A 72,089-nucleotide genomic window follows, 5' to 3' on the forward strand; every position below is an offset into this window, starting at 1 on the left:
AGTGTACTGAGAAATTCACTATATGATTAGACAGAATCAGCATGGTTTTATGAAAGAGAAAACATTTTTGGCAAATCTACCAGAATGTTTGAGGATATATCAAGGGTTGATAAAGGGGAACCAGTGCATTTGATAAGGTACCACTCGAATGGTTGTTACACATGATAAGGGTTCATGGGGTTGGGGTAATATATTAGCATGGATGATGGATGGGTTAAAGGGCAGGAAACAGATTGTAGGGATAAACAGATCATTTTTGATTTGGCAGGTTGTTACTAGTTGAGTGCCATTAGGATCGGTACTTGAGCTTCACCTATTCACAATCTGTATTAATTAGATGAAGGGACTGAATGTAGAGCATCCAAGTTTGCTGATGGTACAAAGCAATGGGAAAGCAAGCTGTGAGAAGGACACCCTGCAATTTTCCAAATGGGATATAGAAAGGTTAAGTGAGTGGGCAAGAAGGTAGCAGATAGAGTACAATGCATTGCTCAGTTGTACAGGGCTTTGATAAATTCACACCTGGATATTGTGTACAGTTCTGGTCACCGAACCTAAGGAAGAATATACCTGTCTTAGAGAAAGTCCAATGAAGATTCATTAGATCGATTCCTTTGAGGAGAGATTGAGTAGAAGGGCCTTTTTATCAGGAATTGAGAAGAATGAAAAATGATCACATTGAAGCATTTACAGTTCTGAGAGGATAGATGTAATTGTCCCCGGCTGGAAAATCTAGAATTCTTTTCTGAGAGGATGGTGGATGCTCTGCCATATATTCAAGACTGCGATCCATAGATTTATAGACTCCAAGGGAATCAAGAGATATGGCGAATTAGGCTAATGGACACAGTGAATTTGATGGGTTTTATTAGAAATCCGGTTGTTGGATGGCCACCATTACTGACACTAGCTTTTCAATTCCAGATTTATTGAATTAATTGAATTTAAATTCTCCAGTCTCTGTAGAAGAGTTTGAACACTTTGTTTCTGGATCATTATTCCAGGCTACTGGATAGCTAGTCCAGTAACACAACTGCCTTGCTCCCATTCCCTCTCATTCTCTTGTAGTATCTTACATTTATTTAGAAAATATATGCATGGTTATTAGAATTAGATCACTATGCAAATGTTGTAAAAGTTAAATTAATATGCATTTGATTGCCACTGTTGGGATGGGTCTCAAACCCTTTACAGGGAGAGCAGATTGCACATCTCTCACAGTAAGCATGTAAGTCTTCAGATACATTATAGCAGCAGTGACTGCAGTTTCATAACAAATAAAACATGTTCAACAGCAATCTTCAAATTGCAGGGAAATTGCAACACAGAATTCCAGCGAAATTGCAACATAGATACTGGTTGTTTCACCCAATCAGTCTATGTTAGTGTTTATCCTCCACATGAGCAGCAGTCCTAATCCTATGTTCCCACCTGTTTCTATATTACTTTATCACTCTCTCCTTTAACCACCTGTAGTGCATTAGAAATTGCATTGTGAGGCTACCATGCACAGATGTACCAGCATAGGGAGTCTTCTAGGAAGAGATAACAAAGGATTCTTCTTTAACAGCTCATGCAGCTCTAATTTTAAATGTCTCTGGCTGAATATATAACATTTTCTGTCCCAAGATTATTACTTATTTGTAATTCTGTCATTAACTCTGCTAGTTCGTTCCAGAATCTCACAAACCTTTGTCCTAATTTCTGACCCAAATCCTTTACTTAGTGTTATGTCTAAGACCTTTTGTTCTAGACTTATGATCAGTCTGTTTCTTTCTTCTCTGTTTATCCCTGCATTATTTTAAATGCTTATATTAAATCATCCCTTAATCTCCACTGCACCAATAAAAACACCACCATTTCCCAAGTCTTTTTTCATATCAAGTATCAGCATGACTTTGTCAGAGGGAGGTCATGCCTAACAAATTTGATTGAATTTTTTGAGAAGGTGAGCAGGTGTGTAGATGAGGGTAGTGTAGTTGATGTAGTTTATATGGATTTCAGCAAAGCCTTTGACAAGGTCCCCCATGGGAGATTTATAAAGAAGGCAAATGCACATGGGATACAGGGTAATTTGATAAGGTGGATTTAAAATTGGCCTAGTTGTAGGAGGCAGAGGGTGATGACAGAAGGATGCTTTAGTGACTGGAAGCCAGTGTCCAGTGGTGTACCACAGGGATCTGTGCTCGGTCCCCTATTATTTGTCATTTATATAAACGACATAGATGACTATGTGGGGGTTGGATTAGTAAGTTTGCGGATGACACAAAGATTGGCTGGGTGATTAACAGTGAGGTTGAGTGTCTTGGGCTACAGGAAGATATGGACGGGATGGTCAAATGGGCAGATAAGTGGCAGATGGAATTTAACCCTGAAAAGTGTGAGGTGATACACTTTGGAAGGAGTAATTTGACAAGGAAATATTCAATGAATGGCATGACACTAGGAAGTTCTGAGGAACAAAGGGACCTTGGCGTGTGTGTCCATGGATCTCTGAAGGTGGAGGGGCATGTTAGTGGGGTGGTGAAAAAGGTATTTGGAACACTTGCCTTTATCAATCGAGGCATAGATTACAAAAGTAGGGAGGTCATGTTGGAGTTGTATAGAACCTTGGTGAGGCCACAGCTGGAGTACTGTGTGCAGTTCTGGTCGCCACATTATAGGAAGGATGTGATCGAACTGGAGGAGGTGCAGAGGAGATTGACCAGGATGTTGCTTGGGATGAAATATTTAAGTTACGAAGAGAGGTTGGATAGACTTGGGTTGTTTTCATTGGAGCAGAGAAGACTGAGGGGCGACCTGATCGACGTGTACAAGATTATGAGGGGCATGGACAGGATGGATAGGGAGCAGCTGTCCCCCTTAGTTGAAGGGTCAGTCACAAGGGGTCATAAGTTCAAGGTGAGGGGCAGGAGGTTTGGGAGGGATGTGAGGAAAAACTTTTTTATCCAGAGGGTGGTGACGGTCTGGAATGCACTGCCTGGGAGGGTGGTGGAGATGGTATGCCTCACATCCTTTAAAAAGTACCTGGATGAGCACTTGGCATATCATAACATTCAAGGCTATGGGCCAAGTGCTGGTAAATGGGATTAGGTAGGTATGTCAGGCGTTTCGCACGTGTTGGTGCAGAGTCGATGGGCCGAAGGGCCTCTTCTGCACTGTGATTCTGTGTGATTCTGAAATAGCGTTCCAGTGAATCTGTGTGGTACCCTCTCAATTACTTCAGCATCTTTCCTTTAGTGTAGAGCCCAAAACTACTCCAACTGTGATTTGACTAATGTTTTAATAGAACTTATAGGTTCTATTCTTCTTGCCATAAAACCCACTATGCCATTGTTTTTTTTAAAGGGACTTTATTCACAAGATGCACCTTTTAACATCTTGTGAACTTGAACCGTTAAATTCCCTGTGCTGTTTCACATCGAAGTAAATTTTAAACAAAATGTATCACCACATACTTGTTGACATTGAATTCCATCTGCTATTTTTTGCCCTTTCCATCATTTTATCTGATATATATGGTTCTTGTACATTGTTAAGTGAATACTAGATGGCCACAGTTGGACTAAGTACCTAGTAGCAATTAGATTCCAACATCTCCAGTGTTATTTTTGCTTTTTTTTTGACAGGAATGCTCTAGAGAGTCAGGAAATAAAAGCATCTAAACATTACCACACCAGCTAATGTGTATTTATTTGGAGGTAACAATATCAATATCCTCTGGCAGTTTGTTTGGTGCTTGGAATTATTTCTCATGCCTCCCACTTTTGCGCCATCTGAAAATTTGGCCACCACTCCTTTGAGTCCTGTTTCCAAATTATTGATGCACAGAGTGAACAGAGGCTGTCAGGACATTGCTATCCTTCCAGTCATTCTGAGAAACTGCCCTTAACTCCTATGCACAGCTTCGTCCCTTCTGGCCAATCTTGCACAAGCCCTGCCATAGGAAGTACAAGGAAGTGTTACATTTTCCTGTTATGTAATTTTGGGAGTCACATTTTAACATTTCCCCTTTTATCAGACTATTTTTATTACCGTCATTTGAATTTACTTTGATTGATTTTTATTTACATTTTGCTTCAATCGTGCCTCTAGCCAAGCTGCTCCAGCACAGCTACAAACTGGCATCTATTCAACAATGTGGAAAATTGCCCAGGTATGGCCTGCCCACAAAAAGGAGTGGAATTCTCTCCAAGATAAAAGCAAAAAACTGCGGATGCTGGAAATCCAAAACAAAAATAAAAATACCTGGAAAAACTCAGCAGGTCTGACAGCATCTGCGGAGAGGAATACAGTTAATGTTTCGAGTCCGTTATGACTCTTCAACAAAACTAAGGAAAAATAGAAAAGAGGTGAAATTTAAGCTGGGTTAAGGGGAGGTGGGACAGGTAGAGCTGGATAGAGGGCCAGTGATAGGTGGAGATTGCCAAAAGATGTCATAGACAAAAGGACAAAGAAGTGTTGACGCTGGTGATATTAACTTAGAAATGTGCTAATAGATTACATTAAGGGTAGAAAGCAGGATGAGCAAGGTACAGCTAGCCCTAGTGGGGATGGGGTGGGGGGAAGGGATCGAAATAGGCTAAAAGGTAGCGATAAAACAATGGATGGAAATACATTTAAAAATAATGGAAATAGGTGGGAAAAGAAAAATATATATAAATTATTGGAAAAAAGGGGGATTGGAAAGGAGGTGGGGATGGAGGAGAGAGTTCATGATGGAAAGTTGTTGAACTCAATATTCAGTCCGGAAGACTGTAAATTGCCTAGTTGGAAGATGAGGTGCTGTGCCTCCACTTTGCGTTGAGCTTCACTGGAACATTGCAGCAGGCCAAGGATGGACATGTGGGCATGAGAGCAGGATGGTGTGTTGAAATGGCAAGCAACAGGGAGGTCTGGGTCATGCTTGTGGACAGACCGAAGGTGTTCTGCAAAGCGGTCACCCAGTCTGCATTTGGTCTGTCCAATGTAGAGGAAACTGCATTGGGAGCAGCGAATGCAGTAGACTAAATTGAGGGAAGTGCAAGTGAGATGCTGCTTCACTTGAAAGGAGCGTTTGGGCCCTTGGACGGTGAGGAGAGGGGAAATAAAGGGGCCGGTGTTGCATGTTCTGCGGTTGCATGGGAAGGTGCCATGGGAGGGGGTTGAGGTATAGGGGGCGATGGAGGAGTGGACCAGGGTGTCACAGAGGGAACGAAGCCTGCGGAATGCCACCGGGGGGGTGAAGGGAAGATGTGTTTGGTGGTGGCATCATGCTGGAGTTGGCAGAAATGGCGGAGGATGATCCTTTGAACGCGGAGGCTGGTGGGCTGATAAGTGAGGAAAAGGGGGACCCTATCATGTTTCTGGGATGGAGAGGAAGGTGTGAGGGCGGATGCACGGGAGATGGGCCGGACACGGTTGAGGGCCCTGTCAACCACCATGGGTGGGAAACCTCCGTTAAGGAAGAAGGAAGTCATGTCAGAGGAACTGTTTTTGAAAGTGGCATCATCAGAACAGATGCGACGGAGGTGAAGGAACTGAGAGAATGGGATGGAGTCCTTACAGGAAGCGGGGTGTGAGGAGCTCCTTTCAAGTGAAGCAGCACTTCACTTGCACTTCCCTCAATTTAGTCTACTGCATTCGCTGCTCCCAATGCAGTTTCCTCTACATTGGACAGAGCAAATGCAGACTGGGTGACCGCTTTGCAGAACACCTTCGGTCTGTCCGCAAGCATGACCCAGACCTCCCTGTCGATTGCCATTTTAACACTCCACCCTGCTCTCATGCCCATATGTCCAGCCTTGGCCTGCTGCAATGTTCCAGCGAAGCTGAACGCAAACTGGAGGAACAGCACCTCATCTTCCAACTAAGCACTTTATAGCCTTCTGGACTGAATATTGAGTTCAACAAATTTAGATCATGAACTCTCTCCTCCATCCCCACCCCCTTTCCGATCCCACCTTTTTTTCCCAATAATTTATATAGATTTTTCTTTTCCCACCTATTTCCATTATTTTTAAATGTATTTCCATCCATTGTTTTATCTCTACCTTTTAGCTTATTTCGATCCCTTCCTCCCACCCCACCCCCACTAGGGCTATCTTTACCTTGCTCATTCTGCTTTCTACCATTAATGTCACCATTAGCACATTTCTTAGCTAATATCACCACCATCAACACCTCTTTTTCCGTTTGTCTATAACATATTTTGACAATCTCCACCTATCACTGGCCCTATATCCAGCTCTACCTCTCCCAACCCCTCTTAAACCAGCTTATATTTCACCTCTCTTCTATTTTTCCTTAGTTCTGTTGAAGAGTCATATGGACTCGAAACGTTAACTGTGTTCCTCTGCACAGATGCTGTCAGACCTGCTGAGTTTTTCCAGGTATTTTTATTTTTGTTTTTGCTTTGGAATTCTCTCCACTTGCCTGCGTGTGTGCAGCTCCTAATCAAGAACTCGACACCATCCAAGACAAAGCAACCCACTTGATTGGCACCCTACCCACCACATTAAATACTCACTTCGCCACTGGTATACAATTTTCATGGCAATATTGTGTAACATTTACAACATGCACTGCACCATCTTGGCAAGGCTCCTTTGACAGCAGCTTCCAACCCTGCAACCTCTACCCCCAAGAAACACAGCAGATGCTTTGGACCACCACCATTCACAATTAAGCTCACATTCCAACCCTCACATCATCCTAACTTGGAAATATGTCACTGTTGCTGGATCAAAGTCCTGGAACTCCTTGCCTAACGGCCCTGTGGGTGCATCTACATCACATACACTGCAGCAGTTCAGGAAGGCAGCTCACCACCACCTTCTCCAAGGCCATTATGGATATGCAATAAATGGAAGTGATGCCCACATCCTCTTAGTAAGTTTTAAAAAGTAGCTTTTGCAGTTTGTATTACAATTTATTTTGCCTATATCTTTTAAAAAGATATTTGTTAATCTTTGTCCTGCTTCACGTAACTTTTGTTTGCATGGGTGATTTGAACACACAGATTTGATCAGTTTGCTTTTTAATTTGCTCTGTGCTCCCTCTGGAGGCCGGAAACGGGACAGCGCTTCCAGTGTTTGGTCGCTCGGAGGTGCCGTCGTTGACACGGCCCATTGGAGGAAGGCGCTCAGCTGGGGCTTGGTAACTGGGCCTGAGGTGGAATCGATCCCAGTGATCCCGGAGATCCCGGGGGCCTGAGGTGGAGCCGATCACGGGGATCCCGGTGCACACACGGTAACTCGAGGCCACATTGGAAGCTGCGGGCCCGGGGGATGGTGGGAGGCTCGAGGCGCAGTTGTGGGTGTGTGGCCTGGGCCTTGGTGCCCTGGCACCATTCCTACTGGGGACACACACACACTTTAAAACAGCTTCTTGATGCACAGCTGCAACTGTCTTAAATTCCACATCACCTGAGCCATGTGCCTGTATTTGCTGAATTCTGTAATGTTGGTGGTCCTTTACCTCCTCCCCAGCCCAGAACCCCTGTTGCAATCTCCAGTTTACTTTTAAGACCATTTCTTCAAGGTAAACATGAGAGCAGTTCTCACCGTCCATGATGTGTTTTATTCCATGCTGTTGCATTTTGTTGTGTCCATAGGGGATTGGTAATGAATGTGATGGTTTGGTCGGTAATAAACAGGGTAACAGTGTTTAGCATCAGTGGAGATTAACAGGCAAGTTAAAGATTTGTACGTGTTCTCTTCTTTGAAACTGGGATCTCGAAGAAGGTTCTGCACCTGTAACTTTTAACTCCTCTGTTCTCTCCACAGAGGTTGAGTGACGAATGCTTCCAGCATTTTCTAATTTCCAGTATCTGCAATATTTTTTTTAACAGTGGCACGCTTGTGACCCATGACACCCCAATCCTCAGTTTAAAATTGAAAATCCCTTTAAGGTGCTATTTGCAGACATGACAATGATAATTGCCTAATGACATTGTTATTTATCGATACCTTGATATTTTTACATTGGGAATTCATGCCTCTAAAATGTGTGCTAATTTAAATATCATTATTGCTTTCTGTGATTAATGGATGGTATTGATTATTTGCCTTTCCGTTTTTCTAAGTGTTGGCAGGTTGGGGTCAGGGAAAGGCATGCCTTTTATTTTACTTCCAAACTTAATGACTAATTTTGGGATTTAAGCCCATGTCCTATCACTTGATAACATTGTGCTGTCTAACATATTAGTTCAACATGTACCCTGCAAGGCCACTGGTTGTAACCTTGCTTAGAAAATGACCTGAGAATGTGCGCAATACCAAAGACCATGGTCACATCTTTTACTTGTTGTTAATTGAGATTTTCTTGATAGATAACAGTCTTTATTTTGAATTTGTGGTGATGCTCAAGCTACATCATGAAGAAGTGAGGTGTTCCATCTTGAGGGACAAGTTGGCAGGCTAACTGTGTATAAATTCTGCATTTAGTTGATTCATCAAATTGCAATTGTGGCAGACATTTTCATGTCACCCAGCACTAAGGCACTCACTTCCATTGTGGCTGCTAGATAGGAAACCTAGGTTAATTTTTTTTTGTTTTGTTTTCCTCCTTAACCCAGAAACACCAAAGTCAGCTAACTCAATGGCAGGCTAGCAATGTACAACTTTGTCAGTTGAATGGCTCACCCATACTCTGATTTTACTATTCACAGTTCCTCTGGTTGTTACGTGCTGTCTGGGCACAGTCTGCAGTTGAACCTTTGTGATCTGTGTGGCTGAACTACTCAGTGCCTCAACAAGCTTATCCAGTGAGGTCCCACTGTGTTTTGAAAAGTAGGTAAGCCATGTTTTATGCACACAATATATTCAGTGCTTTTGCCCCCATCTTATATATCTTTAATGGTCTGATCTTTGTTTGCTCACAGACTATCGGTGACTGCAGACATTGCAGAAATCATGACATTGACAGCAGGTTTAAAGACTGATTTTGAGAGGCTGCTGTTGCGTTTTCAGCAGACTGAAAGCGTGCGCTACGAGGAGTTCTCCGCTATCTGGAGGGACATGAAGTTCTCCACCATCTTTTAGTAAGAACCATTTTCTTCCATGAAAAGCTCTCCCCTTTGAATTCATTGACGGCTGCTGCTGGCTTGCATTGTTAAAGGTATTGGTTGCCCACCAATATCTCGTCCAAATGACTTTTATTCACCCGTGAGCTGTCACAGCGATTGCTGAGTATATTTAACTAGTGCATCACACCCGAACCTGATTCAGTTCTTCCCCAGACCATAACATGAGCCCATTCCAGTTGCAGTCAGAAATAAAAGCAGAAAGTGTGAGGAAAAGCTCAGCGGGCGTGGCAGCATCTGTGGAGAAAGAAATAGGGTCAACATTTCAAGCCCACTATGACTCTACTTCGGAACAGCGGTGGTCAGGCTTATTTTTGTGTTGCTTAAATCAGAGGCCCTGAGGCCAGGTGCTCCTGCTGCTGCCCAGTTGCCATCAATTTACTCGGCTTGGACCAATGATTAAAGTAGCTCAGCCACAGCTATGTTCCGTGTTTACCAACTGGGTCTTCAGGGCAACTCCAGGAGCTAATTTTTATCATCAACTGTAGTAAGCAAATTCAAGTAACCATCTTCTCAATAATTTGAAGGTATTAAAATTATGCTTATTATGTAATTAAGATTTAAAAGTACCAAAACCTCAAACCGTTATACTGGCCTAGTATGAAGTCAGGATTTGAGACTCTTATAAATGTAAATATTGATCTTTATTAAATAAGTATTCATCTGGGTACCCTAAAATACTTCAAACAAGAAAAGGTACTGTAACCTGGGCACAAACCTGTTGGTTATGATACTGGGCTAGCAATCCAGAGGTCAAGTGTTCAGAACAAGTTGTGAAATTGCATTCTCTGAATCTGGTCATAGAACCAGAAAGTGACCCTACCTTGTTGCAAAAATCCAACTGGTTCATTGATTTTCTTCAGGAAAGGAAATCTACCACATCTACTCTGACCACTCTTCCCTGCATCATATAGGGAATGTTCTAAGCAGAATATAAAGTTAGAAGATCACACATGTAGGTAATAAATTAAGGTGTGTAGAAGTACCAGGTAATTCTTTGATCGTTTTCCAATCGCCCCTCCCCCCTCATCCCACAGCTCTAGTATTTTTGGCACTCAATTCTAATGCAGGCAGAAACCTTGTAAGCCAGTAATTCTCAACCTTTTTGTTTTGAGGCGTCCTTCCCCCATGTGATAAAAATTCTTCAGATCCCCTGTCACACAATGCAAGCGTTCTTCCTGTATAACAACGAGTTATACAATTAAACATATTTATTGTTACTGTTTTTATTAATGCAAAACATGTAGCTGGTGCGGAACAACAATTTTGTCAAGTTGTGGAAGTATCAAATTAAAAATGTATCCCTATCTGGTATCTATGATTCATTTCCAACAATATTTTTCTGTTCTTTGTAATTTATCTTGATCCTGCAGTTTTTATTTTGGTTGAGTGTTAATGAAGCTGAGTAAACTGGCTGAGGTTGGTCAGGTTCTGCCGAGTGTTACTGAAGCTCATAGGTTGGTATGGAGGTTGCTAGATTTATCATGAAGTTAAGACTGCCTCCGAGGTTAGTAGCGTTCTGCTTAAGTTAGAAGACTGTTGTAATTTTTGAGAGCTCTACTGAAGTTAGGAGACTGTCACTGAGTTTAGCAAGCATTCACTGAGGTTGGTAGAGTTATACTGAAGTTAGTAAACTATCACTAAGGTTGGGAAGGTGTTGTTGGAGCTGATAGAGTGCTGATGAGACCGATGTTGTTGACGGCCGACCAGCTCTCGCTTTTCCTCTTGTCCTGTTATGTCTGCTGAGACTGGACGCTGTCTCCTTGCCAATGTAGTGAACCAGTGACCATGGCCATCTGGGGCCAAGCAGTGGTTTCCATTGGCAGACCCGGATATCATTGAGCGATTATCCTGTGGGAATTTATTTTTGCCAGATACCTCGCAGACCAATAGTTGAGAATCCCTATTGTAGATCACATCAGACTGCTTGTACTCTGTATCAGTATAAACAAAATTGTAAGTATTAATGATGCTCCAATTCTCAGTAACAACAATTTTCATTTAAATAGTGTCTTTAATGTAATCCCAAGGCATGATGGGAGTGTTTTTAAAAATTCATTCCTGGGTTGTGAGCATTGCTGGCAAGGCCAACATTTATTGCCTATTCCTAAACAAACAAAATGTGACACTAGCCGCATAAGGTGATATGAAGGCAGTGGAAAAAGCTTGGTCAAAGAGGTAGGTTTTAAGGCATTTCTTAAAGAAGGAAAGAGAAGCAGAGAGGTTTAGGTAGGGGATACCAGATTCAGGGACCGAGGAAGCTGAAAGCATGGCCTCCATTGGTGGATCAACTAAAATCAGGAATGCTGAAGAAGTCAGAATTGAAAGAGCACAGATATCTCTGCTGATGATGAGATGACACTGAAATACATTTATATGTAATTTGGAACATTTTGTGCACCTTGTTACATCACTCTTTCTGTAGTATAAATATCACAGATTCACAGAATTGCTCCAGCATGAAGGGAGACCTTTCAGCATACTTTCTGTACAAGCAATTTACCTAGTGCACTCCCCTGCTTTCTCCCCTTAGCCCTGCGCATTCTTCCTTTTCAGATAACAATCCAATTCCTCCTTGAATGTCACGATTGAACCTGCTTCCACCACACTCCCAGGGAATGCTTTCCAGATCCTTACCACTCACTGTGTAAAAATGTTTTCCCTCATGTCTCCATTGCTTCTTTTGCCAATTAACTTAAACCTTTGTCCTCTTGTTCTCGACCCTTCAACCAATGGGAACAATTATTCCCCATCTACTCTGTCCAGGCCCCCTCATGATTTTGAATACCTCTATCATATCTCCTCTCGACCCTCTCTTCTCCAAGCAAAATATTCCAACTTCTCCAATCTATCTACATAACTAAAGTTCCTCATCCCTGGGACCAATTTTGTGAATCTTTTCTGCACTCTCTCTAATGTGTTCACGTCTTTCCTAAAATGTAACACCCAGAACTGGACACACTATTTCAGTTGACGCCGAACCAGTATTCCATACAAGTTTACCATAACTTCCTTGATTTTATACGCTATGCCCCTATTAATAAAGTCTAGGATGCTGTATACTTCATTAACTGCTCTCTCAACCTGTTCTGCCACCTTAAGTGAGTTATGCACATACATGCCCAGGTGCCTCTGCTCCTGCACCTCCTTTACAACTATACCCTTTATTGTCTCTCCAAGTTCTTCCTGCCAAAATGAATATAAATGTCAAATTTTCTCTGTCATGGCACAGTGGATGGTAAATGCTGAGCTGCTCAAATCTCAGAGGGAAACTTGAAACAGCTGCCATTTTTTGCAATTTGTCCTTTATTTGGAGATGTGTGCCTTGAATTCAGTAGTAATGAGCCCACTAAGACTTAGAGTTTTTTTTTACAAAACTAAATTAAACATTTATTAATAAAATAAATGATTTTAAGCACATACATAAGTCTACAAATCACTTCTATGATAACTCCTAGCTAGTACTCATAGTACTCATATTATCAGTAATCTTTGGGAAAAATAAACACACTGTTTGGCTTAGCCTCTTATGGTTAGGTGTAACACCTTGCCACCTCTTTGAAATTCACTACTCTGGTTTTTCTAAAATGCTCTGGTTTATCTAAAATTGCAAATGTTCCTCACACCTCACATTCTAAAAGTTCAGCTTCACTGTTGAACACTCAAGACCAGCTGACTCTAATTCAATTAAATCCTCCACATACACACACATCCACACAGAGAAACTAATCTGAACCCCGCCATTAACTTACCTTTACAATAAATCACAATATTATGAAAATTATCATATATTCATGACATCTCTGATAACACTCCTGTGAAGCATCTTCAGATGTTTTGCTATATTAAAGGCACTGACTAAAAACAAGTCGTTGTTAAAAAGACTTCACAATTTTACAACTTTTTTTTACTCTACTGCTCTTTGTAATTAGTGGCTAAAACACAAAGCAAGAACTTTAGATTTGAATACTGTGCTCCCAAGGACTCAGCAGTGACAAACATCAATGGCTGCAGGAAATTTCTCTCGCAACAAACTGTAACATTTAAAGTTGTAGCTTCTTAGAACCACAACTCCATTTCCTAGGGTTAAGAAAAAGACTTCAGTAGCAGCCCAGGAATTTAGTTCACCATGTCAGTTTTGAGCACAGCGTCTTGCCACAGGAGCTTGCTGTGCCCATCTGCTCTTTTGGTTTAGAGATGGAGCTGAATAATATGTAGATTCAATTAATGGTGCATGCCATAACTTTGAAATCCATATAAGTATGTAAAGAGTTGACATGAGCACATTTGTTCTTTTCTAGTGGAAAAATGGGAAAAACTGATGGCAGAAAGTTCACGAGGGGAGTGTTAGCCCTGGCAAGTCAGTATTTTTTCCCACCTTATAGCTTTCAGATCCGGTTTGGAGGCTTGTACCTTCTTTACGGACTATACAATACACAGCTTTGTCAGCCGAAGGAAAAGGTAAGCACAACATTACCCTAGTAAAGTACACTAGGCATAGCTGGGGTACGCCTCGTGTTTCGGTGTGACATTAGTCGTCTCAATTTCTCTGCTCCTTTCACCCATTCTAACCTGTCTCTCTCTGAACTTACCGCACTCCGTTCTCGCAGGTCCAACCCTAATATTGTCATCAAACCCGCTGACAAGGGTGGTGCTGTTGTTGTCTGGTGCACTGGCCTCTACCTCGCGGAGGCTGAGTGTCAACTCGCAGACACTTCCTCCTACCTCTCCCTGGACCATGACCCCACCACTGAACAGCAAGCCATTGTTTCCAGGACTGTTACTGACCTCATCTCCTCTGGAGATCTTTCTTCCACAGCTTCCAACCTGATAGTCGCCCAACCTCGGATGGCCCGCTTCTACCTCCTACCCAAAATCCACAAACAGGACTGTCCCGGCAGACCGATCATGTCAGCCTGTTCTTGCCCCATGGAACTAATTTCTCGCTATCTTGACTCCCTTCTCTCTCCCCTTGTCCAGTCCCTTCCCACCTACATCCGTGATTCCTCTGACACCTTACGTCACATCAACAATTTCCAGTTCCCTGGCCCCAACCGCCGCCTCTTCACCATGGACGTCCAATCCCTCTACACCTCCATCCCTCATAGGGATGGTCTGAGGGGCCTTAGCTTCTTCCTCGAACAGAGGCCTGAACAATCCCCATCCACCACTACTCTCCGTCTGGCTGAACTTGTTCTCTCACTGAACAATTTCTCTTTAAACTCGTCTCACTTCCTCCAAATAAAACGTGTGGCTATGGGTACCCACATGGGCCCCAGCTATGCCTGTCTCTTTATGGGGTATGTGGAACATTCCTTGTTCCAATCCTACTCTGACCCCCTCCCACAACTCATTCTCTGGTACATCGATGATTACTTCAGTGCTGCTTCATGCTCTTGTCGGGACCTGGAAAAATTTATTAATTTTGCTTCCAATCTCCCCCCCTCCATCATTTTCCCATGGTCCATCTCTGACACTTCCCTTCCCTTCCTTGACCTCTCTGTCTCAATCTCTGGTGATAGACTGTCCACCAATATCCATTACAAGCCTACCGACTCCCACAGCTGCCTCGACTACAGCTCCTCACACCCCGCTTCCTGTAAAGACTCCATCCCATTCTCTCAGTTCCTTCGCCTCCATCGCATCTGTTCTGATGATGCTACCTTCAAAAACAGTTCCTCTGACATGTCCTCCTTCTTCCTTAACCGATGTTTTCCACCCACGGTGGTTGACAGGGCCCTCAACTGTGTCCGGCCCATCTCTCGCGCATCCGCCCTTACGCTTTCTCCTCCATCCCAGAAACATGATAGGGTCCCCCTTGTCCTCACTTATCACCCCACCAGCCTCCACATTAAAAGGATCATCCTCCACCATTTCCGCCAACTGCAGCATGATGCCACCACCAAACACATCTTCCCTTCACCACCCCCCCCCCACCCCCGCAGCATTCCGTAGGGATTGTTCCCTCCGTGATATCCTGGTCCACTCCTCCATCACCCCCTACTCCTCAACCCCCTCCCATGGCACCTTCCCATGCAACCACAGAAGATGCAACACCTGCCCCTTCACTTCCTCTCTCCTCACCGTTCAAGGACCCAAACACTCCTTTCAAGTGAAGCAACATTTCACTTGCACTTCCCTCAACTTAGTCTACTGCATTCATTGCTCCCAATGCGGTTTCCTTTACATTGGAGAGACCAAAAGCAGACTGGGTGACCGCTTTGCAGAACATCTTCGGTCTGTCTGCAAGCATTACCCAGACCTCCCTGTTGCTTGCCATTTCAACACTCCACCCTGCTCTCCTGCCCACATGTCTGTCCTTGGCTTGCTGCATTGTTCCAGTGAAGCTCAACGCAAACTGGAGGAACAGCACCTCATCTTCCGACTAGGCACTTTACAGCCTTCCAGACTTAATATTGAGTTCAACAGTTTTAGATCATGAACTCTCTCCTCCATCCCCACCCCCTTTCTGTTTCTTCCCCCTCCTTTTTGTTTTTTCCAATAATTTATATAGATTTTTCTTTTCCCACCTATTTCCATTATTTTTAAATGTATTTCCACCCATTGTTTATCTCTACCTTTTAGCCTTTTTAGTATTCCTTCCCCCCACCCCACCCCCACTAGGTCTATCTATACCTTGTTTGTCCTGCTTTCTACTCTTAATTAGCACATTCCTTTAGATAATATCACCACCTTCAACACCTCTTTGTCCTTTTGTCTGTGATATCTTTTGGTTATCTCCACCTATTACTGGCTTCTTGTCCCAACAACCACCCCCCCAACCCCCCTAAAACCAGCTTATATTTCACCCCTTTCCTATTTTTACTTAGTTCTGTTGAAGGGTCATGAGGACTCGAAACATCAACTGTCCTCTTCTCTGCCGATGCTGCCAGATTTGCTGAGTTTTTCTGGGTATTTCTGTTTCTGTTTTTGTTTTGGATTTCCAGTATCTGCAGTTCTTTGCTTTTATTACCCTAGTAAAGTCTGTTGTGTGATCATTGGTTTTGCTACCTGTTTGATTATTGCACCATTGTAAATATCACTGGAGTCTTGTACTATTTTCCTTGTCTCTCAAGCTTTCAAATATACTTCAGATTTTTTCACTTGCAGGGGAGACCAAAACTTGGAGCCAGAATTAAGAGTCACAAGTAATCCAATCCAGAAGAGACTATTTTACCCAGACTGTCAGCCATGGCTCAGTTGGGAGCACTCTCAGCTCTGGGCCACAAGGTTCTGAGTTCAATTCCCATTCCAGAGCTGAAGGAGTGCTGCACTGTTGGAGGTGCCATCTTTCAGATGCGATGTTAAACCAAGCCCCCATCTGCCTGCTCGAATGGATGTAAACCATCCTGTGGTACTATTTTAAAGAAGAGCAGGGGAGTTTTCCCTGGTGACTTGGTCAATACTACCCCTCAATTAATATCACAAAAGAAATGATTATCGGGTCATTATCATATTGCTGTTTGTGCAAATTAGCTGACATGTTTCCCACATCACAACAGCGACTACAGTGTAAAAAGTACTTCATTGGCGCTTTGAGATAACCGGTGGTCATGAAAAGGGCTGTATAAATGCAAGTCTTTCTTTCTTTTCACAGACTGATTAAAATGTGGTAGGAGGGGTGGTTCAGGTGAATAGCTTAAACATATTTAAGAAAGCTAAATACACGCAAGGAAGAAAGGAATAGAAGGATATGTTGATGAGGTTAGATGAAGAAGGTTGGGAGGAGGTTTTATTGAGAGCATAAACACCATTATGGACCAGCTGGACTGAATGGCCTGTTTCTATGTTGTACATTCTGTGTAAGTTCAACTGTTCTTTCCTACTTTGCTGCATAGATCTTGGTTTTATTTGAATTTTGTCTCCTCATGATTATAATCTAGCCATAGGTCTATACTCAGACTCAAACCTGTCAGTAATGGAAGCCTAAGGTTACTCTCCTCAGTGCTTAGTGCCATGATAGAGTTTGAATTAAATACCTTACAAATGTTTATATAATGAACAGTTAAATCTGTATTATGTGCAGATAAGGGTGGCATTGAAGGACTGGGATGAAGTGTTGAGTTGCCAAGAGGAAATGGTGAATGCAGAGCATTTTGATGCTGTGTATGTTCTGAAAAAGCTCCTAAATGACAAAGCCTTCCATTTCACAGCGATGCCGAAGTTGGTAAGTGTTAATTTTTGAATTCTAACTGCAGTTTTGTTGGAAGTTGAGCACAGTACATAAACATTTAAAGGAAAAGATCAAATTTCTTTCTGTATTGTAATGGGGGAATCAATCCACATCAGGTCCATCTGTTAATTTAAGTAGTTATTTAAATATAGAGGTGTTTGATAGGGAAGTGTTAAATCTTTGTTCATCATATGATGTATTTTCCAGGTTGCAATGTCATGCTGTAGATCTTTGTATTATAACTATTTTTCACTTTTTTCTCAAACTGGGCAATAAATTCTGTGTGCAAATATTTAAGTAGGAATAAATTTCCTTTCTTAAAAAAAAGCACTTTACCTCTGAGAACTTGCTTTTATATTTTTTCAGCTCGCTTACAATAAGAGGAGGAGAAAAATGCCCAATGTTACTGTTAACGAGAACTTCCGAGAGAAGTCTAACCTGGTGTCTGAGCTCATTACTGTTGATGTTTTGGAGGTAAGACCATACTGGAGAATGATTTAGGTTGAAAACCTTTGGAGACTGAATTCAGAACATCACTGCAGTAAAACACAGGTCTTATGCTATATTCACATTCACGCTTGAAACATGGGCAGTCAGCTGAGGCTAAGGGTGACAGAACCTGTCAAACTTTGCCCCAAATAAGGAAAAAGAGCAAGCAAGGGGGATTATTTTTTTGTATTTTGTACAGTGATATTAATAAGCTTTCTTTTTCTTAAATCTGTGTCTTTTTAAAGGAACTTATGAATATCCATGAGCACTATCAAACAATGAAACGTATGATCTCTGCAAACAAAACCCAGCTAGACAAGGCATTAAGTTTAACTCGAGCAGACTTTGTGTCTGAATTGAAGAACATAACAGTGGAATTTCAGCAGTGGCAAGAGAATAAGGTAAAATTTGTTGTGGAACTATGTGCAATGTGAGAAAATATTTGTGATTCGTTCTGAGGTGCCAGTGAGATTGATTTCAGATAAACGAGACGTTTCCTCAGTGGACTGAATTTCTATCTCTACTTATAACTTTAATTTTAGTGAATGCAGAGCTAGAAATGCAGGTATAATTTGTCAGTGACTTAAACACTTGTAAGACTTTAGAACAAAGAGTTCTGTACTCTTTTGTCCCTCATATATATTGTACCATTCTGCTAAAGGAGGGTTGCCAGGTGACCTTCCTTTTGGGCCAAGTTATCAGATTCTTGTAAGGCCATCATTGCTTACGAGTTTCTCTGATGGGTCAATTAGCTCAGTTGGTTGGACAGCTGGTTTGTGATGTAGAGTGATGCCAACAGCCTGGGTTCAATTAGGGACCCAGTTAGAACAGACCATATATAGCAAAAGGTAATAGGAGGATCAGTTTTGTTTTCTCTTTGTCGCATCTCATTATATAAGTAAGTCCTCACTTAACGTCGACTCACTTAACGTTGTTTTGCTTTAACATCATTAATAAAGTACTGTTAATATATCAGTTTAACATTGCCGGCTTCACTTTAATGCTGTTTGCCACAGACTTCCTATTGTGTGGCCTGTCTGCTCACATGACTTTTTTCTGCAGTGTTTCCACCATCATCCTTAGTCCCTCTTTCTCCCACTTCCACCTACCCTCTTGCTGACTCCCTCTTTGGGGCACACACCCCCCTCCTCCACCCCTTTTCTCCTGGTCTCTGTTCTTACTGAATCATTGGGGTCTGTTTGTCAGTGGTTCCCATTTTCTGGCTCCACTCCTGACCTCGCACTAAGTCCTGTGCTCCATCTAGTGGCAGAAGTTGGTCAGTGCAGGTAGCTGCTAACCACACTGACCAACACCTGTCACTAGATAGAGCCTGGTCAATTATTCTAACAGTGTACTGCACTGTAGTGGGTACAGTCCTGTAATTTTTCAAAATTATTTAATTTTGTATATTGTAGTTATTTTATATGTAGTCATATATTTTATTTTGCAAGTTATTTAAGCTAGGAATGCACAGTGCTGCACATGTATGGTATGGTATGGCATGGTATTTCATCCTGTACATTTTTTTCCGGGCAAGAAATGTCTGAAGAAACTAACTTCCCATGAGAACCTATGACTCACTTAAAGTCGTTTCACTTCGTCGAGATTTTTAGGAATGCAGCCACAACTTTAAGTGAGCAGTTGTCGCACTTTATTTTAGCACTGCAAGTAGTTCTGCAATATGTCTGGGGCTTTGAACCTTCATGCTTTATAGAGACAATATTGTGTATGTTGAGGCTTAATCAGTTCTGAGCTTTTGATGTGGGGTAGCCTGTTGGCACAAGATGAAACATCCATATTTTTACAGTGGGACAAAAAAAATGACAAACCAAATGCGTGAATTATGTGAAAGTAGCCTCTACTGAGGCTAATATTTGATCACTTTTCAGTAACAATGTTATTGATGAATTCTTTCTGTAATTGCAGAGGCAATCTGTCAGCTGCCAAGAGATGTATGAAATGTGGCATTTAAACTAATGAGTTTATGTCAAATGCTTAAAGCATTTGAGGCATTCTAAGTTGGTCTTGATGCTGCCATTAATGGCTGTGTTTATAGTGAAACTGATCCATTTCTACAGAGAAAATGTGAATTGAATAGACTCAGAATGGTCACAGCACAGAAGAGGGCAGCTTTAAAAAAATAGGCAGTATAACACTCTAGACCTTGTTCTGCATAGAGCATTCGGTACCAACAATTTATTTGTGCTGTGAGTGTTGTTGCACAGATACCAATCTTTTGCTGTCACAAAGGGCCTGAAATATTTGAACTATGTCTGATTTATGGAGTTGCTGCATCTGTGTGTTTGTTTTCTTCTCCATTTCTCTCCATTCCTGAAGACTCTGATTCTTGTAGCACAATTCCAGTGGCAACATTCTTCACAATAACTAATGCAAAATACAGTGGATGCTAAAAATCTGAAATCAAAACAGAAAATGCTGGAAAAACTCAGCAGGTCTGGCAGTATCTGTGGAGAGAGAAATAGAGTTAACGTTTCGAGTCCGTATACCTCTTCAGAGCTGAAGAGAGGTAGAAATGTGATGGATTTTATACCACTTAAGTGGGGGTGGAGAAGGTGGAGCAAAATAAAAGGTCAGGGACAGATGGGAGCTCAGGAAAGATTTGACAAAGATGTCATGGTCATAAGACAAAGGGAGTGTTAATAGTGTTAAAGACTAAAGAAGGTGCTGATAGTAGCATAAAGGTACGATGGCAGAATGTGTTAATAGCAGAACAAGGTTCTGCGCTCTGTGACCGCAAAACATAAGAACAATTGACAAATGGCCCTGTGGGATGGGGGGAGGGTGGTGGAAATTGGATTGAAAAAGGAGTCAAGATGGAGGATAGAGTTCATGGTCTGAAGTTGCTGAACTCAATGTTATGTCCATAAAGCTGTAAAGTACCTAATCGGAAATGAGGTGCTGTTCCTGCAGTTTGCGTTGAGCTTCACTGGAACATTGCAGCAGGCCAAGGATGGACATGTGGGCATGAGAGCAGGATGGTGTGTTGAAATGGAAAGCGACAGGGAGGTCTGGGTCATGCTTGCGAACTGAGCAAAGGTGTTATGCAAAGCGGTCACCCAGTCTGTGTTTAGTCTCCCCAGTGTAGAGGAGACCTCATTGGGAGCAGTGAATACAGTTGACCAAGTTGAAGGAGGTGCATGTGAGGCACTGATTTACCTGAAAGGAGTGTTTTTGGGCCTTGGGCGGTGAGGAGGAAAGAGATAAAGGAGCAGGTGTTGGACCTTCTATGATTGCATGGGAAGGTGCCATGGGAAGGGGATGAGGAGTTGGGGGTGATGGAGGAATGGACCACGGTGTCATGGAGGGAACAGTCCCTATGAAATGCTGACAGGGGCTTGAGGGGAAGATGTGTTTAGTGGTGGCATCATGTTGGAGTTGGCAGAAATGGCAGAGGATGATCCTTTGAATGTGGAGGCTGGTGGGGTAAAAAGTGAAGACAAGGGGGACCCTATCATGGTTCTGGGAGGGAGGGGAAGGGGTGAGGGGAGAGGTATGGGAGATAGGCCGGACACGGTTGAAGGCCCTGTCAACCACAGCGGAGAAGAACCCTTGGATAAGGAAAAAGGAAGACATGTCAGAAGTGCCGTTTTGGAAGGTGGGATCGTTGGAACAGACGCAAAGTGGGCGGAGAAACTGAGGGAATGGGATGGAGTCCTTACAGGAAGCAGGGTATGAGGAGCTGTAGTCGAGATGGCTGTGGGTGTCGGTGGGCTTGTAATGAATATTGGTAGACAGCCTGTCACCAGATATGGAGACAGGGGTCAAGGAAGAGAAGGGAAGTGTCAGAGATGGACCATGTGAAAGCAAGAGAGGGGTGGAAATCGGAAGCGACATTCTTCATGTCTGAGCATTGCCATTTTGTTGGCAATCATTCAAGCCTGGGGCAGCATCAGGTTCTGTCCTGGATAAAGACTCAGAATGAAAACCCTGCTAACTCACTCGCCCTCATCCTCACTCTCAAACACTTGAGCCCCACACTCATGTCCTTATTGTTAAATAGTGCTAGTGCCATCATGTTACTGCTAAGAAGTATAAGAATACTGCATGGGTGAAAAGATTAGCCTCTCTTATACTTGTGGTCTACTCTTGCAGCAGTTCAGGTACTGACAGCTATTGTGAATCAGTTTGATTGGTAACCTTGGTGAATTATAAGCCAGTGCCTACTTTCAGCCCTTTAATTTACTCAACAAAAAGGTTGTTCATTGTCATTTTAACAAGCATTGACATTGCAAGAGCATCATTTATAGTGCTGTGTAAATGTTATATTGTTATATGCGCTGACATTGTAGAAATGAGTTTGCATTCGTCAAGATAGAATGTTGCCAGTCAGTTAAAATGTGTATTTGCTGTGCCAGATATGGAATTTACTGGTCCAGTATTTTAGATGTCTGGCTGTATTTTGCTTCATTGTGCAGTTCAGACAGGAGTGTCTTTCCTTACACATTGATATTCAAGTCTGTCTCTGTAAAGCTATATATGAAACTGGACTGAGTTTCTAACTTTTGGAATATTGGAATGTCTTTAGTGTCGTGATCTGGTAAAACACAAGCAGATGGCAAGATCTGCAAATTCTCTGACTTCTGCTTCAATATTTTAACAGTAGTCTGTCCATGTTTGCTTCAGTGCTGATTCATCTTTCTTTAACCTGTAAAGACCGACAAACTTTCTGACTGGATGCATCCAATCTGGTTTTGGTATCATATAAATATTCAGTAGTTTCAGATTAAGCTGATTATTTAAGGAAAACAAATAATACAGTTTGTTTATCTCAAATTTTACAGAACACAAAGTTGACTGACCAGCCAGGAATCTCGGGCTCTGAACGCGACGAATCTAAAGAGCAAACGGTGAGATGACTGGCTCTACAATTCTGACCTTGGTGCTTGGGCAGAGATTTCAGCTTCCTCTGATTTCCATTGACAGATGTGTGCTTAATGTTACCAGTAAACCTGAGACTATGGGGTATTGATTCCTGGCATTGTCTGTCTTTGCCAAAGTTTCTTTCTCTTAGTAGAATTGATATAAGAATAGTGAATTATTCATGAACACTAGCTATGCTGAATTTGTGGAAATGCTGGTAGTACATGGTCTGTTGTTTAAAGCTGCCCAGTTTTACATATTAGGAAGAAAATACTTTGCAATGCACATAAATGAGTTCCAAATACTGCAGCATTTTTAATTTTTAACAGCTTGTCGGTAGATCAGAATTATATTTGATTCTGCTAGGCTGTACTGTAAATTCATTGACACAGGGCTTTGATTCTTACATAGGAGTTAATTGTGCTCTGCTTGCACTAACTGACCAATTCTAAGTGTTTGAGGATTTTAGTCAAGCAGAGATAGTCTTTTGTTGACTTTTCAAAAATGCTGCTTGATCTTTCTTGACATTTTAGAACTAGATCAGTCTTGGCTGAAAAAACAGCAATATATAACTCTTCACATACTTGATAAATTACAAGTGATTCAAAATTAAAACTGAACTCCACAGCAAGATGGAAGCTGTTAACAATTTCATAAGGTAGCCTTAGCCTGGATGCTTCTTTGGTTGAATCGAGTACCTTAAAAGCAGGTTGTAGCTGGAGACTGAGTCCAATTGCAATCATCATTGGAGGCATTAACTTTTGCACTTTGAGTCTTGCAAAAACCCAACCTCCTTATGGAAGTGGATCAGTTGAAGTGTTGAAAAGTTCAGTTAGTTTTGTTGCGTTGGTATTGGTTTCATTAAGTTGTCTTTGTTGTTTTCCTCAAAACGTCAGAAGTTCTGTTCCCTAGCCACTGACTCCATTGCTCTCTCTGGCAGTCAGACTGTTCGTAGCTTTGGTGCTATATATGATCTCAGCAGAATTTCTCACTCCACATCATCTCACATTGCAAAGCCTGTCTATTCCCAACCATAATATTATGTTTTTTTCATCCCTGCCTTAACCTACCCACAGCTGAAACTTTTCTTGACACTTTAGTTTTTGTTATCCTGGCTGTTACAGTGTTCTCATGGCCAGCCTCCCATCTTTCAGCTACACAAACTGAGCTCCTCCAAAACTCTGCTGCCCATGTCCTAACTCGCGTCAAGTCTCATTCACCTGTCAGCCCTGTGGAGTTTTCAGACTTTAATTTAACTTTACAATGTGACCATGGGTTACACTACAGAGTGACATGGTGAAGAATAGAAGATTGGTTTTATATGAGAGAATTCAGATAAATCATTTATTTCAAATGAGACTTAATATAAAATACTTGCGATGAAACATTTGTAGCAAGTCCCATTCATCCGGTACCCCTGTGCTCGCCATCCTACATTGGCTTCTGGTCCACCAGTGACTCGATTTCAATGATCATCCTTGTGTTCAAATTCCCTCCATGGCCTTGCCCTTCTCTATCTCCGTAATCTCTTCCTGTCTTATACATTCATTTTATATAGATATAACTGTCCCACAGATGTAACTGTGAAACCCAGCAATTTTAGCTTTAATGCGTGAAGGGGAGGGGAAAGTATAAGGTAGTGAAATGATTAAGCGTATCTGATTCCTACTATTTTTACAATTGGTAGCTACAGAGATTTTAATAGATTAGAAGATAATTCTGACACTTGATAAATATAAAACAAAATCGAGAAAGAATTTGCAGCAGTAGAGAGCTGAGCAGAACCTATAAGTCATAAATACAACATTACCTTCAGCTTGCTAAATTCTGTTCTGTTTTTTCTGTGGTAAATTTGAAAAGTATTAGATTTGCAAAAGTCGAGCTATTGGTTTCCAGGTTATGAGAACATGCTGCAGTATTGGTTTCTCTGAGACTTATAGTTCATTTATATTGCAGAAGCCTTTGAGTGGTTCTGCAGTACTCACTCAGATCCTGTTCATTTATATTGTGTTGATTGAACAACAGCTAAAAGTCTGAACTGCCACTTGCACAATTGCTTTAATGCTCTATGATAAATTAGACTGCCATACCTTCACCAGGGGCTGGGTAAAGTTCTTGCAAGATAGTTACCATTAGAAGTGCCTTGCTTTATTAGTTATCTATGGAAACTATGTGCAACCAAGTTCTGGAGATGACTCTGTCACCTTGTTCGTGTGGATATACTTTTAGAATGGGCATTCACAATTAGCTAATAACCATGTTAATTAGAATGGATGCAGAAGGTTAACCTTTTAATGGGGGGGGGGCAAGATAAATTCATTGAGATGTACACACCCTTAATCTTTCCTCTCTTCAACATATAATAATTGTAAAGTATTCTAAATTGGTAGTCTTGTACATGGAACGCTGTCAATTAAGCATCCAAGGTTGCCAGGGCATGCCTTTTGAGCATGATGGAATAGAATAGCATTACCCAATATATTAACCACATGTGGCTAACCACAATGAGAAATGCAGATTTTGGATTAGTAACAAAAAAATGAGCAACAAACACCATCATTGGGCATGAGATCTCGGTACTTGTAGTTGAAGATGTATGCATGAGCACTTCAATTATTTTTACGCGTTTTTTTGCAAAACACCAAGATGAAAATCAGTGCACGTGTGTTTTTGATTAAGTGCTTGAATAATAAATGATGATAGATGCTTAAGTAAATATACATGTGATGTACAAGTTTTATACGAGTGTTTTTAAGGTATTTTCTACTAAAGCACTGTCACTATAGCTACACCTATGGCTGGTCAGCAATTTTCATTGGCCAAGGCTGCAATAGAAGGCACTGAGTTACTGCATGAAGCACCCCTACAATATCAGCTTCTTCTCATGAGCAAAATGCCTTGGTGTCACATTGTTACAATATTATTGATCGAAGATATTTACATTAATATGCACATTTGTTTGAGAAGGAAGCAAAAGCAAAAATAATTGTACAATTATTGGGATGTCGTTTTGATTTGTATCTGATGGCAAATTCTCCCCTCTGAAATCAGTGCATAAACATATTCGTGTATTGACTCCCAATCTCAATATTATACTCAAAAGTCTACCTACTGTTGGGCCAAAACTGAGGTACCATCTTATCAACTTCAGCCTTACTAACCAAATATTTTTTAATATTACAATAGACGTGAATATGTAATGAAAAAAATCTATTAAACCTGAACAAAAAGAACTGTCATTTAGCAATACAAACAGAAAGTACTGGAAAAACGCAGCAGGTCTGGCAGCATCCGAAGAGTTAGATTGGACTCAAAACTTTAACTCTGTTTCTCTCTTCACAGTTGCTGCCAGACCTGTTGTGTTTTTATTGCACTTTCTGTTTTTACTTTCATATTTTCAGCATCCACAGTATTTTTGCTTTTGTTTGTGTCATTTAGCAAAACTACTTATTGCTCTAGTTTGTATTCTTTAAGTATATAAAGTAATGTTGAATCTGGTTCAAGTGGGTGTATGTTTTTTCTAGGGCTCCAGCCGTGCACAGACCCTAGCAAAGATAAAGTCAAAATCGTACAATTCAGCAGTGAAGGTCTGTATACCAAATACTCATTTTCGTTAAATAACTGGATATCTCTTATTACAGATGATTGATAAAGAATGATTGCAATGACCAATGTTTAACATTACTGGAGAACTGATGGCATAATCTTGGTGGGTAGTGATGTAAACTTCACTTGAGATGATCTGAGTTTGATTCTAGACCTGAACATTAATGTATACTTCTTATGAAAAGCTGTAAGATGAATAAGTGCTTCTCTGAGTGTGGGTTGATCTCTAGTCTTTGCTGAGTTAGCTGATCTCAATAGGCAGAAGTATAGCAGTGCAGCTAACCTCCTTTTCTCTCGGTAAAGGAGCAGTTTACCAGGATTCTCACTTTTGAAGAATATCTGATTGACTCCTGTGGATGTTAGCCTGTGCATGGAACCAGCTGATGAGGTTCCGATGTGATGGTCCTCAGAATCTAATGAGTCATCTAATACTCATTGTTGGGGCTTGCACTTGAAGACTAGTCACTAATGGAAGGCACTGGAGGATTATTGTTACTGTCCAGGAACCCTTACACCAGCAAAGTGCCCTTTTTGGGAGATAATTGGAAACTAGGCAGGGGAAGGAATAATAATGATTTTAAGGATTTTTAGAAGATTTTAATTAAAGTATAATTGTTTCCCGACATAGTTAGTTAGTGGTTTCTGTTTTGCATCATGTCATTTGTTCAGGGTTACTATGCAGATTGTCTACAATTATTTGTAGACATTGCTTTTCATGAAGCGGCATGATTAGAATACAAGACAAAGATTCTTACTTTCCACCATGTTTATATGCTTTTCCCTATCCATAAAGATATTGTGTTCTTAGCAGGTAGAAATTGGAATGTATTGCACCTGTTTGGTTTAAAGAAGGCACCAATTTAGAAGAACAACTGCTTGCACCTAACCTATTTGGGCATTAATCGCACTGGTTCCCATTTTTTTGTGTTCTGGGTGGACCCATAAAGCAGGCATTAGACTCCTTGAATATCTTAATTACTGACCCACTGCTTGTTAAGCACTTCACAAAACTAGTCACCAATTTCTGACTTTTCAACCCCCCCAACCCCTGCCACCCTAGTGGATGTCAACTATAGGGCGGTTTTCTTGTGGAGCCAGGAGTGCGTCCCCTGACTTGAAATTACCAGCTGGAATGTCGCAGGCTAAACACAGCAATTTCAGTCCATGACATGTGAAACTCTAAGATGATATTGACTTGTAACTTTTATTTTTTACATCGCAATCTTCATCTGTATCTTTGTATTCTTGCCTGTTACCATCTACTTTTGTAGGTTTGATCCAGTAAGCCCGTTGACTGGCCTGGGGTAAACCATTTACTTGGGTTTCTGTTCTTCATGTTTCAGTGCACTTGCTCAGGATTTAATACCTTGGCACGTGTCTTTTACATTGTTTCACATTCATAACAATGTTGTGAGGTTAAAGTGTTTATTAAAAGTAAAAGTCACTATTTTGTTTTCAAAAATGATGTTTTATCTGAAGGCATCTAAGTCCAGACGGCATCGCCAAATAAAAATGGAGTCTTCAGAATCTGGGTCTGATTGGGGACGAGTGAAGAAACCCCCAAGAAGTAGGAACTCCTCAGTGAGAAAGCAAGACAAAGAAAAAGGTAATTTTTCAAAATGTGTTATGGATTCTTTTCAAGATTGGAGCCCTCTTCAATGTTCCTCAGGTTTTTAATGAATGCTTTAGTCAGATCTACCCTTGAAAAACCTTTTTTGATGCACTTCTAGAGAAAGATAGGTATTTGTTTTCATGTAACCTTGCCGGAGCTGGTGGCATAGCAGTATTGTCACTGGACTAGTATTCCAGACATGCAGGCTAATGCTCTGGGGACCCAGGTTCAAATCCAGTAGATGGTGAAATTTGAATGCAGTTTTAAAAAAAATGGCCACGAAACCATTGTTGATTCTCGGAAAAACTCATCTAGTTCACTAATGTCCTTTAGGGTCTCCAGATGGGGACTAAACAGACCCCCATATACTCCAGATCCACAGCAATGTGGTTGACTCTTAAATGCCATCTGAACAAGGGCAATTAGGGATGGGCAATAAATGCTGGCCTAGCCATCGACGCCCACATCCCTTGAATGAAGTTTTAAAAATTGCAGATCAGGTGAATGCTTTAACAAACATCAGAAAGTAACTGTGGCAAAATGTTACAGATGCTGGAATTCATTGATTGAAACATGCACTTCTTTCTTGACCTGAATATTTTCAGCATTTTCTGTTTTATGTCTGAAAATTGCTACTTGATATTAGAGATAGTTGCATTGCCTGCATGAAAAATGTTCTATTAGTGTCACAATTATGGGGGTGGAGGATAGTTGATATTTTGTATTTTATACATGAAAATTCTTGACTATTTGAGCAAACAGTTTAAATGGTCTTTCTAGTTAGGATGACTTGTTGATAATAAACTGCAGGGAAGGATCATAGAACAAACAACCATTTTCATGCTTTGTTTTTATTAATTCAGTGGCACGCTGATTCCTTTGTTCATGTTCGCAAGATGGCAGTCCTAAAAAAAAAACCCAATGATGTTGAAAGGTGAAATAGTTTAAAACTCAGTACTGATCACTACTGCAAAATCCATGTGATCTGCCCACTAAACATTACTTTTAGACTTTTCACTACTGATGATGATGAGTGCAAGTGACTGTTCTAATTCTGAAATAGATTGCTTGCTGCGAGTTGGAATTTTTCTCACTAGATCTAAATAACTTACAAACTAATGTCCCACTAAGGCAGCATGGTTTTGGCAAATGAGCTTGTCAGTGCTCCATTGGCTAAACTCCAGCTGTTACCCCTGCACACTTGGTGGTCCCTAATTCTTGCCTGTTGCTGATCTCTATAGGTTCTCTGGTATAGATAAATGAAGTTACTCTATTGGACAATAACCTGTTCTTTATATCCAGCAAATGGAAGCTACTTTGTGGGTTTCTCAGCAGCTTCAACATTTTGTGTCTCTGTGTGTCAGACCTCACAAACAAATACAAAAGTCCAGGAGATAGCCTCGAAATATTAAGGAATGAGTCATCACAAAGTGTTCTCATTTCATTGCTACTGGATTATTTGGATAGGGTCAAAACAGATGAGAAAGGGCTTAGATTTTATGTCATCCATTTTCAAGGTTGTGTCAGTTAATTGACTCTAGAATGAACCCAAAATCCATTTGAAATTATACTTGCTCTTTACATGAGGTTGTTCTTCCTGAGACCTGCTTTAACTTTGCATTTCACCAGCTTAATAAAGGCCAACTGCAAATGATTCAGGAAGTTATTTATTAGTATTTCTTGCTTAGCTGTATCTGGTGATGCCGGAACAACCGAGGACACACTTCCTGCATATGTGCAGTTGTAGTGCCTGTGTTAATGATATAGCCCACATACCTTAATAAACCACATACTATATAATATGCTTAATCTCAATAATAGTCCTTTTCCATCCCTATTACATTTCCTCTGTTTAACTAGCAAAACAACCGTTGAATAATGTTTAGAACCTTAGTGCAGAGACACTGAAAAGTAGCAACTCAGATTCTGACCACAGGGAGCCTGGGTTTGGGAGACTGTGACCAGGGGCAGAATTTTTCACTCGGTGGGCAGGCGCGTGCCTGACCTGCTTGAGCATGAAATGACACACATTGACCTTGGCTGAGGGTTCTGATGTCAACGCGGGATAGTTCGGTTGGTGGGTGCTCACTGGAGACAGCAGTGCGCCCACCAACAATTATAAGACCTGTTGGTTGGCGGGCAGTTGGAAAGGTTTTGGAAGCCTCATCCATAGACAGGAATAAAAATAAAACAAAAGCTTTAAAAGTTAATGAATAACATGTCCCTGTTCATGTGACAGAGTCACATGAGGGGACATGTTTTATTACATTTTTTTTATTAAAAACGCTTCACCTCCCTGAGGCAGCTCTGTGCCTTGGGGAGATTTTCAAGCGCTCAATTGTGTGCATGCGTGAAGTTTGTGTTTGTCCCACTTGCCCCCCTCCGTTGCACAGGCAGCACTGAGCGCTGCTGCTCGCTTTTAGGCCCGCCAGTGGAAAATCGCCTTCCGGCCCCGATCGCGGGCGGCAGTCAGCTATCCAACCGCCCCAGCTGAGCCCGCCCACCAAGGGTAAAATTCTGCCCCAGGAACTCAGCCACCTGTCACACAGGCTGAGGGAGGGAATGGTGAACAGACGCCCGATCCCTGGGGCCCAGCTCCAGTGCCAGGTGCAACTTCCCAGTCCTGGTGGCCCGAGAACCCCAACCAGTGGCACAGAGCGGCTCTGTGGCAGCAGAGCCTGTGTAATATCATATACCTGACTAATGGGGAAAACTGTGCATGCGTGGGTGGGTACAATGTGAGATGGGTGCGCGTGTGCATATTTTGGGTTCAACTCAACATCAGGAGATGGTGTTCTTGCTTATGGGCCATGGGTTTATCTTGTCTACTCTATTTAACGTCCTGAGCAAAATACTAAGGATGCTGGAAATACTCAGCAGGTCTCGCAGCTTCTGTGAAGGACGAAATAAGAGTTAATGTTTCAGGGCAATAACCATGGTTGACAGGGCCCCCAATCATGTCTGTTCTAATTTCTGCACATTTGTGCCCACCTCTTCCCGTTTGCCCTCTCCTCCCAAAACTACAGTAGGGCTCCATTGTTCCACCCTACCAACTTCCACATTCAACAGATCACCTAAAATTATATGGTGATGACTTTTACAATACTGATCAAAATCACATCCTGATCTAATAGTCAGTATAGACTCTTTGACAGAATGCAGCATTTTAGGGTCTTGGTTTATGCACATTAAATATTTTGGTACCCATTCTCATTTCATGCAGTAGGATTGGATTTTGTGACTGAATTACTTACTGTCATGGTCATTGAAGATTCTATTAAAGTAAGCCTGTTGCCTCTCAATATGCAGCTAAGGAAAATAGAGCAGTTACCTTGGGAACTAGGAGCAGCTAGCTCAGCATTCCAGTGATAAGTACAGACCCTAATAAAGATTTAGAATGTTATTTAAATGGGGGAAGAGCAGGAGAGCAAGTATCCATTTTATATCATTGTTATATATTCACCATTCTTCCCTGCTATTTTCCATTCTTCCCCTACCCTACCAAAGGAATAATTCGTTTTTGAGCTATTTCTTTCTTATTCAGCGCCAGAGAGCCCTGGCTCCCTGTGAAACATTGTGCGTCTTTGTATGCCCGATGATGATAACCCAAGATAAAGGGTTGAATAACATTTTTGTCATTGCGTTTGGCATGCGGAATATGTCATGAATCTTCTTGCAATCTTCGGGATCTCGAAATTGATTGTCACTTGGGCTATAAAGCATGGTGCTAGTTTATTGCAAGTGATCGATAAGCAGTAGCAAGAGCAGTTACAGAACATAACTGTTCATTTTTTAATACAAAAAATAATAGACTTGACTCTTAAAGAAAGAAGAGTAATCTTGCATTTATGTAGTACTATTCACAACATCAGATGCCCCAAGTGCTTCACATCCAATGATATATTTTTGAAGGGGAGCCAGTGTTATAATGTAGGGAAGTACAGCATCCAATTTCCACAGAGAGCTCCCACGAACAGCAATGAGATAATGACTGGATCATCTGTTTTTTTTTCTTAGATTGGTTGAGGAATAAATATTGGCCAGGACATGGTTGAGGAATAACTATTGGCCAGGACATTGGGGAGAACTTGCTACTCTTTTTCAAATAGTGCCACGGGATCTTAGAGGCATTCAGGGCCTGTCCTCAGCTGAAAATTGGCACCTCTGACAGTGCAGCACTTCCTCAGTACTGCACTGGAGTCTTAACCTGGATTAAGTGCTCAAGTCTCTGATGGAACTTGAACTTATAACCTCCTGTGTCAAAGCTGACACTTTGTTGATACTTGTATTAGTACTGGACAAAAGATAACCTCCTCTTAACAATAACTATTCTGTTACTTGGAGAGAAAAGTATTTTTTAAAAATAGTTTAATAGCAGATGGAGGGTTTGCAGCCCACAGCCCTGAAACATTAACTGTTTTACTCTCCACAGGTGCTACTGAACCTGGTAAGTATTTCCAGCTTTTTCTGTTTTTATTTATCATTGACAGTGGGATTGTTCTAGTTAGCTCCAAGTCTGTACAAATGCAGCTGCGTCCCCCTTCTTGGGAATTTATAAGAATGTATGATGTACCCTAGAAAACACGAACTTGGTTAATTTTAAATACTTCCTTTCTCGTACTTCACAACCCTCCTTTAAAATTAAAATTTAAAATAAGATATTTAGCGTTTTCAACAGAGGAACCAGGCCCAGCTTCCCCAAAGCTCCCAGCTGCTCTTTCTTCTTCATCTCTCCATCTGCCTGAAAAAAACCCCAAGCATCCTCACCTTCCCAAGATCTCTTCACTCTTTCCCAAGTGCCACTTCTGAATTCTTGCCATTTGTTATGGATGGCACAATACACTGTGAGCAAGAATTCCAAATCTCCTGTTTGGAGGCAAGGCCTTATCTACACTAATTTTGGTCCATGGTTGCTGACAGTGACCACAGTATGCTGGCTGCCCATCTCAGTTATACGACATTCCTGGCAGAGAAAGTCGACAAATCTGCTCCCAGCTTATCACTGTGACACCAGTTGCCAAGAGGCTTATGTGAGCAAATGGGGTTGTCTTTTCCCCATTCTTGGTGCTCCATTGTGCTGCTCTTTTTTTTGTTAGCTGCTGAAGCTTTAATGGCAGTTACCTGCTCTCCATTTTTATGCTTCTATTTTATCTGTACAACACGTTCACCCCAATTTCAGACCAGTATTTCCATGACTGGAGGAGAAACCCTAGAATGGACTTGTTTGTTTCCCACGCAATGACAAATTTTTAGGGATGTGTGATTTTGGGTTTATATACTGACTGAAAATCTAACTCTGGAGCACTGCACACACATCAAGTCACTGCTGAGCTTATTTAGGAAATAAGCTTTCTGTGGTCAATAGTGCAATACTTACACATAGAAGTTATTCCATCAATTGATTTCGTTTAGCTAGATTGTTTGAACTAGTTGAATTACAGCTGCCTCATACTAAAGTTCTGTTTGTTTGTAGACTCTCCACCATCTAAGAGGAGACGACAACGGCATTGAAATGGATGTGGAATAACTTGAGCTAATACAAATGATCGCTGCAGTTCCAGTGATGTGGCCAAAAGTGAAGCCAACCTCTGTCAAAACCAAATGGATCAAAGGACCAAGGCTGTGAACAGTGGTTGTCAGATTCAGTAATGCACATTAAAGTGCTACTGTTTCTTTTATTTGAAAATTGATAAATACCATTTCTCTGTATTTTCTGGTACAATATGCTATTGTCGTTTGGCAACAAGTCTTGAATTGTGTCCAAGAAGTGTATTGTAAAAAGGTCCCATATTTGTTTGTAAGCCCTTTATGCTATACATTTTTTCTGTTTCATATTAAATATAGTGAAGTATGGTTTGGCTTACTTCTGATTTCTGATCACATCAGATTTTTATTTGGATAATCTTTTGGGCAAGTGTTATTTCTCTTCATCTGTTTCTGTGGTATTGTACTTATCAATGCATTGATACTAGCTGGTCAGTATAATAAGAAACTCTTAATGTGGATCTTTGTTTTTGGTATGTTTCAAGCCAAGGTCTCCAAGCTGATACTTGAAAACTAAAATATAATTTGAGTTGACTCTACATGGTCACTTTGTTGTGGTCTGGTATCTTTGTCCATGTTATCCCACCCTGTGTGTACAGTGCTGGGCTCAACTATAATACCTTCTCTTACAGTTATCCCTCAACACATGCATTTGGGCAAGCTCACTTTGACTTGCATTTTTTAAAAATTATCTCTATTAGCAGCTAATATTTTTAAAAATGGCATCCATTCCTTCAGAGCTGTGGTCCCTTCATACAAGTTTTCGTGTGGGAGTCAGTGTGTTAAATAAGATACGTGATGCAAAACAATGATTTAGTCAAAATTCAGATTAATATTGCACATATTTACATGTTGAATCTATTTACTGAGATACATAATAAGCTAGTAACATTGAGATAATGTAAATGGCACACACTTTCCAATACTGTTATAACTCAATGTTATATTTCAATGTACTTTATTATTTAAAAATTGTGGTTGACACCATGGCAGAGAGCAGCTAGTGCCATGATTGTAATGTGTCTTTAATAGTGATATGGACAAATGGCTTGTATATCCTGCCATGTTTCCACCATCCCACATAGCCGCTTGGGTTTCACTTCCATGGTTGGTGGAGGCCTTCTAGCTTTTAGCTGAAGTAACCTTTTATAAGTCATGCTGAAAAGTAAGTGCTGGCATATTAATTGTGCAAGGCCATTGCCCATCTTAACCTCACTTGACATTCATTACTTTCAAATTGTAGTTGGTTGGGTTTTGATTAGTGCTCCCCTCATATGTAGCCTTTGAACATGGAAGTCAATATTAGCAATCTGGCTGTATAATTGACTTGATAGAGAAATGGCAACTTGAGACTGATTACAAGTCATACTTAGAGCTTTCTGAGATGTATGCTGGTTAATGCAATTACCCACTAACCTCATGAGGGAAAATATAAATATTTCACTTGAAATGTTTGTTTCAGTATACACATGATGCAACTGTGTTCATTTTCCTTCTGCTTTGAAAATTGAGTGGCTGTAAATGATACGGAAGGATCACAATGTGGTAAAACTTTTGAGACTGAAGCAAAATTGAATGACCATCTTTTAACAAAATTGGCAGAATGCATGAGTGGTTATTTAAAAAAAAGCTAACAATCTCCAGACATTTGCTAAGTCTAATTATATTTACAGGTTAGAGATGCTGGGGTTAGAAAAAATAGAACTCCCCTCCCTTTTGAACACATCAGACACTTAACAGGTAAGCTATCACCCAGTCATACACAGTGCTGTGCTTCAACTTATCTGAATCAATACAGTATCTTCAACTGTGTTAGTGTGACATTTTTCTTCTTCAATCCAACCTCTTTGACTGAGATTGACCATTGGTGCAGAACTAAGGCCATTATTGTGCTGTGCATTTATTGTTAATGGGACTACACTAGATTTTTGCTACTACCAGAAAGCAGAGCTGTTCATCCCATCAGTTTGCTTTGGATTCAAACCCATATTCTAGCTCGCTCCAGTCTCTTATTATACAATCTATCAAATATTACCATGCACAATCTTGACTGCCCTCCTAAGTTTGAATCTCTGAAAATGCTTACATTGGCAATTTAATTTTGTGAAAATGTGACAAGCTAATTGATTTTTTTTTTAACAAAGTTGATGTTTTTGTAAATTGTAACCTAAATTATCTCTAAGCAGTTTTGTAGTTGAATGAGTATATTGTAGAGCATGGGTTTTTAGTTTTTTAACTATTTTCCTCTGCCTCTTTCAGCAGCATTTAATAAAGTAATCTTCCTTAACCACTTTCAGTTGGTGATGTGTTTATATAATGGGTGGTACAACTGGGTGTAATCATTGACAATAGGAGCAAAACCAGGCTCTCAACTTTGGCCCTGTTGGTTGCTGGAAGTGTGAAAATTTAGAACAATTATACAAGGATATTGGAAGAATTTCCATAGCTCAATGAATGCTCCAACATCTCTGGTTCAACAAGTGATGTTTAAACTTGCACTGGATTTTTCATTTAACAAGGGACAATGCTTCAGTGACAACATCATGTGGGTGATAATTGTTCAGTTGAGCTGCTGACTGTTAGGCGTTAATGCAGAAGGTTGAGGTGTACCTGTAGTGCCTCTTGTTCCTGTCATCAACATGGAGGCCTCGTTTGAGTAAGGTAGCAACAGCTTGCTTTTATACATCGCCTTTATCATGTCCCAATGCGCTTTGGGGAGACAAAAATGGACGTTGTGCCAAAGTCGGATGACCAAAAGCTTAATCAATGAGGGATGAGCAATGGCTGTCACTTATTTTGTTTAGCTGAAACAAGCGCAATGTGTGCACGTGTTCTTTGTCTGCAGAGAACAGGGCCCTGCGTATTAATATATGTCGCTTCTAGTACACACAAATGTGCCACACTGCGAGCCCAACTGACAATCTTAAATTGGTTGTCAGAATAATTCTTAGCACACTGAGGATTATTTTAGCAAATGTTGTCCAATCGCGAATCACATCTAATGTTAGACACTGTTTTGAGTTTTGCACACACAGGCTGTTTGGGTATGGTCTGTACCCTGCTTGTTGCGAACAGTGGCTGGGCCATGCTGTTTGATATGATCTGCCAGTCTTTGGGATATACGGCCTACATGTCTAGCTTTACATTGGCACTGAAATTCATCTACCACATTATTCATTTGTGTGATAGGCAGAATGTGTTTTTGGCTTGACGGCAGCACCCTGTTAGTGGCGAATACTACTCGTTGCTACTGCATAGTAGTAATGTGAGACAGCTAGCTTCACCTGTTGTTAAAATTTTAGAGATGCCTTGTCCTTCCAGGGTAATCTGAAGTGACAACCATTTGTTGATTCATTTCTCAGGGCAATACCTTGACCAATCAGGGTCTTGCTGCCTGGTTTAAATTGCAAACAATGCTTGACAGTTAACTGTCTGTCACCATCAATTGGCAGAAGCATTGCCAATGAGCCTAATTGCCAACCAATCAGCATTCTCTTCTCATATGGTATAAATTGTTGTTTTCCCTTTATATTGGTATTCTTGCAAAGTGTCCTGATGAGTGCAAGACAAGAAGCTTTGACATGTCTCTTTTTTCAGCAATATTCAAATTCTGTACTACCAGGATACTATAAGTGATTTATTTCCATGTTCTGCTCTGTCATAGAAAACTTTAACTGGTACACAACTCCAGCCCTTTTACTGAAACACATGTAACATGTGAATTATTATAAACAAAGTTCCTTTAAAAATCCCATTTGCCAGATCTTATATTTGAAAAAAAAAGAATTTCCTTCTATATGTCAATATACCTAATAAAACTTGCATTTATGAATGAGGTCAACTATTTTGCATACCTTTTCTGAAACGTAGAATTGAGCGTTGTGTATGTGTAAGTGTGTGTCTGGATTACTAATCAGGTTCTGTAAGATGATGACAGTTATAGTTAGCCTCCAAATGATGCAATGTCTGGGAGATTTCTGCTTTTAGATTGACTCAAAGTGTTTTTTCAGTGCTGGTGTTAAATAGATGTGACAAGCCTTTGAATGCTGTAACACTCCAGTGCAATACTCCTACACATGTGGCAATATATGCATTAGGATAAATTTAGGTGCAACGACTTTTAGTGTTTAGTCCAGACGTACCCAGCAGTTCAGTTATGTTGTCACTTTTGTTTTACTGCAAAGTGGTTGCCATTCCAAAGCAATGCAAAGATGACAGTAAAACTCTCGAGTTAAGCTCCAATTCTGATTCCAGTGTGATGATTGGGTGACCTTCTCCCCAAATAACCAGGAAGAGATCATCTCTCATATTGGCTTGACACCAGATGGGATATTAATGAATTGCACCATCAAACTGGATTTAAAAATTGGTCCTCCGGGGTTTTTTATCAGTAAAAACAAATTTATTATTCTTTAAAAAAAAATTCTCACGGGTTAGTCAAAACATGCTGATTAACACTAACTGGTCCTTGAGCTTCTAAGTATTAATTTAGTTTATTTCTAATTTTAACCTTGCCGTTTTCCTATTTCTGGTGTAAGGTTAACTGATCAATAGTTGCCTCCCTTATCCCTCTTGAATGTGCCACCCTCCAGTCCTTTGACACAGTATATCGAAAGAATTTTCCAAAATCATGTTTAATTTCTCTGTTACATCCTCAGGAACGTAATTCAATATTCTGGGTGTTTACTACCATATTGTCATGGGTACTTATTGTTCTTTGTACTCGCCTTTAGCTTCCATTATGTTCTTTCCCTTATTGTAAATTATGGTATTTTTCATAACCCTGTTTTGTATCAATCATCATTTTGAACCTAATCTTATTATTTTCCCACAGAACTATGATCCTGGAAATAGCCTTTCTTTATCCTCTTTGGAATGTTCCTTGAATGTGTTATATCAATCTTGAGCTTAAATATGTCTTGGTGTTGCACCTTGTGAGAGGTCTTATGATGCAGTGGATAGCTCCCCACCTCTGAGCCAGAAACCCCAAGTTCGTGTTCCACTCCAGGAATTGATGGACACGGAAGGTGGGTTCATAACATGGCCAATCAAGTTGATTATCAACTTGTAAATCATTCTAATATGCCTACCATAGGCAGTAGGAGTGGGAGAGTCTCCTGGTCAGCCAAAGATATAGCCACTGGTGACAGCCTAGTGACCAGGAAAAACTAGCTATGGAAACAGATGGAAGCACATTAGTCTTGGGAAGAGAGAAGTTGCACCTTGTCCTTCGTATTAAATTTTCCCACTAACTTACCCAGGTTAAACCCTCTTGCACCCTGCTGTTTTTAACTTTTTTTGCCTTGAGCATTCTGCTGTTGGTACGTTGTAAAGCCAGTTGTGTTTAATTCCTGAAAATAATCGTCAGTAAAGAAGCATTGTTCTGTCACAAATAGTGAGAAAGCAAAGAAGTTCTGAGAAATTGTCATATTCGACTCAAAACATTAGACTGGAATTTCACGGGGTCGGAGAGACTCCGTGGACCTTTAAAAATGATGGTTGATACCCAGTTCCAGGATTCCCAGCCCCATTCCCACCACCCCAATTTTTGACCTGGCAGTTTCCATTGCAGGCATAGGCATCTTCTGGCCCTCCATAATTTTCATGGAGTCTGGCCAGCTTTTCACAGACTCTTGTTTCACAATCCCTCAAAGGTGTCATGAACCATAGTCTTGATGAGGGAGCCTTTTGAAAGGTAAGCTCAAAAGGCCTTACCCATGGCCCCTTTGCCAACTTATGCCCCTCCACCCACTCCCCCATGGTCCATCATACCCTCCATACCAACCAATGGCATTTCCATGCCCATTCACCCAGTATACAGTCTGTACAGAACCACTGAACACTATGGTAACAACAGCATGTGTGAAAAAGCTTTAAAAAGCAGCTATTCATTCATAACAATTGGACTTATTACAGCCTTATATTAATGTCAATCATCTAGACCCTTTAAAATATGAGTGGCAGAAATGGAAAGCACTTGAAACCTCTTGTGTAAATAAGCATTGTGCAATTTATCAGAGAGAAAGAGCTGTCAAGCATTGTTTCCCCTGGGGCGCAGCTGTTTCAACAGACTAATGTGCAGTATTTTGCTTTTATTTAAACTGCAAAGCACATTTGCTAACATTCCATCTGAGTGTGCTGGTTGCACAATTCTGAATTCAGATCAAGTAAAGACAAAGCAAAGTTGTGTAGAGGAGGATGATGAACCACAACATTTCATCCTGTTCATTTCAGCTGTGCAGAGGGTTACATTTGTTGGCAGATGATAATTTGTTTAAAAGAAATATTAAAAACCGATGGAAAAGTATGGAGGGAGCTTCTACAGCAACCATTTCAACTGGAATTTAGTGGCCTGAATTTTTCATTTGTCAGGTGCACGTGATCAATGGGCCCGGAATCAGACGGGAAATGGGCCTCTGGCCACGATCAGCCCCCAAATGCCATTTCATGCTGGCAGGCCAATTAACGGCCAGCCAGCATGAAGTGCAAGCTGAAATGCTCAGTGCTGCCAGGGGTGGGAAGAGGGCAGGCGCCAACCTAACCTAACCTAACCTAAGTGCTGGTGAGCGCTTCTGGTGAGCTCCCTGAAGGCAGACAACTGCCCAGGGAGCTGCAGACCTCCACAGAATAAAGGAAATGACAAAAATGCTGCAAAATGTGTCCATGCAGCACAATCAAGCACCTGAAAGCAAATATATATCTCTCTTTAATTTATTTCCCCAAGGAGATTTCATCCCGCTGTAGATCAAGGTTTGAGCAAAAATATGAATGCCTCCTGGGAGACTGGCCCGTCCGCCAACCGTAAATGTGGACGGGCCGCGTAAAATCGCTGTTAATTGCATGATTAATAGGCATAATTGCCTGCCAAATTGTCGGTGAGTGCGCTTCTGACTGCTGCATGCACCTGCCAAGCGAAATATCGAGCGAGTGCACGATGATGTCAGGAGGCTCGCTTATAAAAACTTAAAGATCCTAGTGACAATTGATTTACTATTCCAAGTGTGCTTAATAAATTTAAATTATTCGACAGTGGCACGTTGCATTTATACAGGGCTTTTAACTTGTGAAAATGCTTCAATCAAACATTTTACCCTCATCTCAGTCCTAAATGATTGGCCCCTTATCTTGAGACTATGGCCCAGTGTTCTGAATTCCCCAACCAGGAGAAACGACTTCTCAGTGTCTACCCTGTTAAGTGTCTTTGGAATTTTAAAAAATTCTTTCAGAGAATGTGTGTGTTGCTGGCTAGGCCAGCATTTTTATTGCCCATCCTTACTTGCACTTGCGAAGGTAGTGATGAGCCACATCCTTGAACCGCTGCAGTCCATGTGGTGTGGGTACACCCACGGTGCTGTTAGGGACAGAGTTCCAGGATTTTGATCCAACAACAGTGAAGGAACAGGGGCATTGTTCCAAGTCAGGATGGTGTGTGGCATAGGGGGGAAGTTGCAGCTGGTGATGTTCCCATGCATCTGCTTCCCTTGTCCTAGGTGGTAGTGGTTGCGGGTTTGGAAGGTGCTTTATGAGTTGCTGCAGTGCATCTTGTAGATGGTACACACTACTGCCACTGTGCGTCAGTGGTGGAGGGAGTGAATGTTTGTAGATGTGGTGGCAATGTTTAAGGTGGTGGATGGGGTGTCAATTAAGTGGGCTACTTTGCCCTGGATGGTGCCAAGCTCCTTGAGTGCTGTTGGTGCTGCACTCATCCAGACAAGTGGAGATTATTCCATCATTCTCCTGGCTTGTAGTTGGTGGACAGCCTTTAGGGAGTCAGAAGGTGAGTTACTTGCTGCAGAATTACGAGTCTCTGACCTGCTCTTGTAGCTACAGTGTTTATATGGCTAGTCCAGTTCAGTTTCTTGTCAATGGTAGCATCCAGGATGTTGATAGTGGAGGATTCAGCAATGGTATTGCAATTGAATGTCAAGGGGATATCTTGGATTTCTCTTGTTGGAGATGGTCAATGCCTAGCACTTGTGTGGTGTGAATACTATTTTCCACTTATCAGCCCAAGCTTGAATGGTGTCCAGGTCTTGCTGCATATGGGCATGGACTGCTTCAGTATCTGAGCAGTTAAGAATGATGCCAAACATTGTGCAATCATCAGCGAATGTCCCCACTACTGACCTTATAATGGAGGGAATATCATTGATGAAGCAGCTGAAGACATGGTTAGGCAAGGACATTACTCTGAGGAACTCCTGCAGTGATGTCCTGGAACTGAGATGATTGACCTCCACCGAGCACAACCATCTTCCTTTGTGCTAGGTATGACTCCAACTAGTTGAGAGTTTCACTCCTCCCCACTGCGTGCCCCACCCTACCACCACCACCACCACCACCGATTTCCATTGACTCCAGTTTTGCTCGAGCTCCTTGATGCCACACTCGGTCAAATGTTGCCTTGATGTCAAGGGCAGTCACTGATGGGCCCTGGCAGAACCCGACTGAATGTCAGTGAGCAGGTTACTGCTGAGTAACTGCCACTTGATAGCACTCTCAACGATTCCTTCCATCGCTTTTCTGATGATTGAGAGAAGACTGATGGAGTGGTAATCGGATGGATTGGATTTGTCTTCTGTGATGTTTCTGTTTAACATTTATGTTTTTTTGTAAAAGGACATTTTAGTTAAAAAGAAATGTTATATAAAAATCATGACAGTGGGGTGTACTAAATCCCAGGTTTCTTGCCTTCTGGTGTAGAATAAAGAATAAAGGAACCTTCTGTTTTTTTTACACAGGAAGTTGGGATTCAGAAGCAGATAGCTATATGTGCGTGCGTGCATGTATTCTTAATTGTTAAGAAATGACAAAGCACTTCAAATGGCGACGAGGGTGGCTTCATCATTATTAGGGTCTTTAGAGGTTTTAGTCCAGCTAATGTAGTTTATGTCGAGCAAATGGGACAGTTTTTATTGCGAATGAAATTGAAGAGGAAAAGCAGGCCTCAGTGTTTCTTAGTCATTGGAATGAAAATTTACACTTTACTGAGAAATCTCATTGCTCCTGACAAGCCAGAAGATAAAAACTTTAAAGAGCTTGTGGGTGTTTTAAAAAAGCACTTTGATCCCAGACCAGCAATTATTGCCGAGAGATTCAAGTTTCACCAAAGGGAACAGCATGAAAGTGAGTTAGTTTCCCAGTTCCTGGCTGAGTTGAGAAAATTAGCGGAACATTGTGACTTAAAAGGTTACCCGGAAGGAGTGTTGTGTGATCGCTTCGTTTGTGGACTAAGAAATGAAAGAATTCAGTTTAGATTGTTAGCAGAGCAAGAGTTGACACTGAAGAAAGCGTTTGAGATTTCGGAAAGCATAGAAATGGCAGAGAAACAAGCTGCAGATTTGAAAGCACATTCTAACAATGCTGAAGTTAAAATAGTAAAGTCAGGGAATACTCGCTTTCGAACCTGTTACCGCTGTGATGGAACAGGACATAATGCTGAAGCTTGTAAGTGGAAGACCGCTGATTGTCGCTACTGTGGAAAAAAGGACTCATACAGTGTGCACGTAGATCAAAGGCTGATCAAAGTAAAGCAGTACTGCCAAGAAAAGGGCATCACGAGGAGCACACAGACAAGTGACGCGTGAAACAGGCAATTTAAAAAGATGCATTACTTGGAAACAAAATACAAAAGTAACGCAAGTCCAGAAGAGACAGAAAATGAAACGAACAGCGACAATGCAGAAGAGCAATTGTATTGCATTCAGTCTGATCTGAAGCTAGATGAAGGACTAAAAGTTGGCATTGCCTTAAATGGTAAAATGGTTGAAATGGAGGTTGACACTGGAGCATCTGTTTCTATTGCTTCAGAGATGACATGGGAGAAAAGTTTCAATAAGTGCCCATTGGAGAAAACCCTCCTCCAGCTTAGCACCTACGCGGGTGAGCCTGTGAATGTACTTGGAAAAATGTCCGTTCAATATGGAGATCAAATAGCAAAGTTGCCTCTTATCACTGTGAAAGGGGGTCGTTCATCACTTATGGGCAGAAACTGGCTAAAAAAACTCAGCTGGACTGGAATAAAATAAAGTGCATTGCAACCCCATGTGGCAGCCCTTGTTAGACAAGCATACTGATGTCTTCAAAGAAGGCCTTGGAGTTATTAAAGACATTGAAGCCATACTTGCTGTGAAGGCCAAAGCTTCTCCAAGGTTCTTCAAACCACGTTCAGTTCCCTACTCAATGTGACAGAAAACCAAGCAGGAGCTAGAACCACTTGAAAACTTTCAGATAATTAAGAAAGTTGATTATGCAGAGTGGGCAGCCCCAATAGTCCCAGTATTGAAGGATGATGAGTCTATCCGAATATGTGGTGACTTTAAAATCACCATTAATCCTTTCCTGAAAGTGCATCAGTACCCTCTACTGAAAATTGAGGACCTGTTTGCGGTTCTGGATGGAGGTGAATTATTCACAAAGCTTGACCTATCACATGCATTTTTGCAAATACAGCTGTGTGAAGGTTCCAGGAAATATACAGCCATCAGCACACACAGAGGTCTATATCAATATGATAATCAATATTTGGAATCACGTCATCACTAACCTTATTCCAGCAGGCCATGGACAAAATGCTGCAGGGCATCCCTGGTGCAATCTGCTTCCAAGACGACATGCTCATCACCAGGAAAAACCTCCCAACTTGTTTTGAGAATGTAGGCAGGGTCCTGCATAGACTGGAAAAATACAGCATCAGCTGTAAGAAATCCAAATGTTCATTTCTGAAGCCCTCAATGGAGTGCCTGGGACATATGATTGATGAAATTGGCCTCTCACCCTCACCCAGAAAGGTGATGGCAGTGGTGAATGCACCACAGCCTAAAAATGTTAAGGAGCTTTGTTCGTTTTTGGACTTGTGAATTACTACGGCAAGTTCATTTCCAATTTAACTACCAAGGCAGCACCACTGAATAATCTGCTGAAGAAGAATGCAAAATGGGATTGGTCACAAGCCTGTTAGGAAAGTTTCACAGAACTCAAACAAGAGATCACTTCTGGCATACTTCAATGAAAAGTTGCCTGTCACCCTGGTTTGTGATGCATCTGTATATGGTATTGGAGCTGTCATCTCCCACACATTTACTGATGGCAGTGAAAGGCCCATTGCATATGCCTCATGCACATTGTCCAGGCAGAACAAAATCATGTCCAAATTGAGAAGGAAGCTCTTGGACTAATCTAAGGAGTCAAGAAGTTCCACCAATGTTTGTATGGGCGTAAATTACAGACTACAAGCCTTTGACGTGGTTGCTTAGCCCGGAGTCACAAACCCTGACACTTGCCGCTGCACGCCTACAAAGGTGGGCACTGATGCTTACCAGTACAAAATTACATTTCGCTCTACTGAGAATCATGGAAATGCGGATGCACTTTCTAGACTTCCATTACACCACAGCTCCACAACCCAAAGTGAAGTCATTGCCTTCAATGTGAACCAGATAAACATGTTACCTGTTAAAGTGGATCAAATTCAATTTGATTGCAGAGGGATGCTGCACTCTCCAAAGTTTACCTGTACACACAGAAAAGTTGGTGTGTATTTCAAGAAGTGACTACTGAGCTTGAACCTGACTATGTGTGTAGGTTTGAGCTGACTCTGCAAGATGTTTTTTTGTTATGGGGAATCAGAGTTGTTATTCCTCCAAAATTACAAACAGGAGTGTTAGAAGAGCTTCATCTCAGTCACATGGGAATTGTCAAAATGAAAGCATTAGCTCGTCTACGTGTATGGTGGCCACACCTGGATAAAGACATCGAAGGTATGGTCAGTGATTACCTCCATGCCAAGAAATGAAGTCTTCTCCTGCACCTGTCCCATTACATCCGCGGGTTTGGCCTGACCACCCACGGCAGAGACTTCATGTGGAATTTGCCAGACCATATCTTGGACATATATTCCTGATTGTGGTGGGTGCCTGCACAAAGGGGCCTCATGTTATTCCCATGAAGTCGACTACTTCAACAAAGACTACTGATGCTCTCTGGAATGTGTTCACTACCTTTGGATTGCCGGAGCAGATTGTGTCTGACAATAGCACACAGTTCACATCATGTGAATTTCAAACATTCCTGAAAAATAATGGGATCAAGCAGATTCTCATTTTGCCTTATCACCCATCCTCAAATGTTGAAGCGGAGCACTTTGTCCAGACATTCAAAATGACCATATTGAAGGGGAGGATGCAAACAGATTGGAAGTTGAAGCTGAAGAACTTTTTGATGATGTATTGTAACTCTCCACATTCAACAACAGGCGCATCTCCTGCTGAGCTGATGTTTGGAAGTCGATGGGTACCAGAATGGATTTGTTATGTCCGGGTTTGAAATGAAAGACTGATTCAAGGCAACTTGCTCAGAAAAGGTCACATGACACAAGTAAAACAGCTCGAGTTTAATCTGGATCAGCCTGTTTGGGTACGAAGTTACTGTGGAACACCAAAGTGGCTCCTGGGAAGAATCATCAAGCGTCAAGGAACAATGACATATGATGTTGAATCTTCCTGTGGAATCTGGAAGAGACACACTGACCAGATTAGAGAAACCAAATCCAAGGAACCACATTTCCAGGGATCTCCAGTCACAGTGGAAGATTTCTGGGAAACATCTGCTCCAGTTGGTGAAACCTGATATGATTCAACTGACAAACCTGTAGCACCTGTAGCTGTAACTGTTGAGCCTGAACAGAAACAAGTGGAACAGCAGAAGCTTCCATTTCTAAGGAAACAAACTGAGATACCTCAGCCAACAATCTTCCTTAGACCAAAGCGAATCTGCAAACTGCCTGACTGATTTGTTCCTGGCCAAGGGGGGAGGAGATGTGATGTTTGTGTTTAACGCTTAGGCTTTTTTACAAAAGGACATTTTAGTTAAAAAGAAGTGTTATATAAAATTCCTGACAGTTGGGTGTGCTAAGTCCCGAATGTATTGCCCTCTGGTGTAGAATTAGGAATAAAGGAGCCAGTGTTGTAGCTGTACTGGAACAGCTTGACTAAGGGCACAGTTAGTTCTGGAGCACAAGTCTTCAATACTCTTGCGGAATGTTCTCAGGGCCTGTAGCCTTTGCAGTATCCAGTGCCTTCAGCCATTTCTTGATATCAAGTGGAGTGAATCGAATTGGCCGAGAACTGGCGTCATCCACTCAGCACTTCTGGCTGAAGATGGTTACAAATTCTTCAGCCTTGTTTTTTGCACTGATGATAGGGACATTTGTGGAGCCTGCTCTGTCAGTTAACTGTTTAATTGTCCACCACCATTCATGACTGGATGTGGCAGCACTGCAGAGCTTAGATCTGATCTATTGGTTGTATGTTCTTACATGAATCTTGCATGTTTCAATGAGATCACCTCTCATGCATCTAAATTCCAGAGATATAGACCCAATTTACTCAGCTGTTCATCAGAGGATAATGCTCTCATCCGAGGAACCAATCTTGTGAACCTCGCTGTATTGTTTCCAAATGCAAAATATCCTTCCTTAAATATGGCGACCAAAACTACACATAGTACTTCAGGTCTGGGTCTCACCTAAGCCCTGTACAATGGTAGCAAGATTTCCTATCCCTTCACCTTGTACTCCAATCCCCTTGCAATAATGGTGAACATGCCATTTGCCTTCCTAATGGCTTGTTCTACCTGCGTGCTAACTTTTTGTGTTCCTTGTAGACACAGGTCTCTCTGAACATCAGCAAAAACAAGTTTCATGCCTTTAAAAAAAAAATTCATATCTTCTGTTCATATTACTGTTAAGGACATGAAGGGGTTTAGTTTAAGCAGCACTAATTTCTCCTCTCACCACATAAACAGAAAGGTGTTTTGAATTTGTTTTCATTCATTCATGGGATGTGGGCTTTGCTGGCTAGGCCAGCATTTATTGCCCATCCCTAGTTGCCCTTGAGAAGGTGGTGGTGAGCTGCCTTCCTGAAGCGCTGCAGTCCATTTGGTGTAGGTACATCCATGGTGGTGTTAGGGAGGGGGTTCCAGGATTTTGACCCAGTGACAGTGAAGGAATAGTGATGTATTTCCAAGTCAGGATGGTGAGTGACTTGTCAGGGAACTTGCAGCTGGTGGTGTTCCCATCTATCTGCTGCCCTTGTCCTTCCAGATGGTGGGGGTTGTGGTTTTGGAAGGTGCTGTCTCAGGAGCCTTGGTGAATTCCTGCAGTGCATCTTGTACATAGTACACACTGCTGCTTCTGTGCATTAGTGGTGGAGGGAGTGAATGTTTGTGGATGTGGTGCCAATCAAGCGGGCTGCTTTGTCGTGGATGGTGTCCAGCTTCTTGAGTGTTGTGGGAGCTGCACTAATCCAGGCAATTGGGGAGTATTCCATCACACTCCTGACGTGTGCCTTGTACATGGTGGACAGGCTTTTGGGAGTCAGGTGGCGAGTTACTTGTCACAGTGTTCCCAGCCTCTGATCTGCTCATGTAGCTGCTGTATTTATATGGCTAGTCCAATTCAGTTTCTGTGACCCTCTTTATGCGCAGTTGAGTATTTTGCCAACCTGTTGGTTTCTGTGTGATCCAAGTTTCTATTTATAAACCCACAGCAAAGTTGAGATAAGATGAACTCAAAGGATTAGTTTATTTGCATTTGGTCACTATGCTGGAAGGAGGGTCACAACCTCGTCTCCTCACTTGGACAGTAACAAGGGGGATAGAGAAAAGAGGGTTTTATAGTACAGAGACCACAGAGAAAAATAAATATTGGTTCACGTGAGTTTCAGAGTCCAGAATCAAAGCCCAATGAGGTATTCCTTTATGGATGTCAGCGGCTGACAACCAATACTGTATAATTTCACTTTCTGGGGTTGTTGACTTCACATGATGAGATAGGCATGCAGAGATGAAGCAGTCTTGTAAGTGATGTTACAGAACTTCCAACTGAAGCAGTGTAGGTGAGGCCAGTTGTCCAACCTGGGCAAAGCTCTTTTCCTAAACAAAAACAGAATTACCTGGAAAAACTCAGCAGGTCTGGCAGCATCGGCGGAGAAGAAAAGAGTTGACGTTTCGAGTCCTCATGACCCTTCGACAGAACTTGAGTTCGAGTCCAGGAAAGAGCTGAAATATAAGCTAGTTTAAGGTGTGTGTGTGGGGGGCGGAGAGATAGAGAGACAGAGAGGTGGTGGGGGGGGTGTGGTTGTAGGGACAAACAAGCAGTGATAGAAACAGATCATCAAAAGATGTCAACGACAATAGTACAATAGAACACATAGGTGTTAAAGTTGGTGATATTATCTAAACGAATGTGCTAATTAAGAATGGATGGTAGGGCACTCAAGGTATAGCTCTAGTGGGGTTTTTTTTATATAATGGAAATAGGTGGGAAAAGGAAAATCTTTATAATTTATTGGAAAAAAAAAGGAAGAGGGAAACAGAAAGGGGGTGGGGATGGGTGAGGGAGCTCACGACCTAAGGTTGTTGAATTCAATATTCAGTCCGGAAGGCTGTAAAGTCCCTAGTCGGAAGATGAGGTGTTGTTCCTCCAGTTTGCGCTGGGCTTCACTGGAACAATGCAGCAAGCCAAGGACAGACATATGGGCAAGAGAGCAGGGTGGAGTGTTAAAATGGCAAGCGACAGGGAGGTTTGGGTCATTCTTGCGGACAGACCGCAGGTGTTCTGCAAAGCGGTCGCCCAGTTTACGTTTGGTCTCTCCAATGTAGAGGAGACCACATTGGGAGCAACGAATGCAGTAGACTAAGTTGGGGGAAATGCAAGTGAAATGCTGCTTCACTTGAAAGGAGTGTTTGGGTCCTTGGACGGTGAGGAGAGAGGAAGTGAAGGGGCAGGTGTTGCATCTTTTGCATGGGCATGGGGTTGTGCCATAGGAGGGGGTTGAGGAGTAGGGGGTGATGGAGGAGTGGACCAGGGTGTCCCGGAGGGAGCGATCCCTACGGAATGCCGATAAGGGGGGTGAAGGGAAGATGTGTTTGGTGGTGGCATCATGCTGGAGTTGGCGGAAATGGCGGAGGATGATCCTTTGAATGCGGAGGCTGGTGGGGTGATAAGTGAGGACAAGGGGGACCCTATCATGTTTCTGGGAGGGAGGAGAAGGCGTGAGGGCGGATGCGCGAGAGATGGGCTGGACACGGTTGAGGGCCCTGTCAACGACCGTGGGTGGAAAACCTCGGTTAAGGAAGAAGGAGGACATGTCAGAGGAACTGTTTTTGAATGTAGCATCATCGGAACAGATGCGACGGAGGCGAAGGAACTGAGAGAATGGGATGGAGTCCTTACAGGAAGCGGGGTGTGAGGAGCTGTAGTCGAGATAGCTGTGGGAGTCGGTGGGTTTGTAATGGATATTGGTGGACAGTCTATCACCAGAGATTGAGACAGAGAGGTCAAGGAAGGGAAGGGAAGTGTCAGAGATTGACCACGTGAAAATGATGGAGGGGTGGAGATTGGAAGCAAAATTAATAAATTTTTCCAAGTCCTGACGAGAGCATGAAGCGGCACCGAAGTAATCTTCGATGTACCGGAGAAAGAGTTGTGGAAGGGGGCCGGAGTAGGACTGCAACAAGGAATGTTCCACATACCCCATAAAGAGACAGGCATAGCTGGGGCCCATGCGGGTACCCATAGCCACATCTTTTATTTGGAGGAAGTGAGAGGAGTTGAAGGAGAAATTGTTCAGCGTGAGAACAAGTTCAGCCTGACGGAGGAGAGTAGTGGTGGATGGGGATTGTTCAGGCCTCTGTTCGAGGAAGAAGCTAAGGGCCCTCAGACCATCCTGGTGGGGGATGGAGGTGTAGAGGGATTAGACGTCCATGGTGAAGAGGAAGCGATAGGGGCCAGGGAACTGGAAATTGTTGATGTGACGTAAGGTGTCAGAGGAATCACGGATGTAGGTGGGAAGGGACTGGACAAGGGGAGAGAGAATGGAGTCAAGATAACGAGAAATGAGTTCTGTGGGGCAGGAGCAAGCTGAGACGATCGGTCTACCGGGGCAGTTCTGTTTGTGGATTTTGGGTAGGAGATAGAAGCGGGCCGTCCGAGGTTGGGCAACTATCAGGTTGGAAGCTGTGGGAGGGAGATCCCCAGAGGAGATGAGGTCAGTGACAGTCCTGGAAACAGTGGCTTGATGTGCTCTTTTCCTGTCTGACTGCTAGTCAGATGTTAAAGAGCAGACTGAGCCATTCAGCTCAGTAAGGCAATATTACTTGTTCAACAAGCCAGAGGCCTATGTCACATGACCCCCACCTCTCCACCAGGTCAGCAACAAAGGATGTGTACGCATCATCTGGAATTCGGCTGGGTCTCAAAGACTTCTAAATATCCTAGCCAATGTGCATTGAAAGGAATGCTTGAGGGGCCTTTTATCTTATCAGACCCTCTGTCTCCTGCAGGCAAGTCTGGGTTAAGAAATGCAAATGACCTTTGTATAGCTCTCTTTGAAGTTGGGCTGTACAGTCCCCAGGTGATTGTTAGTAGCTCCTTAGAGATAATGATATGTGAGTTTTCCTGAAACTGCAAAGTGACTTCTTTTGTTCTGGGGTCACAGACAGACATAGGATCAGCCATTTTAAGGATCTTGTTCAGCCAAGGTCCAGTTTTAAAATTTAGAAAGAGCAATGAGATATTCATAAAAAGTATACAGTGTGAGGTCTTAGTCCCTGGTACTACCAAAGTGAATAACTTCACACTTCCCTACATTTTACTCCACCTGCCACCTTGTTGCCCACTCACTTGACCTGCAATGCCTTCCTCATAGTTTACATTCCCATCTAGGTTTTTTATTGCTAGCAAATTTAGATACATTACTCTCTATCTCTTTGTCTAAGTCATTGGTATAGATTATAAATAGCTGAGGCTCCAGCACTGATCCTTGCAGCACTCCACCACTCACAACCTGCCAACTTGAAAATGCCCTGTTTATCCCCACTCTTTGTTTCCTCCACCCATGATCTTGTACTTTAACCTGTTGTGTGGCACCTTACTGAATGCCTTTTGGAAATCCAAGTATACCACAACTACTGGTCCCCCTTTATTTATCCTACTAATTGCATTCTCAAAAGCTCAAACAAATTTGTCAAACACGATTTCCCTTTTGTAAAACCATGTTGACTTTTTCAATGATATAATTTGCCTTCAATTGAATGAGCTTTCACTTTAGCTAACGGCCCCTCACATAGAACCTAATAAAATGTCTTCTGGAAGTCGATATAAACTACATCCATTCACCAGTTTACTACGGTAGTTGCTTACCCCCAAAAAAATGAATAATGTTTGTTAGGCATGACCTACATAGGATTGCACAGGATATAGGGGAGGGGAACAGACCGTGTCAGTATGCCAGGAATGCACTGAGGCACTTAAGAGATTCTGATGCAGATGTGAGCTGCTCTATTATATAAAAGGGCATCTAATCATTTAGATGAAACTAAAGGCACCATTTGCACCGGGTGCAAAGACATTTTAGCACCTTTAGCCTCACTGTATAGGCATGAGGGAGCTTCCGTCCTCAATTATATCTGAACTCACAGCAAAATATATTAAAATGTGAAGTTGTCTTGGCTAGAGGGTGGTTTTTAATTTCCTAAATCTGTATTCTTATAGGAAGGCAAAGGGAATAATTGGGACTTCAAACAGCCTGTAGGAATTGGGAAGTTGAATGGTGCAGTAACAGGTTCCAACCACTGGATGAGACTTTTTTTGAGGAGCTAAAATGACTAAAGGAGTTAGAAGAGAAAATGCTGGAAACATACACCATGTCAGGCAGCGTGGAAGGTGTGGACCACCTCATACGGTTTATCAACACAATATGCAGGTGTCAATACTTGTCTAGGAAGGGGGTTTGGGAACTATTGCTGTGCATAACGTGTTTGAGAGTGGAACATATTTGAATGGCTACAACCAACAGATGGCAAGTCTGGTTGTTGAGTGCCTGTGGGACTTTCTTGCCCAACAATGCAATCAAATAATTTAAATTGAGTTCAGAATAAAAGAAAGGCTTGCACTTAGTGTCTTTCATATCCCCGGGACATCCAAAGCTCTTTGCGGCCAATGGATTGCAGCTTGGAAGTACAGCCACTTTTGTTTTGAGTAGGACTGGACAGTTCTCTCCCGGAAAATGGGTTCCCTGCAGCCATGGATCAGTAAAAGGTAAAATAACCACCCAAACCGGTCCGGTTCCTGGTGTTACTATTCATCACATGAAAATATCAATAAGGAGGGAAAAGGCGAGTGGGCGAAAGGGATTGGTGCTGACTGGTGTGGGAGGAGGAGTTAGAGGTATTGCAGAGATCGCAGTGTTGCTGTGTGGGTTAGCGGCAGTGTTGTGTTGTGTGCCTGGGATCTGACTGAGGAATCTCCATCGCGTGGAGCGGCTGGGCTCACTCTGCAGCAGAGGTGTCCAGATTATGGCGACAGATAGTAAGTGAGCAATGTAAAAACATTTATCAACGTTCCACACAAGTGGGCTGTAGCTGACGCTTCGAAAGATGCAATTAGAGCAAGTGCAGTCGTGAAAGCGAATCAGATAGGTTCTGGATTCTAGCAAACACTTTGAAGATTGCAGCGACTGTTAGAGAAGGATATTATTGGGCTGATAATGTCCATTTTATTATATTTGAATATCGAGAGCTTGCAGTAGAGACAATGCAATTGTTGGTAAGAGATTATTTACTTTGGGGCGGGGGTTAGTGGTGATTAGGAACTGGTTGGCTGAGCCGAAAATTTTGATTCAATATTGGGCAAATTGTCAAGACCGGAGCCTCAACCCCAACTGTTTTGTCCTGAAGCTGTGGGCGATGAAACCGAATGAGTTCTGTGCAGTGCTGGGATGACCTAAGACTAAAAATAAATGGCAGGGTTTCTGTTATTGCATTGCAGAGGTATGGGTAGCAGTTATCAACCAACACCCTGTGCTGTAAGTCTATCGGCTCTAGCCTACTCAATGTTTATCTCCTGAATTTTAATTTGGTGCGAATTCATTTGTGTGTGTGGGTGGGTAAGGTACCTTACATTTCCATACCTGCATTCTGTGGAATGACTGATTAAACTCCCCTTTTTGTACCCGTTTAAACTGTACTGTTGGTGGGGGTTTTGATGGCTACAATCGCTTAAAATAAAGTTGCCAAGGAGTGCAAAACAAAGTTAAAGTAAACAGAACTTTTTTCAGCCAATCACAGTATGTTGGATGGTGCGTTACACAGCAACATGGCTGATTAATCACTGAAGATTTGAAGTCTTCACCACCACTCAATCCACTGGAGGGCAGGAAGGAAATGGCAAATCATCACTTCAATAATTAAAAAAGGCAGCTGAATTTAACCAAAGTGACTATGGTACAATCTACCCAGGCATCTCATTCATCTAGAATAAACTCTAAGTGACTTCGACATGTTGAAAGCCACCTTTTTGTGTTTCTGCCAAGCACGATGAGTGAGTTCCTTTTGTGATGACCAGCTTTTCCGTGCAATCTGCTGGGCAGTCGATACCATATGGAGTGGCTAAGATGACCAGTAGGGACACATTTAATGGGAATCTAGATTAGTACATGAGTGTGAAAGGAATTTAAGGATATGCTAATAGGATGAGAGGAAGTAAATAGCGTGGGAGGAGGCTCATTTGCAGCATAAACAAATGGCCTCTTCCTGTGCTGTAAGCTACTTGTCATTCGATGTGGTAGTGAGAAAGAGGTATTTGGAGAAACACTGTTCAAGTGTGTGGTCTTAAGAACCTTTCAAAGGCTTGCAACAAGTCAGGACTTGGGTAGAAAAGGCCCCTGTAATATAATAGATACAAAACTTTTAATGATTTGTTCACTATCCATTCATGGGATGTGGGCTTCGCTGGCTAGGCCAGTAGTTATTGCCCATCCCTGGTTGTTCTTGAGAAGGTGGTGGTGAGCTGCCTTCTTGAACCGCTGCAGTGCATGTGGTGCAGGTACACCCATTGTGGTGTTAGGAAGGGAGTTCCAGGATTTTGACCCAGCGACAGTGAAGGATCCCTTTGCTCATTTACTCTGTTTAGTTTTTTAAAAAATTTTTATGGTATGGGGTTTGTTTTTATTTTTCCTACCAAAGAACATCATCTATTTATCTATATTAAAGATAATTTACCACTTAACTGCTCAGTATGTAAGTTTTGTGTTGTCTTCTATTATTATGTTGCATCCTTCCTCAGTGTCAATGAAACCCCACAATTTAGTATCATCTGCAATTTTTGATGATGTTACTTGTAGATTAATGATTTGCATTTAAGAACATTATGAATAACGGTGACTCCAGCACAGATCCTTGCAGAACAACGTTTTCTACCTTCTTCCAATCTGTGGGACTACCCTTTACCCCAGTCTCCTTAGTCAATTTGCAATATGTTGAGTTATTTGTTCCCTGACTATACATGCCCTAACCTTTGTCAAAAGCCTACTTTTTGGCACTGTATTGAAGGCCTTTGGACAATCCAAGTACCAAAATAAAAGCAAAGTACTGCAGGTGCTGGAGATGATCTGAAATAAAATCAGAAAGTGTTCGGAAAGTGTCAGCAGGTCTGACAGCTTCTACGGGGTGTGATGAAACCTGTACCTATCTTAGTTTGAAATTCGGAGGTCGGGAGCTCTGATTCCTGATGAGGCTCAGGCCTTCTGTGCATGTGCTGGCTGGGAAATGGCTGCGCACACCGTTTGGTTATTTTTACGCTCTTCGGGCTGAAGACCGGCTCTGCGTGCCTGTGCAGAAGAGAAGAAGAAGAAAGGTGTGAAAAGGCAGGTCAGATGGAATGGAGTGCTGTTATCTAGTAAGTGTCCCAGGAAGCAGGACATAGGAGGGGGACAGGGAGAGGTCCCAAAAAGTCCCAGGTAAGGGACAAAGCCCTTAATTAAGTCCCGTTCCAAACCTGAACAATCTTATGCCTTTATTCACTTAGTAAGCATCTTGAAGCTCAAACGTTATCTACTTTCAAACCAAAGATTGTTGGTCCCTAACCGGATCTGCCCCCACGACCTGGAGTCTTGCCAAGGATCATAACAGAGAGAGAAACAGAGTTAACGTTTCAAGTCCAAGATAACTCCTTCGGAACTTTGGGTTTTCATTATATATGTAAGCACAAGTAAGTTTAAAAATAGTGCAAAGAGCCGTTTGGTAACTTACCTTCCATTTCTCCCTTCTCTGCTTTCCCTTCTTAGGAAATGTTTGATTTTATGTCCCTTGGTAATGTAACTGAGACCAATAGCAAAAAGCTGGGTCTAGACAAAATGAACGATTCAAGAATGGTCTAAGAAATTTGGAGATTTTGCTGTCAATCCGATTGGAAGTTTACTTGCAGTGGCAGCTCATTGCCCAGAGCAGTAGTTGTAGTAAAATACATGAAAATAGATTTTTTTTTCACGTGTTTAAAAAGACAGAGTGGGGGAAGCAGAAGTTAAACACAACTGAGTATTTCAGATTGTTCAAAGTATTTATTTAGTACTTCAGATTTAGTACTGCAGTAATTCACTTCTGGTATTTGAATAGCTTACTCTAAGAGCTTGTGTCAGTGTCTGTACATGTGTGTTGGAGTCATTTCCCTAAATCTGCAGTAGTCTAAGAGTTAACAATTTAGATCCAAAAGCCTTCACAGTAATTCGCTATTGTCCAGCTAATCAGAATCCTTGGTCATTTATACAACTTTGAGTTCAGCCAATCTAAATTAAACCAGTGAGTGTTGGCCACAGATTGGTCAGTGGTGGGATTGGGAGAGCTCAATCCAACCAAGGGAACTACCAAATATCTCCCCATTTATTGTGGCCTGTGTGTCCCACAGGTAATGTGTGGGTGAAGAGAGTTGGTACGCTTTCCGCTTTTGTGTGCTAGCTTGTTTCTCATTTTCAGCCCACACATCGCTGGTTAGCATCAATGAGACAAAGAGAGTGAAAGGTTTAAGTCTCTCCCTGTCAGTACACTGCCTCTCCATCAGCAAATCCTTAGCTGCATCTTCTCAATGCGACACACGGAATCTGGGTCCCTCGCAGCCCCAGGCTTAAGCTTCAGAAGAACTTGGAGGTTAGGCCCCCTGGCATGTGGACACAGCCTGGCATTCATGAACCAAGCTCCTAGCTATGGGCAAATAGCTCCATTGCCTTGTGGATACTTCAGGAGAGTTGAAGGCTAAAGGAGTAAACCCTGACAAAAAGTCTGGTGTGGAACCCAAAGGTGGACTCATTCCTGTAACTCCTGCAACCAAGCTGGTGCCAGATGTAGTGCTTTGCATTCATTTGGACTCATCTGGGTAGGTTGAGAGGGGGACCCTGACCTTTGGTAACCCAGGGTCTCCATAAATTTTGCCCAGACTTGTGCCCAGGAGGGGACACTCCATTTTTGCTGCAGACCATTAACACAACATTTTTTTGGGGGGGGGGAGGAGGAGGAGGAGGAGGAGGAGGAGGAGGAGAGAGAAGCAGTTACGCGTGATAAACTCAACTCAATTGGCGTAGAGAATAGATGCTGAAGCCTGTCTCCGGCGGTGGGAGAGACCATCATGTTCCCCCACCCTCTTCAAGTCGGGCAGCTCCCGTCTAGTGCTGACCTGCTTTAGTGGGTACTTGGAGCTTCTCTGTTCAGCAAATGAACAGAATCCATCGCACCAGTTAACTCATGAGTATCCAGGCTCTAATTCTGTGCGTGACTACAGAGGCGAAAGACCAGTTCTACGAGGAGCTTGTGTGTCTTTACCTACTGGGGGATTTAAACACAAGAGTGTATGTGGATCATGAAGTGCGGCCTTCCTGCCTCAGACATCATGGCCTGGGAAAGATGGACAGAGACTATTTGAGCTTTGCTGCTACCATGAGCTTTGTGTAACTAACACCTTTTTTATATGTTCATGGGATGTGGGTGTCGCTGATCATTTATCAGATTCTAGTATTTTCACTAACACGGGGCTAGGCCATCTATTGCCCATTCCTAATTGCTCTTGTTCAGAGGGCATTTAAGAGTCAACCACAGAGTCAAATGTAGGCCAGACCAGGTAAGGACAGCAGATTTCCTTCTCTAAAGGACATTCGTGAACCGGCTGAGTTTTAACAACAATTGATAATGGTTTCATGGTCATCATTACTTTTAATTCCAGATTTTTATTGGATTTAAACTAGTCCAGTGACAATACCACTGCCACCACCTCCCCTCAAAGCAAACCATGCCACAAGGTGGCATGGAGACTTCCAAGATCAGAGCATTGGCACCAGCTGGATCTGATCGTAGCCAGATGTGACTCTGAACAGCATTCTCAACACACACAACTACCACAGCGCTGACTGTGATACAGATCGTTCCCTAGCATGCACCAGGGTTAGATGCAACTTTTGAAATTTTTTCATTCAATGCAGAGCCAGGTGAGAGCAGTCCCACCCAGCTGGATGACAGTGGAGAGGCGCTGGAGGAGGATGGTGTGATCAACAGTGTCGAGAGCTGCAGGCAGGTCGAGAAAGATGAGGAGGGGAAGTTTACCTTTGTCACAATCATGTAGTATGTCATTTGTCACTTTGATAAGAGCCGTTTCGGTACTGTGACAGGGTGGGAACCTGATTGGAGGGATTCAAACATGGAGTTCTGGGAAAGTTGGGAACAGATTTGGGGGGTGCGAACACATTCAAGGACTTTGGAGGGGAGAGGGAGGTTGAAGATGGGGCTGTAGTTTGCAAGGATAGAGGGGGGTCAAGAGTTGTTTTTTTTTGAAGAGTGATGACAACAGATTTAAAGGAGAGACGAACAGCACCTGACAGAGAAAACTGTTTATAATCTGAGTTCTCAATCTCCAAGTGTTTTTCATCTGATCATTTAACTGATTCTAGTATTTTCACTAACACAGGGATTAATCTATTTCACTTTTTGAAGCTAGGAATTATAATTGCTTTTAACCAGTTCTCTGGCACTATTTTTTTTTTGCATAAAGATACTGGTGCCTTTGCAATCTCCTCCTTAGTTTCTTTGAGAATCAGTGAGTACATTCCACCTGGACCCAGCAACTTGTCATCATTAAATTGGTTAGTTTGTCTAATAGCTCTTTCTGTTTTAACTGTTGTAATATAATCTCTTGACTGCTATTGTTGCAACTTCCTCTTTGTTAGCCTTATCACTGAAAGCTAAGGCAAAACATCAATATTCCTACCATTTCAGTATCATTTGTGAACTATTCTTGCTCGTACCATATTAGCCTTGTCCCTATCTTAACTCTCCTTTTCTTCCTCATATGCCTGTAGTCATAATATTTATATTTATGTGATAGTATTTCTTTTTCTAATCTTGGTATTTTCTTTTGAGATTTCCTCTTTGCCTTCCTAACCTTTTCCCTACACTCACAAAAGCCCCTTTGCCATCCTCTCCTTTATTGTTAGGTATTTTGCCAATGCCGTTTTTAAAATATAGAATCAAATGTTTCATCGCCTCTTTATTCTTGAACTCTATTGAGCTCCCTTATAGGTATTAACCACTGTTTTACAACCTCTTTGCCTGTCAAGATTTTTTCCCAGTTTAACTTGCTTCACTCCTACTCCATTCCTCAGTTTTCTCCCCCGCCAACTGTCACTTCAGTTTTTGTATGCTTGTTTGGGAATTACATCTGTGCTATGAGTGGCCCAATGGTAGCTTCTGCCTCTTAAGTCATAAGGCTGCTGGTTCCAAGTAGACTGCAGGACCTTGTCACATAATCTAGGCTGACACTTCAGTCCCGTGCCGAAGAATGTTACATTGGGCGAGGTGCTATCTTTCAGGTGAATGTGCTGAACTGTTCCCCCTAACACCAGTTCAGGTGGATATATATGATCATGTTTGGGTAAGAGCAGGGAAACTCTGATGTCCTGGCCAACAATTATCCCTCAACCAACACAGCTTGAAACAAATGATTCATTTTATTGCTGTTTGTGGGACAGATGAGCAGTCTTGGTTGTCTACAGAACAACAGTGACTACATGTCAAATATATTTCTTTAGCTGTGAAGTGCTTTGGCACATCCTGAGGATGCTTTATAAGTAAAAGCTCTTTCTTAATCTCTTGTTTGCAAAGTTGTTGTAACATAAGAAACATTTCCTTCAATTCTATCAGGAGAGGTTACAGGAAAAAGGCTGCATGATTTAGGTCAAAAAAATCAATTACGTTACAGCCGCTTGGAAGTGTGAATGGAACCTGTCTAATGAGGGTTGGAATTGTGCCAATTGACCTAAACCGAGCCATGTTTATTTATGCAAAATCAATTTCAACCCATGACTTGCATTTATTGGTTGTAGAAATGGTTGGTATAGTTTAATGTCATCTTTATCTGATCAAATAGTCTTTAAAGCAAGTACCTGCTAATCATAGGAATTAAAAATATATAAACATGCACATTGTTTTGTCTGTATTAACAATTCCTGAGGAGCAGAGGAATTAATTAAATTCTGTAGCCTTGCGCTTATGTAATTTTCAATTTCACCTTATGTTCCAAAATAAGGATTAAAGGACCTAGATTGTTTTCTTGAATTAATTACTTGTGAATTGTTTTTAGACTTCTAGTACTGTTAGACTGTGTGATATCCTAATGATTTTGATGCTTTGATAAACAATAGTATTTAATAAATAACATATTTAATATTATAAATATTCAATTTATGTTTAATATTATTTAGAAGTTCAATCCTATTTTTGGCATTTTCCCAATATTATTAATCTTCTGAAGTGACAAGGAGTATTATCCAGTTTACAATAAAAGCAAGGATTGTTTTCTCCATGCCATACTATACACCATATGCTAAATACATAAGACTAACTTCCAGATCACAAGGAACATGGGCATCCTCTGTAAGCTAGGTAGGGAGTGAAGCATGAAAGTATTGTGAGCAAGTCAGGATTGTAACACATCTCTGTTCCTGCCAAAGGATGATTCTGAAACCCATTAGAGAAGCATCAAGGGAGGAGAGAATTTTGAATAAAACTTGAACAAAATACCTTCTGTGGGGAAGAGGTACGTTCAGAAAATAAAAGTTGCTTGTGGTAGTAGACCTGACCATGTCAAGATCAGAAGAAATTTTGACCTATTCTGGACTTGGTAAGAACATGGCAGATGCAATATAAAGTAAATGTGTGAAGTTATCCACTTTGGTAGAAAAAAACAGGCAGAGAATATTTCTGAAATGGTGAGAGGTTGGGAAGTGTTGATGTCCAAAGGGACCTGGATGTCCTTGTTCATGAGTCATTAAAAGTAGCATGCAGGTGCAACAAGCACTTAGGCAAATGGTATGTTGGCCTTCATCACAAGAGGATTTGAGTACAGGAGTAGAAATGTCTTGTTGCAATTGTATAGAGCCTTGGTGAGACCACACCTGGAGTATTGTGTACAGTTTTGGCATCCTTATTTAAGGAGGGACATATTCTGCATATAGGGAGTGCAATGGAGGTTCATCAGACTAATGCCTGGGATGGCAGGATTGTCTTATGAGGAGAGATTGAGGAAACTGGGCCTATATTCTCTAGAGTTTTGAAGAATGAGAAGTGATCTCATTGAAGCTTACAAAATTCTTAAAAGGGCTTGACAGGTTAGATATAGGTGGGATGTTTCCCCTAGGCTGGTGAGGGGACACAGTCTCAGAATAAGGGGCAGGCCATTTAAGACTGAGATGAGGATGAATTTCTTTACTCAGAGGGTGGTGAATCTCTTTACCCCAGAGGGCTGTGGAAGCTCAATCACTGAACATGTTCAAGCCAGAAATCAATAGATTTCTGATACTAATGACATCAAGGGATTTGGGGATAGTGCGGGAAGAGGTGCTGAGGTAGGTGATCAGCCATGATATAACTGAATGGCAGATCAGGCTCGATGGGCTCCTATGTTCCTATTTTACTATATTGTTCCTAAAGGGCACTATGCAATCTCTATCATCTCACCTAGTTGTTTTGTTATTGACTCCAGGGTCTGTACTTATGCAACAGTGACTTCTTGCTTTGAGAACCGTACCTGGAAGTTCCATTTCTTGTATTGATTATTGTTTGTGTGAAGAATGGTTCCTGACATTGGCTCTAAATCTTTTCTGAATCTAAAGCTTTTACTGGTTGCTGTTTTATTAGCTTTAATTGCTGCTCTGCAATGGTTGGACACGTGGCCTGCTCTTATGTTGTGAATAAAATCTTTTAGATCTTTTTTATCTTCACCTTTTTGATGTTGTAACAAATGTTCATGGAGTGCTTCTGTTCTTCTTGTTTGGGTCTACTGAGTCAGATGACTGTGTGTTCAAGCTGCACACTGCTTGAGTACTAATCCAGGCTGACACTCCAATGTAGTACTAAAGAAGTGCTGCATTGTAGAAGGTGCCATCTTTCAGGTGAAATATTAAAATAAGGCTCTGTCAGACTTCTGCTTGTGGATCTAAACAATCCCATGCCACTCTTTGAATAAAAGCAATAGGGATTCTCCCATTAACCTGGTCAACATTCATCACAAAAAACACTAAAAGCGATTAATTAGTCATTCACCTTGCTGCTGTTTTGGTAGTTTTGTTGCACTGGTTCACAAAGCAACAGTGACTACACTTCAAAAGCAATTTATTGGCTGTGGGATTCATTTCTTTAACATAATATATTATTTCTTCAGTTTATTATGCAGCCTTCCATTTCTCACAAATTCTTCAAATTCCTTGTGACTTCACTGCCTGTGTTCCACAAAACCCTACTTGAAAATCTGTGACCAAATCTCTTTAAAATGGCCTGGATACAATTTTCTCCAGATCAGGCCATGTTTCGGGAATGTTTTAGAATAAACCCAAATGTGTAATAGTTTCAACACATTTGTCACTGGATGAGTTGAGGGCTCATTGTAATGTTGGGAACAAAATGCTTTGAACAGAAAGACTTACTTTCATATAGCAATTTTCATGACCATTGGCTATCTCAGTGCTTTACAGTCAATGAAGTACTTTTGAAGTGTAGTCACTGTTGTAACATAGGAAATGTAGCAGCCAATATGCACTCAGCAAACTCCCACAAACAGATATCTATGTTGTGATATTGATTGAGGAATAAATATTGGCCAAGACGCCAGGTTAACTCCCCTGCTTTTCTTCGAAATAATGCCATGGGATCTTTTGCATTCACCTGAGCAGACAGATGGGGCCTCGATTTATGGTCTCATCCAAAAGGTGGCACCTGCTACAGTGCAGTGTTCCCTCAGCACTGCGCTGGTGTCAGCCTTATTTTTGTGCTCAGTTCACCATTTTAATAAATAAGTATAGTGGCCTAAAAGGAGATGCTTTAAATATGGTAGTTTAATTATGCTGAAATAAATGTTCATATATTTTAAATATATTTCACATTTAGATACCTCTGTGTTTGCACATCTATCTCCACAATTAAATGTTAGTTTGAAAGTCCTGTTCATGGATTGGAAGCAATGTGTGACTGGTTCTTGTTTTGAGAGCATTGCAGTTAGTACAATTGCATTAATTCAGGAAAAAATTCAGGGACTGGAACATTGCAGATGTGTAGACTTCCAATAAAAATGTTTGTTACAATAAAACGCAAGTTAAAATAATAAACTTTTGACATAAGATGAACCTGAAGCTAAACCTGTCCTGAACCTTCCTCCATGTTGAGGATACTGTGCTTTATAAAGTGTCATGAGCAAGCTTTCCACAGTCTACTTGTGTATATAGATAGACCACTTGTTGGAAATCTTGGCTAATAAGTGGCAATTGATGCTTGGAAGATCTAAAATTCACTAAATGTATACTGTTAACATAATCAAACCATAGAGTTTGCAGTCTTCAAAAGGTATTTTGTGTTAAAAATATGACCCGTTTTTGTATTTTTCTCTTCTGCCTGTTCATGCTCTTTCATGTGTCCTTTCCTCCAGTATTCATTGATTTAAATCCAATTTTCATTATTCAAAACAAAAATAACTGGAAGAACTCAGCAGGTCTGGCAGCATCTGTGGAAGGGAGCACAGTTAACTTTTCGAGTCCGCATGACTCTTCAACAGAATTAAGGAAAAATAGAAAAGGGGTATAATATAAGCTGGTTTAAGGGGGATGGGATTGGGACAAGAGAGCTGCATAGAGGGCCAGTGATAGGTGGAGATAACCAAAATGTGTCACAGACAAAAAGACAAAGAGGTGTTGAAGGTGGTGATGTTATCTAAAGGAATGTGCTAATTAGGTGCTGTTCCTCCAGTTTGGGGGGGGGGGGGTGGCGGCGGGTGGCGGCGGCAGGTGTTTGGTGGTGTCATCATGCTGGAGTTGGGGGAAATGGCGGAGGATGATCCTTTGAATGCGGAGGCTGGTGGGGTGATGAGTGAGAATAAGGGGGACCCTAATATGTTTCTGGGAGGGAGAGGAAGGCGTGAGGTTGGATGTGCGGGAGATGGGCTGGACACGGTTGAGGGCCCTGTCAACCACCGTGGGTGGAAAACCTCGGTTAAGGCAGAAGGAGGACATGTCACAGGAACTGTTTTTGAAAGTGGCATCATCAGAATAGATGGGACGGAGACAAAGGAACTGAGAGAATGGGATGGAGTCCTTACAGGAAGCGGGGTGTGAGGAGCTGTAGTCAAGGTAGCTGTGGGAGTCGGTAGGCTTGTAATGGATATTGGTGGACAGTCTATCACCAGAAATTGAGACAGAGAGGTCAAGGAAGGGACGGGAAGTGTCAGAGATAGACCATGTGAAAATGATGGAGGGGTGGAAATTGGAAGCAAAATTAATCAAATTTTCCAGGTCCAGACGAGAGCATGAAGCAGCACCGAAGCAATCATCGATGTACCGGAGAAAGAGTTGTGGGAGGGGGCTGGAGTAGGACTGGAATAAGGAATGTTCCACGTACCCCGTAAAGAGACAGGCATAGCTGGGGCCCATGCGGGTACCCATAGCCACACCTTTTATTTGGAGGAAGTGAGAGGAGTTGAAGGAGAAATTGTTCAGTGTGAGAACAAGTTCAGCCAGACGGAGGAGAGTAGTGGTGGATGGGGATTGTTTGGGCCTCTGTTCGAGGAAGAAGCTAAGGGCCATCAGACCATCCCGGTGGGGGATGGAGGTGTAGAGGGATTGGACATCCATGGTGAAGAGGAAGCGGTTGGGGCCAGGGAACTAGAAATTGTTGATACGATGTAGGGTGTCAGAGGAATCACGGATGTAGGTGGGAAGGGACTGAACAAGGGGAGAGAGAATGGAGTCAAGATAGTGAGAAATGAGTTCTGTGGGGCAGGAACAGGCTGACATGATCGGTCTGCCGGGACAGTCCTGTTTGTGGATTTTGGGTAGGAGGTAGAAGCAGGCCATCCGAGGTTGGGAGCATATCAGATTGGAAGCTGTGGCAGGAAGATCTCCAGAGGAGATGAGGTCAGTGACAGTCCTGGAAACAATGGCTTGATGTTCAGTAGTGGGGTCATGGTCCAGGGAGAGCTAGGAGGAAGTATCTGCGAGTTGACGCTCAGCCTCTGCGAGATAGAGGACAGTGCGCTAGACAACAACAGCACCACCCTTGTCAACGGGTTTGATGACAATGTCAGGGTTGGACCTGAGAGAACGGAGTGCAGCAAGTTCATGGAGAGACAGGTTAGAATGGGTGAGAGGAACAAAGAAATTGAGATGACTAATGTCACACCGACAGTTCTCAATGAAAAGATCAAGAGAAGGTAAGAATCCAGAGGGAGGGGTCCAGGTGGAGGGAGAATATTGGAGGTGGGTAAAAGGATCCGTTGAATGGGGAGAGGACTCCTGCCTAAAGGAGTGAGCACGGAGACGAAGGCTGCGGAAGAAGAGTTCAGCATCGTGCCGAGCCCAAAATTCATTGAGATGAGGGCGTAAGGGTATGAAACTAAGTCCTTTGCTGAGCACTGAATGTTCAGCATCGGAGAGGGGAAGGTCATGGGGGTATAGTGAATACACGGCTGGGGCTGGGATTGGAAGATGGGATGGGGACAGAGAGACAGGCAGGGGTGGAGGGTGCTGGATGGGCGTTGGTATCGATGAGTTGTTGGAGCTTGCGTTCCTTTGCACTTGAAAGAAAGAGACAAAGTTTCTTGTTGAGGCGTCGGATGAGACGAAGAATAAAATGAAACTGGGGGCACGGGCAGCTTAGAAATAGGGTGCGTCGGTGCTGCTGGAGGGACAGGTCGAGTGTGTTCATTTAACGGCACATGGCACTGAGTGTGGATCTCAGAATGTGACGAGAACAGCAGTCCGAGGAGTGTTGTATGTCCCGGAGATACCTGTAATCCTGGGTGGGTTCGAAACATGAAGGATGGAATTTCAGTTGAAATCCACGTGGGGTAAGTCGGAGATGGAGACATTCACTGAGAAAGGAGATATGGCTGTAAAAGCGGGTTTTAGTAAACACCTTGTCAAACACCAGGAGAGAAATGGAAAGCAATGAGGGTGAACAAGGCAAAAGAGAGATATGTTTTATCTCTACCTTTTAGCCTTTTTCGATTCCTTCACCCCACCCCCTCTAGGGCTGTCTGTATCTTGCTTGTCCTGCTTTCTACCCTTAATTAGCACATTCCTTTAGATAATATCATCACCTTCAACACCTCTTTGTTCTTTTGTCTGTGACATCTTTTGGTTATCTCCACGTATCACTGGCTCTCTATCCAGCTCTCATGTCCTAACCACCGCACCCACCCCCCGCCCCAATAAAACCAGCTTATATTTCACCCCTTTCCTATTTTTCCTTAGTTCTGTTGAAGAGTCATGCGGACTTGAAACATTAACTGTGCTCCCATCCACAGATGCTGCCAGACCTGCTGAGTTTTTTCAGGTATTTTTGTTTTTGTTTTCGATTTCCAGCATCCACAGTTTTTTTTGCTTTTATCTTTGCATTATTCAAAGATTGGTGATGTCTGCTTCCTGCTGACGTTCATCAAATATCCCTCCGGATACTAAACTATGCATCTCAAACTGTGTTATCTATCCTGTTCTTTTCCAGATTGGAGGCTTTTAAAAAAAATAATAACTTGCAACAGTAAAAATGCTCAATGTTGCATCTTCATTTCACCGCTATTAATAATGTACAAGCAATGCTACTGCAAGATTTGAGAGCAGTGGCGCCCATCCCCCCTGTTGAATTCCATCATCGTTCCATGTAACTAGAACCACTTTACGATAATTAGTGCCACGTTCATGCCAATCTGGCAGCTGCAGCTTTTTTCAAAGTTTGGTTTAGTATAAAATCTCCGTTCAGCTTAGATGCATAAACCTGAGCTCGAAGATTAAAATGTGTCATTGATACATCACTCCCTACTCCGCAATTAAGAAACAACATGGAATAGAGCCATGCTCCTCATGATGGTGCTTATCACAGAATTTGGATATTTGTTAAAGTGTGAGCTGTGGCTCAGCTAGTAATAATCGCATGGACTGAATTTTCCCTCATAGGATGGGCGTGATTGGCGGGCCTGGAAGCGGACTTGACATGTGCTTCCGCCTGCAATCAGCCCCTGGCCAATTAATGGCCAATCAGCATGAAACGCGCCCTAAGAGAGGCTCAGCATTGCCATTGGGGGCAGGAACAAGGCGGGCGCTGACGTCACCATGGGCGTGGGTGAGCGCTTCCAGTGAGCTCCTTGAAGGCAGACAGCTGCCTCAGGGAGCTGCAGACTTCTAAATAAGAAAATAAAGCACAAAGAAATGCTGCAAAAAAATGTTCATGCAGCAAAATCAAGCGCCTGGAAGCAGACATCCATTTTTTAAAAAAAGTCCCCAGATATTTCTTTTTATTTTTAATCCTATCGGAGATTTCATCTTGCCCTTGGATGAAGTATCATCAAAAATGTAAAGCCTGCCTGGCCGATTGGCCTGTCCACCAACTGTAAAGTTGGACGGGCCACAAAAACTCACTGACGATTGGGCTGTTAATGGGTTTAATTGGCTGATTAATTGTCGGTGGGCACTCCTCCGACTTTTGCCCGTGCCCACTGAGCGAAATATCGCGCGAGTGCGTGATGACATCGTGGCGCTTGCCCGACATCACCCCATGCAATTTCATGCCCGTTCGGGTCGGGCATGCATGTGTCCAGCCGCAGGATGTAAATTTCTGGCCCATGAGTCAGAAGGTTGTGTTTAAGTCCCACTCCGGGACTTAAGCACAAAAGTCAAGGCTGACACTCTAGTGCAGCACTGAGGGAATGTCGGCTTTCAGGTGAGATTTTAAACTGAGGCCCCACTTGTCCACTCAGGTGGATGTGAAAGATTCCATGGCAGAATTTCGAAGAAGAGCAGGGGAATTAGCCCCACTGCCCGAGCCAATACTTATCCCTCAATCGACATCGCAAAATCAGAGAGAAGAATTTTCCTGGTGCAGGCAACTTTGGGGTTGGGTGTTCAATGGCTGGAAATATTAGAAAAAAGTGTCTAGCCAGTTCCTCAATGTGTTTCCGACCTTCCCTTTCCCAGATGATGGTTTGCAACAGTGACAGCAACCTGGTCAGGAGCAGTGGGAATCCAGTTAGGGTACTTAATGAGCCATTTAGCATCAGTTTTACCACAGCAATGCAATCTTCAGAGCATCACATGGACCCACCCTTGTGTCAGGACCCCAGCAACTTAGAAGAGGCACTGCATAGCAGGAGGTCAGGGATGCAATTGATTTGAAGGATTTTAAATGTGCATCTGCAAAACTAAAATGGCAAGGGTGCTGTCTTCTTTGTTCAGGATTGCGTCTGGATCTCCTGTCTCTGACAGTGCTAGGACTGATACAGTGACAGCTGCTCCCTGTAAATTTGGTGCACCCACAGAGTTCCTGTCACTCCTGCTTTGGACCTCAGCAGTGCTCTCACTGGTGAGAGAATGAAGACTGCTGGCCACCTTAGCAGTGGTCCCTGATGTGTCACAAGAAGTTCAATGACCTTGCATGAGTGGTGAAGGTCAGTGAATGCAACTTCAAATGTCATACCACAGAATCACAGAGTGTAGAAGAGGCCCTTCGGCCCATCAAGTCCGCACCAAATCGTGACAACACCTGACCTACCTACCTAATTCCATTTACCAGCCCTTGGCCCATAGCCTTGAATGTTATGACATGCCAAGTGCTCATCCAGGTACTTTTTAAAGGATGTGAGGCAACCCGCCTCCACCACCCTCCCAGGCAGCACATTCCAGACCGTCACCACCCTCTGGGTAAAAAAGTTTTTCCTCACATCCGCCCCAAACCTCCTGCCCCTCACTTTGAACTTATGTCCCCTTGTAACTGACCTGTCAACTAAGGGGAACAGCTGCTCCCTATCCACCCTGTCCATGCCCCTCATAATCTTGTACACGTCGATCAGGTCGCCCCTCAGTCTTCTCTGCTCCAACAAAAACAACTCAAGCCCCATTCCAACCTCTCTTCATAACTTAACTGTTTCATCCCAGGCAACATCCTGGTGAATCTCCTCTGCATCCCCTCCAATGCAGTCACATCCTTCCTATAATGTGGCGACCAGAACTGCACACAGTACTCCAGCTGTGGCCTCACCAAGGCTCTATACAACTCCAATATGACCTCCCTAGTTTTGTAATCTATGCCTCGATTGATAAAGGCAAGTGTCCCATATGCCTTTTTCACCACCCCACTAACATGTCCCTCCACCTTCAGAGATCTATGGACACACACGCCAAGGTCCCTTTGTTACTCAGAACTTCCCAGTGTCATGCCGTTCATTGAATACTTCCCTTGTCAAATTACTCCTTCTAAAGTGTATCACCTCACACTTTCCAGGGTTAAATTCCATCTGCCACTTACTTGCCCATTTGACCATCCCGTCTATATCTTCCTGTAGCCCAAGACACTCAACCTCACTGTTAACCACCCGGCCAATTATTGTGTCATCCGCAAACTTACTAATCTTACCCCCCACATAGTCATCTATGTTGTTTATATAAATGACAAATAATAGGGGACCGAGCATAGATCCCTGTGGTACACCACTGGACCCTGGCTTCCAGTCACTAAAGCATCCTTCTGTCATCACCCTCTGCCTCCTACAACTAAGCCAGTTTTGAACCCACCTTATCAAATTACCCCGTATCCCATGTGCATTTGCCTTCTTTATAAATCTCCCATGTGGAACCTTGTCAAAGGCTTTGCTGAAATCCATATAAACTACATCAACTGCACTACCCTCCTCTACACACCTGGTCACCTCCTCAAAAAATTCAATCAAGTTTGTTCAGCATAACCTCCCTCTGACAAAGCCATGCTGACTATCCCTGATCAAACCTTGCCTCTCCAAGTGGAGATAGATTCTCTCCTTCAGAATTTTCTCCAATAGTTTCCCTACCACTGACGTGAGACTCACTGACCCGTAGTTCCCTAGCTTACCTCCGTAACCCTTCTTAAATAGCTGTTCTCCAGTCCTCTGGCACCTCCCCCAAGGCTAGAGAGGAATTAAAAATTTGGGTCAGAGCCCCAGCGATCTCCTCCCTTGCCTCCCTCAGCAGTCTGGGACACAAATCATCTGGACCTGGAGATTTGTCCACTTTTAAGCCTGCCAACATCTCCAATAACTTGTCACTCCCTAATATCAATTTGCTTAAGAAACTCGCAGTCTCTCTCCCTGAGTTCCATACCTTCATCCTCATTCTCTTGAATGAATACTTCACATCCATCTTCACCCAACACTCTAGCGATGTCCTGTGGCTCTATCTATAGATTGTCTACTTGGTCCCTTTTGGGCCCTACTCTTTCCTTGGTTATCCTCTTCTCATTGATATACTTATAGAATATCTTGGGATTTTCCCTACTTTTACCAGCCAGAGCTTTCTCATATCCCCTCTTTGCTCTCTTAATTGCTTCCTTAAGCTCCATCCTACTGATTGTTATGCTAGCCTCAGACACTGCACCCCATCAATTACCTACCGATAAACTCTATCAACCTACAAGGACTTGTACCTGTCATTCATAAGCTTCACTTCACACACTCAACACTGCTGCAAGACTCACACCTAAATCTCACAGATTGCATACAATGCCAGCTACTCAATCATGACAGCTGCATCACCAAAACATAGTGCACCACACTCATGCTCTCTGTCTTGCTGAATGAGGTAGCACACAAGTGCAGGCAGCTGAAGTTAACGGGAGGGTACAGACATGCCTGCCCTAACCCCCACGAAGGAGATGGTGCTCATCATTGGGATGGTCATTGAGGCTGTGGCCAACAGGGGAGCTGAAACCATTGATGGTGACGGTATCCACATACCCAGTCCCCTCTCTCACATTCTATCTCTCTGTCAGCCCACACCTCTCTTCTGATTCACAAGTTGCAGATGGTATAACTTGCACCTCACTCACACCTGCTTCTCTCATCACAAACTGGCCTTTGTTTCCATCTCCTTTCAGATACCTAAAAGGCCAGCAAAGTGGAATAGTGGAGGAGCAGTGAGAAAGGATTGATGATGGAAGCTGCACCATTACACAATAGTGGCCACCAGCTCAGATACTGACACCGTGTCTCTCTTCGAAGATAGCATACAGGTGATGTATGCACATGGTGAGACACATGGTTGTGAATGTGCTACAGCTAGGATGGGTGCAAAAGGTAGTGCAGGTGCCAGTGTGCTGGAGAGTGAAGTTGCAGACATGTTCTGCTGCAGAGGACTCAGATGAGGCCTTCGATGAAATAGATAATGGGTATGTACAGTGAAGCGTTGGATGCATCGGCAGGCCTGCCAGAAATCCTGCGTTCAATGCCAAGGCGCATGCAGGAATTCAGCACCAACCTGGCACCAGGACTTTTGTGCAGAGCCTAGAGCATACCCTCTCCAACTCCATTTACACATTTGTGGATCCAACCATGATCCAGCATCTGGTGACTGACTTTACTGCTAATACTGCAAACGGCTGTTGCAGCCACTCAATGACTGAGTGCTCGGACTGCTATCATTTGAGGTTATGGATTACAGTGTTTAAAGGGGTCTCACAGCAGTCTGTCCTCAGCAGGTTACCAGCATTGCTGAGGTACTGCCCCATGGGAATGTGTAATGAAAGAGACACCTGCTCATTGGGAACAGGAATCAGGAACTTCCAACAGCCTTTGGAGTTTCCATGCGTGCTCAGACTGGAAGCCAGTAGGAGAATTGCTCCTTGAACACCGTGTGGAAAATTGCCCTTCTTCCCCCTCCCCTCCTCCCGCTCTCAGGAGCTTGTACTGCTCTGCCTGACTTCTGTCCATTCTCCAAACTGTATTGTATTCCAAGGGAAATGCATGCCAGTGTAATATCTGGCAACAACTGGTTTGTGCAGAATCCTTAAAGTCAACAAGGCATCCTTCAGTACCTGCTGCACCACTACCTATCAACCTCTGTAAATTTAAACAACTATAGAAAGCACTAAACACTTGTAGAATCATAGCAACAGCCAGTAGAAACCTACCAGCAACTAATTTGGAAGGAGATGATGATCCCCTTAACTATGAAAAGATGTGTAAAGTGCTACATATCATTTGGGGAGTACAGGGATAATTAATCAGCATTTATTGCAGAGTATGGTATAGGTTAAACACCAGATGTTACTACATGTATTTTCTGCTTGCCAGTATCATTCAGCAGCCAAACTGTTAACATGCATCTCCTGAACCATGTCTTCAACATATAGGATAAGCCTAGGCTGACTGCTATTTTCCTGCTACTGATGCTGAACGCAATATCCCCTACTTGCCATCTTCCCATGACAACCCGGCCAAAGTAATGAAGTAACCTCAGCCAACTAAGCCGGATTGGTCAATTGCTTTGACCTTCTGTGCTGCTTCCAACTCTATTGGTATATGTCAAGGCATCTACACCCTTCTGTAACTACAGACTCATGAAAGA

General features: G+C 42.4%; 1 protein-coding gene across 4 annotated transcripts; it reads left to right on the plus strand.

Moving 5' to 3' along the window:
* The first annotated feature begins 7,072 nt into the window (after positions 1-7,072).
* On the plus strand, positions 7,073-35,656 carry snapc1b (small nuclear RNA activating complex, polypeptide 1b). 4 transcript variants are annotated; one of them, XM_041214806.1, is made up of 12 exons: positions 7,073-7,230; positions 8,651-8,775; positions 8,864-9,022; positions 13,366-13,525; positions 17,091-17,231; positions 17,604-17,711; positions 17,972-18,127; positions 22,529-22,594; positions 26,132-26,194; positions 27,693-27,819; positions 32,258-32,272; positions 33,299-35,656. In XM_041214806.1, the coding sequence occupies exons 3-12, from the start codon at positions 8,895-8,897 to the stop codon at positions 33,334-33,336; spliced, it is 1,002 nt and encodes a 333-aa protein (XP_041070740.1). In that variant the 5' UTR covers positions 7,073-7,230; positions 8,651-8,775; positions 8,864-8,894; the 3' UTR covers positions 33,337-35,656. The 4 variants fall into 4 exon arrangements, with proteins under 4 accessions (XP_041070740.1, XP_041070739.1, XP_041070742.1 ...); XM_041214805.1 differs by having other exon boundaries at positions 8,651-8,771; XM_041214807.1 differs by lacking the exon at positions 7,073-7,230 and adding an exon at positions 7,271-7,521 and having other exon boundaries at positions 8,651-8,771.
* Positions 35,657-72,089: the final 36,433 nt, after the last annotated feature.

The sequence above is a fragment of the Carcharodon carcharias genome, chromosome 20 (assembly GCF_017639515.1).
Source record: "Carcharodon carcharias isolate sCarCar2 chromosome 20, sCarCar2.pri, whole genome shotgun sequence".
In the NCBI taxonomy this organism is placed as follows: domain Eukaryota; kingdom Metazoa; phylum Chordata; class Chondrichthyes; order Lamniformes; family Lamnidae; genus Carcharodon; species Carcharodon carcharias.

Bases quoted from the DNA above. Each gene is read 5' to 3' on its own strand.
- snapc1b (XM_041214806.1), top strand. From the start codon at position 8,895: ATGACATTGACAGCAGGTTTAAAGACTGATTTTGAGAGGCTGCTGTTG. The intron at 17,232-17,603 runs GTAAGTGTTAAT...ATATTTTTTCAG, and splicing joins TCACAGCGATGCCGAAGTTG to CTCGCTTACAATAAGAGGAG. The intron at 18,128-22,528 runs GTAAAATTTGTT...CAAATTTTACAG, and splicing joins AGCAGTGGCAAGAGAATAAG to AACACAAAGTTGACTGACCA.